The sequence below is a fragment of the Medicago sativa genome, chromosome 2 (genome assembly GCF_051527215.1).
Source record: "Medicago sativa cultivar Bolivia chromosome 2, Bolivia_mono, whole genome shotgun sequence".
Taxonomy (NCBI): Eukaryota; Viridiplantae; Streptophyta; class Magnoliopsida; order Fabales; family Fabaceae; genus Medicago; species Medicago sativa.
Window position 1 is genome coordinate 2907423 of NC_140750.1, and position 71488 is coordinate 2978910.

General features: G+C 31.7%; 7 protein-coding genes, 2 long non-coding RNA genes and 2 other non-coding genes across 11 annotated transcripts; 8 read left to right on the top strand and 3 right to left on the bottom strand.

Moving 5' to 3' along the window:
• The first annotated feature begins 8936 nt into the window (after nt 1-8936).
• Nucleotides 8937-10499, top strand: LOC146943621 (uncharacterized). Its single transcript, XM_085741890.1, has one exon. It carries the CDS (start codon nt 9050-9052, stop codon nt 10244-10246), a length of 1197 nt encoding a protein of 398 aa, XP_085598016.1. The 5' UTR covers nt 8937-9049; the 3' UTR covers nt 10247-10499.
• A 2147-nt stretch (nt 10500-12646) lies between these two features.
• Nucleotides 12647-18387, top strand: LOC146943622 (ubiquinol-cytochrome C chaperone family protein). The gene is made up of 7 exons (XM_085741891.1): nt 12647-12950; nt 13093-13306; nt 14882-15048; nt 15187-15311; nt 16615-16675; nt 17385-17433; nt 18089-18387. Exons 1-7 carry the CDS (start codon nt 12822-12824, stop codon nt 18169-18171), a joined length of 828 nt encoding a protein of 275 aa, XP_085598017.1. The 5' UTR covers nt 12647-12821; the 3' UTR covers nt 18172-18387.
• A 3126-nt stretch (nt 18388-21513) lies between these two features.
• LOC146943623 (pyruvate decarboxylase 1-like) lies at nt 21514-24990 on the top strand. The gene is made up of 5 exons (XM_085741892.1): nt 21514-22035; nt 22574-22737; nt 23211-23979; nt 24156-24344; nt 24451-24990. Exons 1-5 carry the CDS (start codon nt 21514-21516, stop codon nt 24619-24621), a joined length of 1815 nt encoding a protein of 604 aa, XP_085598018.1. The 3' UTR covers nt 24622-24990.
• Nucleotides 24991-25037: 47 nt separating this feature from the next.
• LOC146943624 (uncharacterized) lies at nt 25038-27321 on the top strand. The gene is made up of 2 exons (XR_015025641.1): nt 25038-25371; nt 26164-27321. It is a non-coding gene; the product is annotated as an uncharacterized LOC146943624 (long non-coding RNA).
• Nucleotides 25761-25847, top strand: LOC146943625 (small nucleolar RNA R24). Its single transcript, XR_015029392.1, has one exon. It is a non-coding gene; the product is annotated as a small nucleolar RNA R24 (small nucleolar RNA).
• Nucleotides 27322-27557: 236 nt separating the features above from the next.
• On the bottom strand, nt 27558-29004 carry LOC146943626 (uncharacterized). The gene is made up of 2 exons (XR_015025642.1): nt 28639-29004; nt 27558-28201 (listed from the first exon to the last, which is right to left on the bottom strand). It is a non-coding gene; the product is annotated as an uncharacterized LOC146943626 (long non-coding RNA).
• Nucleotides 29005-40574: 11570 nt separating this feature from the next.
• LOC146943627 (pyruvate decarboxylase 1-like) lies at nt 40575-44141 on the top strand. The gene is made up of 5 exons (XM_085741894.1): nt 40575-41228; nt 41734-41897; nt 42371-43139; nt 43316-43504; nt 43611-44141. The coding sequence occupies exons 1-5, from the start codon at nt 40707-40709 to the stop codon at nt 43779-43781; spliced, it is 1815 nt and encodes a 604-aa protein (XP_085598020.1). The 5' UTR covers nt 40575-40706; the 3' UTR covers nt 43782-44141.
• A 4571-nt stretch (nt 44142-48712) lies between these two features.
• Nucleotides 48713-52121, top strand: LOC146943628 (root phototropism protein 3-like). The gene is made up of 4 exons (XM_085741893.1): nt 48713-49037; nt 49165-49234; nt 49527-50834; nt 51409-52121. Exons 1-4 carry the CDS (start codon nt 48925-48927, stop codon nt 51970-51972), a joined length of 2055 nt encoding a protein of 684 aa, XP_085598019.1. The 5' UTR covers nt 48713-48924; the 3' UTR covers nt 51973-52121.
• Nucleotides 52122-54784: 2663 nt separating this feature from the next.
• On the bottom strand, nt 54785-58537 carry LOC146943629 (transcription factor bHLH143-like). Its single transcript, XM_085741895.1, has 3 exons — nt 58424-58537; nt 57101-57434; nt 54785-56900 (listed from the first exon to the last, which is right to left on the bottom strand). The coding sequence occupies exon 3, from the start codon at nt 56696-56698 to the stop codon at nt 55655-55657; it is 1044 nt and encodes a 347-aa protein (XP_085598021.1). The 5' UTR covers nt 56699-56900; nt 57101-57434; nt 58424-58537; the 3' UTR covers nt 54785-55654.
• A 6493-nt stretch (nt 58538-65030) lies between these two features.
• On the bottom strand, nt 65031-66754 carry FKBP12 (FK506-binding protein 12). The gene is made up of 5 exons (XM_085741896.1): nt 66611-66754; nt 66406-66439; nt 66258-66319; nt 65881-65933; nt 65031-65323 (listed from the first exon to the last, which is right to left on the bottom strand). The coding sequence occupies exons 1-5, from the start codon at nt 66696-66698 to the stop codon at nt 65222-65224; spliced, it is 339 nt and encodes a 112-aa protein (XP_085598022.1). The 5' UTR covers nt 66699-66754; the 3' UTR covers nt 65031-65221.
• A 711-nt stretch (nt 66755-67465) lies between these two features.
• TRNAH-GUG (transfer RNA histidin (anticodon GUG)) lies at nt 67466-67537 on the top strand. Its single transcript has one exon. It is a non-coding gene; the product is annotated as a tRNA-His (tRNA).
• The last annotated feature ends 3951 nt before the right edge of the window (nt 67538-71488 follow it).

The window sequence follows — 71488 nt, forward strand, 5'->3', positions numbered from 1 at the left end:
TTGATTTTGGGACAGTATGCAAGATTGTATGCTCGGAAAATTTTGGGTTTGAGAAGACAATGCAATTGTTTTTTTTCTTTCTGGGCTATGTGAACAAGATGAATATGATGAACTTACAGAAAAAAAATCTAGTGTTGGCAGTCTACCATAAAACTATGCTCCTCTTATGATCTGATGGTGAAAAGGCAACTTTCCCATGATGGGAAGCAACTAGCCTTTCCCAGGCTAAATCTCACCGGCATGGCATTTGCTTGCTTCACACTCTCCTTTTTACAAAAAGTTTGTTTTAACTTTTAATACTAGTAGTTTGTTGGAATAAAGTTTGTTTTAACTTTTAATACTAGTAGTATTTTTGGAATATCAAGTGTCCCAATATGGCTTTGATTCGAATCATTATTTATATTATTTCCCTTTAATTATTTTCCTTTTCTTTAATAATTTTCCTTTAATGCCTCACGAACATTCAATTCCTCCTCATCACAGTTTGTTTACAAAAACTTCCCAATCAACATTTAATTCCCGAATAAATTCGTGCACTTTGCTAGGAACTCTTTCAAACAAAATAATTGTTTTGCAATAAGACTTAAAAAATATTATTATTATTATTATTATTATTATTATTTTAGAAAGCCAAAAAAAACTTATTAAAAAAGTAAAATATAAATTTTTTTAAAAAAATTAAAAACAAAATTTTAGTTTAAAATAAATTAGATTTTAGGCAAATGCTCCAATGGTTTTGTTGGATACCTTCCTCAAATCATTTATTCCCATATCATTTTTTGTATTTAATAATTTTAAAATTAATTTATGTTTTGAATTAAGTTTTTTATAGATACGAGTCACCAATAAAACTCTAAATTTCAAATGATTTTTCTAATTTTTTTTTATTTTGCCTTTATTAAATTTTGAGAATTTTATTAATTATATGGAAAACAATTTGATGACCGGTTAACAATATCGCTTTGCTCAAACTCTAATTTCACGTGCATGGTCTCGATTTAATACGCGCTTTCTCCTTCTATTTTTCTAATTTTTTTTTTTATATTTTAACCTTATTAAATTTAGCGAATTTTATTAATTTGGAAAACTATTTGATCAACGATCAACAACATCGCTTTGCCCAAACCCTAATTCCACGTGTATGGTCTCGATTCAATACGCGTTTTCTCCTTCTATAAATTCTCTATCCATGACCCTTATTTTTACACTCTCATACATTCCTCTTCTTCACCTCTCTCACTCTCTCTCATCCAAGTTCGCTCTTTGTTTCTCTCTCTAGTTTTGAGAATGTCTCGCACTTGCATGATGATGCTCTTGGTAGCAATGTTCATTCTCACCGCCGTCGCAGAATCTCCAGCGACGTCTCCCAAAGTTTCTACCCCGGCTGCTGCTCCATCTCCATCATCGGTGTCTCCTCTCCCTCCGTCGTCGGTATCTTCTGCTCCTGCTCCTGCACCTCGCAAAAGTGGTGCTGCTTCCCATGGATTCTCATTTGCTGGGATCTTTGTTGTCGCCCTTGGAGCTACCGCTTTGATTCTTTGAAGCTTAGGAATTAGGATATGAATTGTAGAGTTCTCTCTCTGCACTATGTTATCGATCCCTTATGTTTTAAATTTCATATATGTTGTTCTTTCTTCCGCTTGAAGAAATCATCGTGTATGGACCGAATTATTATTAAATAATAAACTCCAATATATTATGTTATTGATTTATTTTCCTACTGGTAAAGCATCGTTAGTTGTTTCATTAAGAAAAAAAATGTCATGGCTGGTTGCTATTTATCTAGCCAATTGTTTGATTTGGAATTTGATCTGGTAATCATTTGTTTGCTGAATGCTAATAGTTTTGTTTTTTCACAAGTATTGTTACGCACTTAAAGAGTGATTTATTTGTTTTTTTATTGGTTGTGTCCCGGTGCGCATGCATCAATTTGTTTTTGACTTTGAATTCAAATTCTTCACTTTTTTGTTTTGTTTTGAAGAAGATAAATTAGCCCATCCAAACTGACTTCAAATTCTTCACTTATTCGTCTTGGATGAATTTCTAACCACTATGTAAAAAAAAAAAAAATACTTGGTCAAAAGAAAAATGTTGTTTTATGTTTGTCAAAAAGATGCATTAGTACGATGAAGAATGTTTTTTTTTTTTAATGATATCACCCTTGTTAAGAAATCAAAAAATAGAATTAAAAAATTTGCCAATAATTATTTGATTTGCTTTTGTTTTCTAATAGCTCTTATTAGTACGAAGTTTTTTTTTATTGCCCCTGTTAAAAAATTTAAAAATAGAATTAAAAAATTTGTCAATTAATTATTTGATTTGTTTTTGTTTGCTAATAGCTCTTATTAGTACGATAAAGATTTTTTTTAATGTTATTGCCCTTGTTAAAAAATCTAAAAATAGAATTAAAAAATCTGCCAATTAATTATTTGATTTGCTTTTGTTTGCTAATATCTCTTATTTTTGGCAAGTAATGCTAAATGCATTTTTATGAGAGATTTACGATAAATGAAAGAATGAACCTTTTTTGGTATGGGTCTTGCTAAACGTGTCAAAAAAAGTGATATGCCAAAATTGTTTGATATGAAATTTGGTTTTATAGTATTTTGTTTGCTAAGACTATCTACAATGCAACACCTCATTTAGGGTCCCGACTGTACACATCACTTGTTTCATAATTAATATATTATAAGCACCTAAATTCTCCAACCCAGCATCTGAGATAAATTATTAAATGGGTCTTAGTAATAACTATATATCATTAAATTTTAACAATAATTTATCCATTCATAATTATATAAATTTGTAATATTGAATTAATTAATTTCATTATAAACTATAAAAAAGTATTTTTTTAAATTTTATTAATAATTCAAAAAAAACTAAAACTTCAAAAAGTAATCAAATTATAATAAATTACATACACTTGATTTCTTTTTTAACTTTAAGATGAATAAATTATTTGATGTAGTAAAAAATAATCTTCCATTAAAAATTCATAGTTGATCAATTAAATATAACACTTGTATGTATTATTTAATTTATTTTTTACTACTAAAATTGAATAAGGAAAAATCTACAATTAATTATGTGTGTGGGACCCACATGTAATAGGAGAGAGGGTGCCTATAAAAGCACCCATCTCTATAGGCACCCAATTAATTGGTGTCACAATATGGGTGATTATTTAGCTTAGTGCTAAATAGGGGAAGAACCCCATTGTGGAGGGTCTAATAGCTCTGTTATAACTATTGTTAATGCACTTTATGATAATGAAAAAAACATAATTTATTTGTACGCGGTTTTGCCAACAAACATCACATGTTAAAAATTGTTTGATTTGGTAATATTTTAACTTGTTTGCTAATTTGGTAAGTATCTTAAATTCTGATTTGGTAATGTTTTGATTGCTAGCCTTGTTTTTTGGTTAATGTTTAAATGCATTTTATTAGAGATCTACGGTGATGAAAGAATAAATTTTTTATTCTTTTTTATAAGAAGATTGATTTAGATTTGAACCGCATGATTAGTGTAAAAAATATTACTTCCTCCATCTCAAAATGTAATAAAAAATGAGTCAACATAAGTTGATGTATTTGATACAAATTTTGAACCAAATACATTAACTATACATATAATTTTAATCGAAATCTAAATTTCATTAAAAAAAAATATTGTTTATAGTTTGCACACGTTAATACAATAAAAAGAACAGACAAATGTGCCGATATGAATGCAAGTTTTCATAATTTTTTAAGGGATAATCTTTTTAATGAATATGTACAGGCAAATATCCTACGCTTCCCCCCACCCTCTATAGACTGACCTAGTCGGCCGAGGCTAGGCATAACCTCAACAAACTCTGGATAAGGATGTCCGACTCTAACAGCTTCCTCAAATGAAGAAAAACCTATCTGCGAGATGAGTTCGTTGTTAGGGTCAAAACAACACCTCGTCCAAGGAAACCACAACGCGCCTAACCAATCAGCTTATATATCATATACAAATGAATTTTTTTTGCAGCTTCACCCTAACTATTTACATAATTTTATAAAGTACGTCGTTGTTTTACAATTGTTTATAATATTTATATTTATTACAATAAACAATAATTCGATAATAAATTATCATTTAATTCTTTTTTATAAATTATCATTTAATACGGTTCTTATATCGGTCTTGTAAAAAAAATGGTTCTTATTGGTAAATATTTCTATGAATATCGGTATATCTTACATACTTTTTGTAGTAAATATTTTTTGTCCAGGGCACGAGTCTCGCATCAGTAATAAGAATGAATCTTATTGGTAACAGTGTTTTAAAAACTGAATCTGTCATCGATCCGACATGGTTGTCTGGTCACTGGTTTGTTGGTTGAACCACTAAGTTACACATTGAACTACATGTCTGAACCGGATTAAATCGAATGTCTCGGATCTGTCTTTATAAATTTTTGATATATGTATCAAATTGGATTGAATTGGATGACTCTATCTATAAAAAAAATTAAAAAAACTATGGCATCGATAAAATATCGAAAATCATTAAAGCTAGCATAATTTGACAAGATAATTCTTCAAATTTAAACTTGTTGATCATAACATGTATGTTTTATACCTAATTAAATTCATACGGTATTTTAATTAATTATTAAAAATGCCTTAAAATTTTTAACTTTTTTTGGACAGGAACAAAAAATGCCTTAAAATTTTTAAATTACAAATTTTTAAATACATCAGAAAATAATTTGACACTTATAAGATGAATTATATACTTCCTTTAAAAAAAGATTAATTATATACTTGTTTAAATTGAGAGCTCTTGTTTTCTCTAAACATTAAGATGTGATGGTAGGCGACATTTTAATTCCAAAATTTGATTACTGGATAAAATTTTAGAAGCAAACAAACAAGTTTACTAAATTTATTCTTAGGAATAACATTCTTTAGAATATAAAGATGAATTTTTTTTTTGAAAAAGCTAAAATGAAATTTATTTAAAACACAAAATTCTAGCAAGCACAAGGAATGCTAAGCTATGAGACTTAAAGAGCAACATATAAAGGAAAAGTGTCCGTATATATAGAAAGATGAAAAATTTATTCCAAGGTATTTAGAAAAAATATGTTCGGTTACCTTTATAATATTCCTAGGACCATGAAAATAGGGATTATAATAGGTAAACTACCTATGAATTTATTCTCATCTCCATGGAAACTTTATTCCCACCATTTTCTTTGGGAAAAATTTTCTATTCCGAGGAAGTTTTTATACCCGGAATAAAATTTAGTAAACTTGTAACAAACATAAGCATATATATTTCTATCATTTTATTCATAGGAATCAACAAATATAACTTGAAACAAACACATCCCAAATAAAAAGCATGAAGCAATGACACGGGTTGTGTGAATTGTGATGCAATTGACATGTCTCGATTTCAATCCTCACAAATGTCGATTTTTAATAAAGTCTTTTTAATAAAAAAAAACCACTTTGTGCGGGTGTCATTTAGGGTGGGTGAGGGAAAGAATTTCCCTCCATGGGAAAGCTGGTCTTAACCATCAGATTTAATAAAGAACAATCTGTTACAATGTTCTCCAGACACTAGATTTTATTCTCCTTTGTCTTCAACCTCACTAACATCAACTCCATGAGACATCAATAAACCCATCACCAACCCAGATTTTAATATTCACTTTAAAAACTACTCTCATATTTTTCTTATCTCTTTCAATATCCAGTACCAAATGAGTCATTATTTTTCTTGAACATTGGCTTTCATTTGTGTCCATGGATGAAACTCACAATTTGCAATTTACAGGTTCTTTACCAAATCGACGAATCTAATTGTTTTATTATGGTGATGAAAAGAAGAAAGTGATTATGACAAAGGTTGAGATGGGAAGAAGATGATGTGAATCTGAGACTGGATGATGGGTCGGAATCATGTTTATCGCCGCCGGGACGTCGCCGGTGAAGTTCTTGACGCCGAGATTGAGATGGGTCAGTGTTTTGAGGTCGTTAAGTCGTCGGGGATTTGGCCGGTGATGTAGTTTTGGAAGAGATTGAGGCACCAGAGGTTGGTACAGCCACGTCGGAAATTCGACGACAATGGAAAATATGGGTTTGGTATTTAAAGATAAGTCATTAATGGTGGTTGTGGGTGGAGGTTGATAAGGTTGAAGACAAACTAAATAATTCCGTGTGGATGGACCATGATAAAATCAGTGCTCCACTTTAATCTAATGGTAAACAAACAACTTTCCCATGGTAGGAAAATCTTTCCCTCACCTACCCTAAATGCCACCGGCCGATCATGTCTATAAAAGATAAATGATATTCACATTATGCTTTTACTTTCTCTTTATTGTTTTGGTTTTCATGTAAAACCTACTTTTCTTTGTAAATTTATGGTTGTCTAAAAAGTTGTCACAAATGGTTGTTCAAGCAACACACCACTTTATAAAAACTGCCAAAGTTAACACTTTTCACCTGTTCGATTAGGGGTCTGATTCATGGTTCAATCGGATTGATCGATCCTGTCTAGTTTGTAAAACAATGACTAATACAAGAAGGCACCTTGAGCCTCCCTGAGGATCTGCTTAATAGAATCCCAAATTGAGATCCCTTTTAGTACCTTCCCATTGGCTAGTATCCCAACTGCCAAGGATATGATACATGCGCATCTTTGGATCAAGTCTGCAGTGGAATTTCAATCCTAATTTGCCACAATCTCTACAAGTGCCTCATATTCGATTGGCCTCGATGACTCTCCTTCAAGTGTGGGTAGCAAGTAGGGATGTTAAACCCTTAAATATAGCCCTATATATCCCAATGCAGTATCCTAATCATGCATGAAATGGTTGCCTCGATTCAGCATATGATCCATATGCTCAACACAGGTCCACATGATTATGATTCGTCAAAACTGGAGCAGTGATGGTTGGATTTTTGGGAATAATAGGAACAAATGATAGTTGCTGTTATTTCATGGATGTCTAGAGCAGTGAAGGGGAGTTTGTCATTGTGAAGGGTGTAGGCATAGAAGAAAACATCTTGAGGCAATAATTGATCAAGTTGCTCTTGGTACACATTTACTATTAGCGACCCCTAGTTGGACAAAACACATTTGCTTGTTGATCATGATTCTCCATGTATGTAGGCTCATAATCTAGGGAGCCAATTCCCTAAAAGTGTTGGAGGATCCATGCTTGCATCAATATATACTAATCAGTAAACAACATTCAATATGATATTTTGAACAATTAACTAAATAATGATATATGAGTATGTTACCTAAAACATTGTCGTATAACCTGCGATATACTTTTTCTTATAATGGCAAATAACATTAAGCTCCATGTATAAGTAATTTAGGGCAGTAGTCCCTCAGGTGGAGAAGTCGTAGACCATATCAAATTCCTTAAAAACTCTAAGTATGTCCCATCAATATATGTAGCTCTCATGTATGAGAAGATGGTAGAGCCAACCATTATAAGCAAATACACTGTGTTGACATACTATCTGTTTGGATGTCTCATAGTGCCACCTCTCAGAAAATGCAAGCAACATGTTATGATCAATTAGGGTGTAGCCCATGGTAGCGAGGTCTTCCAACCTTTGATAACAACTGTGAACTACCTTTTCCTTTTGAGTATTCATACAAATGGTCTTTTTCCTGTTTCTGACACATTTAAGTGTGTCACCAAACTAAAATAATAATAATTAGAGGTAACTAATATAGAATAAAAAATAAATTAGAATACATGATACTGACAAATTGTACAACTCCCTCATATGCGCCTTGTCAAGTGGTTCACGTATTATGACAAGACAAATATGTCGTACGAGCCTCCAGGATATGAATCTAGAGAGTGATGTGGTTGTGCCTCCTCTTGCTCTACCCCCGCCTCATGCACCCTAGTCTCATCTAGCTCCGGCTCTTACATATTCGCCTCTTTCGACGTTGCGTCTCATATCATGCTATTGCCTAGCAAAGGCAGTGGCTGAGACCTGCTAGCGATCAACATGTATGTCTATTTGTGAAACATTGACAACATCATGAAGAAATCAACATTTTTTTCAATTTTGAGCATCTTACAAAATTTAGAATATGAAACCATAAAGAACATATTCTAGATTGTAAAATCCGAACTTAACCAGTACGACAGAAAGAAAAAAATGCAAGATCTGAACCTTAATAGTAGAAATCTTAAAAAATGTTATGGATTCAACCAAGTATCGATGAACAATGGCACAATGTAGCTGATTTAGGATCTGAAGTTTTTTTTTTTTTGTAAACTAAAATTGATTCGTAAAAGTGAGGGAAAGAAGATGGGTTTGAATTGTACATTGAAATATTTCAGTTTTAAAATCCAAAAATTAAAAACACGCTCTAGATTCTAGAATTCGAGTATGGTCATTTCGAATATGGACTACGTTTGTGTTCAGTCGAGATGACATGACTACACTGCAGCCAATCACTTTTGGATCATCCGAATAAGATCGGACGGTCTATACTTTAAATTTGAACTTTTTATCTACAAACAATTAAAGTCTAAACTTAAAATCTAAACTGTCTGATCTTGATCAGACGGTCCAAATTTGTTGATTGCAGTGTAGTCAACTGCACTCAATCCAAATCCCTTATTTATGTGGTTCAGATAAATAAATTGGGTAGAGATGAAAATAAAGCAGGCCTAATCCAACCGACAGAGTATGTGAACCGAAAGTGAAGTCCAACCAACAAATTGCCCATAGAAAAATCAATCAATTCGAATGTCTTAAAAGTCAATGACAGAATAACTTAGCAAACCTGCTGGAATTAATTTTCCCTTATCATTTTGTTTTGTTGAGAGGATAATTTTCCCCTATCATTATTATTTAATTATTTTATGAGTATTATATACACTCAATTCATATAAGATTTAATTTAATCACAAAATATAAGTTGGAAACTTTGCAAAGTCAAAATTGTAGACCTCACTTCATCATCATCTTCAATTCAACTTTGATCAAAATCTGAATTGAATTGTAATGATAATAATATGAGGTTGCAATTGCATCATAGAAAATTGATGGCAAAGTTATGTGAAACAATATGTCACAGAGATTGTTCATCATACAAAAATTGCACTGTTTGCTTCAAATTCTGTATAAACAGTCCACAAATCCCTTATTACTATCCTCCATCACCACCACCACCATCATCACAACAACAAGACCACCACAAAATCAACAATTACTTCATCCTCACGCTTTCTCTTCTTGCTTTTGCTTTTTTTCTTGTTTGTGTTCGTGCAATTTATATCAGTTTCAGGTCAAGAAGAAGAAGAAGCAGCTTAAGGGCACAACCATCATCAACAGCTCAACAAAATGATAGGAATTTTGATGATGAAGAACAACAGCATCAACATGGATCTGTGGTGGATCATCCTATTTGGTATATTCGAACCTTAGGTCTTCATCAATCTGTTATCAATGCAATTAGTGTTTGTAAGTATAAGAGAGGTGAAGGTTTGATTGAAGGAACTGAATGTTCTGTTTGTTTGAGTGAGTTTGAAGAAGAAGAGAATCTTAGACTTTTACCTAAGTGTCATCATGCTTTTCATTTACCTTGTATTGATACTTGGCTTAGGTCACATACTAATTGTCCTATGTGTAGGGCTCCAATTGTTAATAACCCTACAGTTGCTAGGGTTGAGTCTTTGGAGTCTGTTATTGTTGTTGATGATTCTAGTTCAAGTTCATTGGAACATACACAAATTGATGTTTCTGATGAAAATAGTGGTGAAAGTGAAACCAATTTAGGGTTTGAAGATAGTGTTTTTGATTCTGAATTGAGGAATATGGAAGAAAATGAAGGGCATTTTGAGGTATGTGAAAATGAAAGGCAAGTTGTCCATGCGGTTAGTGTCGTTCGGCCTAGGAGATCCGTTTCTATGGATGATTCTTTTGTTGCAAATAACAATCTTGCTCTTGCTACTGTTCTATCAATTGAGTCTAATATTATTGGTGATTCAAGTAAAATGAGTTTCAATGATGATGCTATTTCAAAGGTTAATGGAAATGAGAATTTGGCAACTACGTCCAAAGGAAGTAGTAGCTTTTCTTTTAGGCCAACAAGATATTTGCAGGGTGTTCCTAGTCCAATGAAGAGGTCAAGTTCGTACAATGGGAAATTTCTTCTGTCTTGGTTTAGCAGCAATCAGAAGAAGCCAAATGATATTTTCAGAAACTTATGAATTAATTGTGTTGTTTCTGCTTTTTATTCTTACTTCCAAACGGAAATATACATCATGTAACTCAGTAACTCTCAACAAGCTAAGAGTCTGAGACTTTCAAATGAAATATACATGTAACTCGGTAACTCTCAACAAACTGAGAGGCTGAGACTTTTAAAGTTTTGTGTATGCATCAAAGAAATTATGAGATGCCTCAAGTGTATAATAGTAAAACAATGAAGTTACAAATAAATTTTGCTAAGTTTTTTGTTCATATTGCTCCATATAGGATGAAGATTTATTCATCAAATGATATTATGGTATTCTATAGTCTATATTTTGTGTATGTGATCAACTAGTCATCTAGTTAGTATTTAACTAGTTCCTCAATCTAAGTCCAATTTTTTATTGTATTGAAGAAGTCAGTGATGACATTGATGGTTTTGTCATACAATGATGAAGAAAAAAGAGATAACAACAAACTTACCAGCAGTTTACTAAATTGCTCACTCTTCAATCTCTACATCTTGTATCATTCTAAGTTTCTTTTGTCCATTACCAGCAGTTTTTGTTTCATTCTTGATTATTTCATAAAGTATATATGCCTAACATGAATGATTTTGTTAGTTAGCAATTACTTTATTCATCTACACTTGTTTTTTTTTTAGGTAAATGTTAGTTTGTTAGTAAATCGGAGAGTTGTGTTAATTTCTACGGTCTGAACCCCGAACCTTCTGGTTAGTATTCTGTCATTGTTCCTTAGTTCACCAACTGAGCTTCCTGTTTGTGACTATTTATGTACACTAGTATATTTGCTTCCCTTGTTTTAAACAAGAATCTAATACAAAAACTGAACTAGTATATTTGCAAGTTAGGACTAGCAGATAAAGCTACTACTATCTCTAGTCGTTCGTACCTTCTTACAGATTTTATATGCCTTTATATTTTGATGAACTTATATGGCAATCAGAGTTTCACAACCAGTTAAACTTGAAGAGGAGGTTTTGATTAGATGTAAGCTGGATTTCATGTTGAATTTAGATGCACTTCTGTTCAACCACTTATGATTTATCAGCTGAGTTTAGGGAAGGATTCAATATGCTTTTTAATTTGATGAACTTATATGAAAATTTAGCAATTGGTTTACTTTTTATTTTTCTGAACATGACAGCCACTTTGCATGATGACAAAAAGTAACTAGTTGACAAAAAGTTGTGACAAAGAAAATATGCTGCTTAATTGGAAGGATGTGCAGATAATGTTCAAAACAGATTTGATCCAGTTCCGGTTCAAACACAGATTTTACCAGATTAAGAATGAGTTGTAAAAATGACAGTTCACAAACAGATTCATAGTTTTCCAGAGTAAAAAATGGAAACTAGTTAACATTTATCTATATTTAATATAAAATACACTGGTTTTCAAGTAATCTGAACTTCTTAACATGTGCAATTGTGCACATCATATACAAATCCATAAAAAAAATATTGGTCTTATATAGACAAATACTAAGGGTGAGTTTGGATCGAGGGTTTAGGAGGGGAAGGTTTAATTTTCTTTTTTAAATTACGGACTATATAACATGTTTTTCTAAAATAAATCAGGTGTGATTTAAATATTATATGATCGTTTATCATGTTAATATGTTAACTTTTTAAAAGACATTTCATAGTGTCCGTAATTTAAAATTAAAAAGTAAACTCTCCCCTCCTAAACCCTCCATCCAAACACACCATAAGGCTGTAAACCAATACTAAAGCTAGATATATCTGTCATAGTTGTAACCCTAAATAAATTTTATTTGGGTCATACACATGATTGACACAATTTAAAAGAGAAATTATATTAAGTGGTGTGATTAAATTATTTTTTTTGGTTAAGTAGGCTAAATTCACATTTAAAGGTGAATAAATGAAGTGTCGTAGTTCGAAACCCAACCCCTACATATATTATACATTATCCTTACAAACGGACATAAACTCACAGTTTTTTTTTTATATTTTTTATTTTAAATGGACTTACTCCAAAATAAAATTGGGTAATAGTCACTTAGGTTCTTGAATGTGTAATAAGTAATCACAATAGTCCCTCAATGTATAAAAAATTCAAAATAGTCTCTGATCATGCAATTCATTAGTGAAAATAGTCCATGATGTTAAATTGCTTCGTTAATATTGTCATATTAATCCTTCAATATACTTACTTATTCTCATGTCTGTCTACAAGTACTTACTTATTGAACATTAAAAGATTATTTAAAGATTATTTTAATGTCAAAGACTATTTTATCTAACAAAATATACAATCATAGACCATTTTAAAAATTTTATACATTAAAAACTATTATGACTTCTCTTATCTAAATAAGATTCATTTGGGACTATGTATAAAGAAAGAGTTACTTTATTTATCTCCCGTGTTGAGAGTGAGTGAGTTCATTTTAGTTTTTGTTAAAAACAGGACCGTGTCCAGCAGACAGCCACCCATCTCAGCAGCAGATCACGTCTCCAGTCTCCTCTCCTCCTCCTCCTCCTCCGCCGCCTCATTCCTCATCTCGTCTCTCCATTAACGAAGCAATAATTGATTCAGAATCAGAATGTTTCGAACATGGAGCAAAGCTATTATTCCACTCTCTAAATTTCGTACTCCAATGCACCAAACCTACGCTAGGGTTGCAGCTGCACCACCACCACCACCAATCGTAGAACAAAAGATCGAACCTACGGTATGCAATTAAATTAAATTAATTACAATTAAATATAATCACATGTGTCAGTGTCGTGGTGTTGGTGGTAGACACCGGACACAGAATAACAATAAAGATGAAGTGATTTTTTTTTTATTTTTATTTTTTGTGTGCTTTGCAGGTTAACCTAGACAAACTGTTTTGGTCTAAACCCTGTTCTTTGGCACTGCCCCTCGATTCGCCTCTTCGGGTAAATGAGCCTGATTATCAGGGGCTTAAGCGTTTCATTTTCAAACTCATGCTCTTTTATAGTAAGCAGAGTAAATCAATTCGAGGGGCTAATGTCGTTTACAGAAGAATTGTTTCTCAAGTTGATAAACCGCTTATTTATGAAGGTTAGTTCCTTCTCTTCATGCCATTAGAAAATACATGTGTGTAGACTTTGTTTGGATACACTACGGTTTAATTAAGTTCTTATAGCCTATAAGTTCTTATGCTATAAGATATTTCTATAACAAAAGATAAATTAAAATCAAACCGTTTTCATATAGCTATAAGCTGTTTTCATAAGCTATCCTGGAGAGTTTACAAGAATAAGCTGAAAATAATCTTAAAGACATGTAATAAGTTGTTTCAATAAGCTCTTACAAATAGTTTCAGTAGTGTTTATACCAATAGATAAGCTCAAATAAACGGATCAAAATATGCTCCATAATATACGTCATTATTCCCACACAAAGGTTTGCATATGGAAGTGCTTGTGCACCTATGGTCCATCAATTCACTCATCTAGGTCGGTTTGGAGTTTTGTAATTTCACAACTAGTGGTTATCTTTCTCTTATAATACAAACATCAGACATATGTGTGCATGTGCATCCCGGTAGTTTAGTTTGAGAGTTGTGGCTATTTTCTTTGATATTCTTGCTTGTTTCTCATTAGTGGGATGATTTAGGTCCACCCCAACTGAATTTTATTTGGTAGAACACAGATAAAATTTTGTGAACTTGTGCATGTAACTTCAAAGATAAACTCCTCCACATGTACTACGGGGCATACATATTCTCCTCACATCCCTCTATTCTTTGGCTCATATTTATTTTGTATCGTTTCTCTCGCGAATATTTGGAGATTTAAAAGTTATCTGTCCAAGTGTTCATGTGTGTATTACTTTGTTCATCTTTCTTTCTCTGTTTTTATTGGGGGGCTTTTGGAGAACATATTTTCTGATTAAATAAATTTTAAATAAAAACAACTAAGCCTTAGGTACGATCGACTTTGTGAATGGAATGAAAACGTACTATCATGAATCATGTTCAATGATAGGCCATTTATATCCAAATCTACCTTAATGGTTTGACAAATATTTTTCCTTGGTCTCTCTCATCAACAATTATTTTCTGATTAAATAAATTTTAAATAAAAACAACTAAAGCCTTTTCCTATTAGGTAGGATCGACTTTGTGAATTGAATGAAGACGTACTATCATGAATCATGTTCAATGATAGGCCATTTAAATCCAAATATATCTTAATGGTTTGACAAATTATTTTCTTTGGTCTCTCTAATCAACAATTGGCCTTTTCCTATAAGCTAACAATGTAGTATCTTTTCTACAACAGGAACTACCTTGACTTTTTCTCTAATGATTTCATTCCTAAAGATAAATGAAATCTTCACTTAACTAAAAACTTTATTTTATGGTCTTTTTCTGATTGAATTATCAAGATCTTATTTCCTCTTTTTGATATATTTTTCTCACTTTTAAAGTTCCAACCACTTAAGTAAAGACAACTTTTAAACTCCAGCATGTTCTGGTGGCTAGATATACCATTTTCTAAAATTATATGTTTAGAAATCAGGCAGAGTCAAGCACATTCAGTGTAGAAGGAGTTTGATGTATGGATTAGTGCTTGTTATTCTAGTGTTATAGTTTGCAACATCCTATAAACTTCTTTCTTCTGTCTGCAGTGTTTAACTTGGAGAAAACATTCAAAACAACATTTTCTTTGCTTGTACTTCACATGTGGTTTTACTTGCGCCGCGTTAAGCAAGAGGGAAATGATGGCGTTGAATTTGGGCAGTACCTTTATGAGATTTACAATCATGATGTGGAGCTTAGAGTCTCCAAAGCTGGGGTGAGTTCTATTCTACAAATAGATATAATATTTTTACCATAAATTAATTTTCTTACAATTTTTCCCAAAATAGTTTGTGAGTACATGTAGGAATTGACCTCTCTTGATGAATTGTGGTCATTTAATTTGAAATGACAGGTTAACCTACTATTGATTAAGTGGATGAAGGAGCTCGAGAAGATCTTTTATGGGAATATCGTTGCTTATGATGCTGCTATACTTCCAGAAGCTAAACCTAGTGATTTTGCTACTGTTATATGGAGGTTGGTTTTGATATGAACTCATCCTCTTCAATTCTCCTTTTGCACCTATTGAAAGTAGGACCCTGTCAATTAATCATTTATCTTTTAACCACTGTTTTGAATATTGAAAGAGTGAAGAAATTTGCATACTTTGTATAAAATACCTGCTTTATTCAAAGTTGTTGAAGTAATGGGTTTTAGTAAAAAAGGATGAGAAAAATAATAAGAGCTTGAATATTATTGATAATAACTTGATAGTAGCTTATACGAAAGACGGAACACTAACTCCTGATAATATCTCAGTAATATAAAAACTAATCCTAAGAGATATTCTTTTGGTCAAAAAAAAAAAAAAAAAACCTAAGAGATATTCTTAGATACTTTAAGATTAGAAACTGTTCTTAGAAAATAAACTAATATTCTCTGATTTAATACCAAAGATATTATTATATAATATCAAAGATATTATATGATATTTTCTTATATCATAACAAAAGTGTTACTGTTGAGAGTCCCACATCGGATGAGTTATGCCCAACCCAAATTCTAAGATGGTATTAAAGGATATCCAAGATCCATTGGGCTACTGGTTATCTGGCCACTCAGATCATGCACCAGATACCCAGTCCTGGGCATGAGGGGGTATGTCGAGAGCTCCACGTCAGAATAGATATGGTCTGAAAATATGCTTATAAGTGAGAGACATCCCTCACCTTACAAGCTCATTTGTAGGGGTTGAGTTAGGCTCAACCCAAATTCTAAGAGTCATCAATGCCGGTCCCAACAATGTCTTTCCAAATTTCTTCTCAATAATTAAAAACGAATTTGTTGTGTTTTGACACAAGACTCATGGATAATTCCCTCTTTATGACAAAATGAGGTAATGACATGATTGAAGTACAGTGCCATTATCTGATCTCATCCTTTTGGTACTCACCAAATTGATTTTTAATGATTGAGAAGAAATTTTGGAAAAAGGTTTGAAATGATATTGGGAAAATTTCAAGTTCCACATAGAATAGAGATAAAGCATGAAATGAGTTTATAAAAAGTGACACCATTCACCATACAAGCCGGTTTTGTAAGGATTGATTTATGTCCAACCCCAATTATAAGATGGTCTCAAAGCTTATCCATGATCCATTGGGCTGCCTGCTATTGGGCTACTCGTCGATACGCACCAGATGTGCGGTCCTGAGCGTGAGAGGGGTGTGTTGAGAGTCCCACATCGGGTGAGATATGGCCCGAAAATATGTTTATAAGTTGAGTTAGGCCCAACCCAAGTTTTAAGAAAAAGTATAACCTTATCCATGTTTTTCTCTAGGAATATATTCTCCGACGATGGTTCTTCAACACCAGACGAAGCTGCATGGCAATCAGTGCAGGTATGTCTTCTAAATGATGGTAACAATTTTATTTATATTTGTAGAACAGATATTGTGTTGTGTGTGACTTCCTGAAAAGTATATTTAAGCCATGATGTTGAACCTAGAGACCAATTCAAGTTAATACAATTTATTAGCCATTAAGCATTCATCAGTCAAGTTACTTCATTCAACTGACAAGTATATTTAAGCCATGATGTTGAACCTAGAGACCAATTCAAGTTAATACAATTTATTAGCCATTAAGCATTCATCAGTCAAGTTACTTCATTCAACTGACAGTTGAGGTTCTCGGTTTAACATTTTGGCTTCTCTTGAAGGATTCTCCATTTCTCAGTTAATATTTTTTTATATATTCTTATCATATTGGAGTCTCTTTGCTGTAAAATCAGGGCTTATAGTGATTATTGTTGTCATCTCATGAAGTACTTATGAGATTGCTTGCTTTTTCTCTTGCTAGAGCTTCCTGTTTATTGTATTGACTGCTGATTTTCCTTTTTGTCTAGAACTCTTTCCAAAATAACAATATTGACAATTAGAAAACTCCATGTCATCACCATCTTTTTTATTGTTTTGTTTCTCTTTGTTTCCTTTGCCTTTCATTTTTTTCAAATACCTGATGCTTATATTTGCTTTCACAATGCTTACTTATTTTCCTTAGTTACATTGAGTACAACAACAATGATACTGAAATCATATTCTTTTATAGGCGTTGGCCAGGTATGCTCGACGGGAAGTAAGTTGCATGACTTTAACAGGTAAATAATAACTATTCTGTTTGTAATATATTGTTGATTGTGAAGTGAACGAAAATTGGTTAATGCCTGCTTCTATATACTGGTTGTTAAAATGGGCTGAAGTGATCCCTATCTCACTACAGGGCTCTCATTGGAAAACCTTCCCTGAACAAGGGTTTTGAGGCCACAAATATAATTGTAGTATTTTGCTAGGAGTTCAACTTTAATTCCAATATAATATTTTGATCAATTTGTCTAGTTTCACACTTTTTTTTTTTTTTTTTTTTAAATAATTGATAACCTCATATGCTAGTCTATACATTTTTAAACTTTCTACTAATATTCTTTATGGACTCATTCCGCTTTTAACTAGATGGGTTTCAACATGCATTATTCGTTCCCTTGCGTCTCTGGTGATCTAGTTAGAAACATAGAATTTTCATTGAGTCGTGTGATGTAAATATGTAATATCAGTTAGCTGCATGTCAATTTTAACCTCCCAAGAAAACAGAGCTATATTGAACTCGAACGCTCCATGCATGATAGCTGTTTTACTAGTTGAATACATGAAACCGTGGAAGATATATGTTTATGAAAAACTCTGCAGATCTTATGGAGATGTTATTTTTCCCCCTTTCAACTTTGTATTTACTAAATCATGGAATTTGAATGGCAGATAAAGAAGCACTATTGTCGGGGAATTTCATGTTTACCTCTTTAAAGGATGAGATCAGAAGCAAAGAGGGGCATCAATTGTAAAGTAATGATTTCTAAATCTGGGACTAAGTAAATGTAAAATACATGCTGTTTTTTTTTTTTTTTTTGTCGTTAAACATTATTTTTTCAATAATCACGAAAAAAGATTGTATTGTTCTCCATAAGGCTTTATTATTCAATGAGCTTGATGTTGAGATAGAATTTTCATATTCTTGCTCATACAAGTGATAAAAGAAAAGGGCAGAAGTGATTGAGAAATGTTTTTTTTTTTCTCCTTTTGTTCTTTGTTCCTCTTTATAGACTATAGAGCTTGATAGCTTTAATTTTCTGCCTCAGCTATATGAGGCATTACAATGCAATATATTAAACATTTAAAGGAGAAAGGAATAAGAATCAGAAAATTTTTAATTAATCCTTTTTGAAGTGATTCTTGTTCTGCTTGACAGTTCCAATAGGACCACTCAGCTCTTTCCTTTCTCCTCTAAGGTCGTCGAATATTTGCGATTTCTCGGAAAAGAAAATTTGTGTGAGATGGCCTCAAAATCTTGCCCTTGTTACTTAAATACCTGCAGTTTTTGAAGGAGATTCAAATGAATGCATATAGGAGCATAAAAGTTGGCTTATCATACTCCCCTTTACATATGGAGTTGGATGATTTATTTTTCTTTTGACAATAGGGATTTTTTTTTTTTTTTTTTTGAATCCAACTATAGGGAGTTGATATACATTGTCAATTTGATCAATCTATTCCTTTTGAGATCCTCATGACTTCAGTGGATTGTTTGCCTCAATCGAAGCTTATCTACTGTATTTTTTTTTTTTTTTAACGTTAAAGACAATTTCATTAACAGCTTATCTACTGTATTTTTTTTTTAACGTTAAAGACAATTTCATTAACGAAAGTCTGGCAATAAATCAAAAGCCAAAGACTGCAGAAATACAAGGCGGAGTTTTTTCAATCCATATGCAATCTAAACTCGTAAGAGCGTATTTAGCTAAATAATGAGTAGCTTGGTTGGCTTCACGCCTAACATGCTAAAAATTTAAGCTACGAAAACTACCCTTAAAAATAATACAATCTTAAATAATATAGCCAATGTAGTTTGGAGATTGTTGGTGAGCATTCAACGCTAAAACCACATTAGAAGAATCTGATTTTGCTATAAGATTCAAAAAGACATGTCTTTCGCAAATTCCAAACCTTTCCGCATAGCTAAAGCTTCTGCAACCTCTGAATCTGGTAATGAGAAGACTTGTCAGGAACTAACACCAACGACAACACCTTCATTATCTCTCACCACAACACCAATACCCCACTTATCACCTTCTATCGGACCTGCTGCATAAACACTAGGATTCTCTATGCAACTCCTTAATTTGCAGAGTGCATGATTTCATGATAACTAGAGGCCTAAAGACATCAGAAGTCCTAAGATTCAACAAAAACATTGTCAAAATATTCTGACTTTGCCTATTTTATTTATTTATTGCACAAGCGTTTATCATGATAAACACTTTTACATAAGTTTACATAAGTTATTGTTGTAGCAAAAAATAAAATAACATTAAATTTCTTTTGTATATGTTGTAAGTTATTATTTTTATAAAGCTACTCTCAAACAGTTTCAAAAAACTTGTATAAATATATAATCTCAAACAAGTCAGTTCAAATATCTGCAAATTACTAACCCAAAAACATGCAGACAACGAGTAATGGTAAAAACTAAAAGGTAGAGAGGAAGGACCAACTCTTTAGGCTCTACTATATTTTATACTACCAACCAACCATAACTCCTTTAACTAGAGATGCACATCTCTACGCGTATTCCCACACTAGGCATGCACCTACACCTGTTGTAGAATGAGTCTGCACCTAGATGCACATTTGGTTGAACACAAACTCAAATGAAAATATTTGAGCACACACATATAAAACTAAGAAAAAAATTAAAGAAAAATAAAATTATAATATATAAATTGATGTGACTAAATACTTCTTATTTAATTTTGTTAGTTTTGTGTAAGTATGTCCAAATAATATTTATTTAGGGTTGTATCCATGAAAGATTTTCTCCTGCACCTATCCATTACCCATTCCAAATTAGGTAGGTATACTGGTAAAACAAAAGTGTTCTACTTACTCGATCTCCCTCTCCCCGTGACTAAATGATAATTCTTGTTTCTACTTCAGTTTTTGCTTAATAACGGAGAAGCTCATTTTTTTTTTTGAAATACTTCCTCCGATCCTATTTATAAGAAATATTTGACTTTTTTGATTCATTGCATAAATAATGTATTTGGTCTATATTCTAGACAAGATACATTAATTACACAATGAATGTAAAAAGTCAATTTTTTCTTATAAATAGGACCGGATTATATATTTTTTGCTCATAACTTTAGACTAAGATTGACTTTGAGTTAAAAGTGAATTCTAACGACTAAGCTACTTGAAAAAAAAAATTGACTTTGAGTTACGTGAGAATTGGGTTTATTTTTTTTATTTCTCCTTAATATATGTTACTTTTTCAAAATGTTGTAGACAAATTGAATGTTAAACCAAAAAACAAATTGAATGTTAAACATGAAAATTAAAATTAAAATTAAAATTACATTTTTTGTTCAAGTGTCCTAACTCAACTGAAAAAATACTGAAATTGTTAAGTTGAACGTTAAGTTTAGGGTTCGAGCTCCAACTCATCCACTTGTGTGTGTGTGTGAGAGAGAGTTTTCAATGACGGTTATCATTTCGTTTATCTACAAAAATTACACGTATTAGAATTTAATTTAGGACCACTTTTTTTTTTTTTACAAGCATTGAGGACCACTTCTTAACTTGTATTTTATTTTTTCACGTGACTATTAATTTTTGATACATTTGTCAAAAAAAATTAATTTTGATACTATCAAAGCCATTGTTTGCATTGAACTTATTTTGAACTTATGAAAAAGAGTTTATGCAAATAATTAAGCTTTTATGTTAATTTATAAGATCTTATTAACATAAGTTGTTTTTTCATAAACTACCATAACAAACTTATAAATAATACATCAATACTTATTTATTTGCATAAGCTCTAAAATAAGTCAATCCAAACGGACCCTAATTTGATGAAATATAACTCAGAAAGTTGGTGCGCTATCGTAAACCACACGATACCAAATTCCATTCCTACTCAAAAAAAAGTTGAAAGAGTTCCTATAAATACTAGAGCAATTAGAAGAAAATACACCATTGGCATGAAAATTAAGTTGAACTTTATTAATATCACATTAAGTAGTTACATTGGGTTGTTAGGATACCTATTCCTTAGAAAAAAATCTCCATTTAAACACAAAGTAAACTTTCATATATCAATATTTGTATCTTTCAAGGTTCCAAAAATGACAACAATTAGGAAAAATACCAGTGAGCCTATCAACAACCATGTTGGTTTGAATGGTTTCCAAAATCATGTAACTAATGGCAGTATCCATAATAAACCTTTGTTGGTTACAAATGAGAGTAACACACTTGGTCACCACATTGCAAAACGTTTAGTTGAAATTGGAATCAATGATGTGTTTGCTGTGCCTGGAGATTTTAACCTTACACTTCTTGATTATTTAGTAGCTGAACATGAAATTAATCTAATTGGATGTTGTAATGAGTTAAATGCTGGTTATGCCACTGATGGATATGCTAGATGTAGAGGTGTTGGTGCATGTGTTGTTACTTTTAATGTTGGTGGACTTAGCATTCTTAATGCTATTGCTGGTGCTTATAGTGAAGATCTTCCAATTATATGCATTGTTGGTGCTCCAAATTCCAATGATTTTGGAAGTAACAAGATTCTCCATCACACCATTGGTTTACCTGATTTTAGTCAGGAACTTCGTTGTTTTGAGCCTGTAACTTGCCATCAGGTAACTTTCCCACCAAATTTAAGGATTCCATCTTCAATCAAAATTGGACGATCTAGATTTCAATGTAGACTTTGATTTTTCTTTTCTAAATCTAAAATACGAGCTTGAAAGGTGGACCGTCTAATCTTTCTTGATCGAACGACCAATGATGTTGCTGATTGTGTGCAGTCACAAATTGTGACCACACATTTCAGATTTTGAATTTAGATGGAATGAAAAATATCAAGTTGGTCTTGTAAAATCTTCAACATTGATAGAAATAGTTCTTGACAAGGACTCAAACATCCATTAAATTATCTTTAAAATATTAATTTAACCAACATTCAAAATTTTAGAGGTTCAAATGAATGCTTTTTATTTTGAAGGACCAAATAGGTTTCTGTGTTTTTTTTCTATAAGTTTGCCCTTCACTCTAAATTAAAGCATAAGATTATAGTGTAAAAATTCAACTGTATTATTTAAATTCTAAACATGGGTATTTTTTTTTGAAGAAGAAATTCTAAACATGGGTATGGTATTATTCCTGTGATTATTTCAGGCTGTAATAAAAGACCTAGAGGATGCACATGAAAAGATTGATACAGCCATTGCAATAGCTCTAAGAGAAAGCAAGCCTGTATATATCAGTATAGCCTGCAACTTGTCTACCATCCCTCACCCTTCCTTCATTGAGCACTCTATCCCATTTTATTTGACTCCCAAGTAAGTCATACATATATATGTGTGTGCGCGCGCGTGCACGCTTCTGAATTTCTTACCAAACTCATATATACCAATGTTTTTGTTTCTTAGTATTCTTCTTGTTATCTACCGCTATCGCTAAATATAAGACCCCATTGAATAAATCACGGCAAATAAAAAAGTTGGTAGTGATGTTGAAATGATAGTGATGAATATAACAAACTGTTAGAACTCATTTTATCTACAACTCATTTTTTCATTACATAGACTCGGTTCAAATATGTGGTTAGTAGTTATGTTGAAATGATAGTGATGAATATAACAAACTGTTATAACTGTTTAATCGTGCAATGAACGTAGTTAACCACATATTTGAAAAACATTAACCATAAATATTGGCATAATGTGTCTTTACATTATCAACAAATTGTGCGTCGAAATAACACAGCTGTAGTAATAATTAGGATCCCGATTCCATTTTTTTCCTTCTTCAGATTAACTAATCAAACAAGTTTGGAAATTGCTGTGGAAGCAACAGCAAAATTCTTAAACAAAGCAACCAAACCAGTAATGGTAGGTGGTCCAATGATGCGTATATCGAAAGCTAGTGAAGCTTTCATGGAAGTGGCAGATGCATCAGGTTATGCAATAGCAGTCTTACCTTCAGCAAAAGGTATGGTATCAGAGAATCACCCTCACTTCATTGGCACCTATTGGGGTGTAGCTAGCACTTCTTTCTGTGCAGAAATTGTTGAATCTGCTGATGCATACCTATTTGCTGGTCCATTATTCAATGATGTTATCACAATGGGACACTCACTACTAATCAAAAAAGAAAGAACAATCACAGTGCTTCCTAATAGAGTTGTTATTGGAAATGGGCCTACTTTTGGAAATATTTCAATGAAGGAATTTTTTAAAGCGCTTACGAAAAGACTCGAACACAACGCGACTGCTATTGAGAACTACAAAAGAATTTTCATACCAGATGGTTTTCCAGTTGAATGTAATCCTAAGGAGGCTTTAAGAATCAATGTTTTGTTCAGACACATAGAAAAAATGTTGTCATGTGACAGTGCTGTGATTGCTGAATGTGGCGATGCTTGGTTTAATAGTCAGAAGTTGAAACTTCCACAAGGATGCGGGTATGAATGTCAATTGCAATATGCATCATTAGGTTGGTCAGTTGGTGCAACTCTTGGTTATGCAAAAGCCAATCCTCAAAAGAGAGTCATTGCTTGTATTGGTGATGGTTGTTTCCAGGTGATTCAATTTTACTCTTTGAATTGATCATACTTTAGTCAATATTTTTTTCTTACTTAATCTCTAATGAAGACGATAAAACTCCGAGTATAACATTGTAAAAAGATAAGTTATGATATGATACGTCTCACACCTTACTAGTCAGTTTCATAAGGATGAATTAAATTGTACTACAGGTGACAGGACAAGAAGTCTCAACGATGTTGCGATGGGGACAAAATGTCATCATCTTTCTAATCAACAATGGTGGTTACACAACTGAGGCAGAAATTCATGATGGGCCTTACAATGTGATAAAAAATTGGAACTATGTTGGACTAATTGAAACAATTGACAATGGTGAAGGCAAGTGTTTTACTGCCAAGGTGAGACAATCTTAAAAAACACTTGTAAACATCAATTAAGAATATCAAATTCATATATAAGCTTTTAACATTAATGCCAAACTATGTATTTATTATCTACTTGTAGGTGCATTGTGAGGAAGAGCTAATAGAAGCAATAAATACAACAATGGAGAGTAAAAAGAATTGTCTATGTTTCATTGAAGTGGTTGTGCACAAAGATGATACAAGCAAGGAACTGCTTCAGTTGGGAAATAGGCTAGCTGCTCTCAATGGACGTTTGCCTCAAGATAACTAAAGATCATAAATATCTAAGTACATGTTTAGCATCATGGTATGTTTGACGAAATTAAAGTGACAACGTGATTTTATTGAAGCTCAAGAAGTGTAGTCTTGTTGAAATAATAGTGGTGCACCGTAATTCCGGAAATTCACCGTCAATCCAAACATGCATTTAAGTTCTTCAGTAGGAATAATATGTTCGGCTATATGTTATTCATCAGGAAGAGAGTTGCCTGCATGGTTTCACATTAGTTCTTGATTCAATTGCTAATAAGAAAAATGTTTCATGTTTTTTTTTTTTGTTCATCTCCCAATTCTGTTTTACCTTTCAATTATAGATGGTGTTCTAACCTTTTATTATTGTTTGTGACTATTTCTTTGTATATTTTCATTGCCTAGTATCTTTTGTTTTTGTCAGATCCTTTAATTTTACAGCCTTGCTATTTCTCCCGAACAGTTTCTATCCCGAGAGTATCCCGAATGACATGTTTGATTACGTGTAAAAAAAAATCTGGACAACTAATCAAATCTTCCCCAATTCAAAAACCTCTGTAATTCTCGCGACCACCATCCTCTCATCCTATTTCTCGGGACTCTTTCTTGTGTGTGTTTCGTTTTGCGCTTCCTTTGTTATTACGCCATCGTAGTTCCTTTGCCATGTTTGGTTGTCGCCGTTCAATTGCCGTATTTCGCCGTTGTCGTTCCTTGGCCGTATTTCGCCGTCACTGTTCCTTTGCTTCCTACATCGATTTTACATGGAAATTGGGTAATTTTATCTATCGAATTCAATTACTTTTCTTTGTAAATTAAATTGATTTTTGGTTGTTCTCTTTCTGGTTTTAGTCAATCTTTTTGGATGTGTTCTGTTGATTTGGTCGTTTTTTTGCTACTTTTGCATTGCCTGCAATTTTTTTTAGAGGAACATTCCCTTCAATTCATGTTTGTGCTGAAAAACATTATGAAATTCTATCACTAACGTTAAATTTTTCAAGAAGAAAATTAAGTATGAATCTAACATTTTTATCTAAGTTATTTTGTTTATTGTGTGAACCTGGCATATCTTTTATCTGGTGATCTGGTCTTCCTAATTACCATGTGATTTATCTGCGTAAATTAGAAACATTTTGAACCTCTGCCAATAAGATTCAGTGTTCCCCAGCAGTGATGAGCCTACATATAAGATGAATCCCTATGTGGGTTTCTTCAATGAAATTTACTTGTTACGCTTGGCTTCTGAGCTTTGATCATTCAGAAGTTGTTTCGTGAATGTAGCCTACTGACCTCTAATAGTTCAAAATAGTTTTCTTAATGAATCTAATCTTTTTATCTCTTGTTTATTGTGCGAACATGGCCTCTCTTTTATCTGTCACCAAAATTAAATTCTGACTTAGCTAGAAAATTGGATTCTACTCAGATCCTTGCAAATGTTGTTCTAAATAGTCTCATAGGTGTTTATAGTAGTGGATAAGTTCAAATAAGTCAATCGAAACAGGTCCCTATGTTCTTTTTTGAGTAACTGTTTGTCAAACTCAATTTCAGCCTTTTATTTTGAATGCAGGCAGATGCTATAAGGGAAGAAAGTGACCGTCTTAGACAAGCAAACGAAGACTTGACAGAAGAAATTGAGCAACTACAAGCTGATAGATGCAAGGATATTGAAGAACTCGTCACGAGCTTCTTCTTATGTAACAGATCATGGTGAAAGTGATGAGTATTCTCCTCTTGAAAATTCGTCCGATGAGCGAGTCAACAATGCCACAAACAAGTCAAAGATCTTTGGAAAACTTATGAAACTGATAAGAGGAAAAGATAGTAGCAATCCTCTCAGTGGTAGAGTTACATCTGTAGAAAAATCTAAATCTAGAGAAGATAGCATTAACAATGGTCTTAGGAGTGAGTATGAAACTCTCACCGACATGTCTCGAAATTCTATTGACTTAAACAATACATTAAGTTTGAAGGAAGAGAGTAGGAGAAATTCTGATGCTGGAAGCTTAAAGAATTTCAGCCGAAGGAAAAGTGTCACCGTAGATTTGAAATTTATCACTCATTCTTTCTCAGATTCTTATAGCAAAGAGAAATCTAATTTGATCAAATATGCCGAAGCATTTAAAGAATTCCCATGTCTCTATACATGTACTTTGAATGGTGTTGGAACCCGAGGGAGTGTCTTTTGCGAGTTTGTTAAGCTGATGCGGTGCTGTTCTGGTGTGGATGCTGGGTTTTTTGGTGCCGGTTGCCTGACACATGTTTGTTGTCCCTCTTTTTTGAGCTTTTGGGGGCTGTTATTGCGTTACAGACAACAACTGTTGTTTTCCTGTGCTGCTGATGCCGCGCAGCAGCCAGCAGCTGAGAAGGAAAACTAGGCCTGCTGTTTTGGTTTTTTCTTTTTATGGGTAGGCTGCTGTTTTAGGATGCCGTAGGGAGCAATTTCAGTTCTTGTATTTTAGTAGAGGGACTGCTTGTGGCTAGCTAGTTTTAGCTATGGCTTTGTATTTTGTGCCATTTATACCGGATTACAGGCTCATATCTTGTTACTGTCACACAAAAAAAGCTACATAGAACAATTTTACAACTTTTTCCATTGTGAATATTGCATTAGCCGATTCTGGTATACCATAGCAGGTTATTTATGCATGTATAATCGGTAAGGATGCATTTGTAATCAGTTGTAAAAGTACTCATCAATAATAACTCAACTCAGAGTTTTCCAACACTTCTTCTCGTCTATTGGTCATTTTTTAAGAGCAATTATATTCTACAATACTAGTAGCATGAACTCGTGCAAGACACGACGAAAAGTTTGTCAAAAGAGTCGACATTAGTTACATTTTATAATTTGTTGCGTTCAGTTACGAGGTAACGACGTATAACTGTAAATCACAGTTTCACATTAGACGTACATAGATGTTGTGTATCAACTATTAAGCATCTCATTTATAAATCTAAAAATGAAATCAAAACACATAAATAATGTTTTAGAAACAGTGTGAATCCATACAATGTAGACTTACATACCAGATTTAAAAAAAGTGCAGAAACATTGTGAAGACAAATTTCACTTAAACATGAATATAACCTCACTATACCACTCCAATTCTTAAACTTTATACATATTTGAAGCAACTGATCTAGAATATCAAAAACAATCCTATGCTAAAACCCGAGAGAGAACAATCAAAAATCAATTTAATTTACAAAGAAAATTAATTGAATTCGATAGAGAAACAACACCACAATAACAGGCCAGCTACCCCCCAAATCTGTCAAAACAACGCCACTAACAGTCCTGCTGCACAGAAAACAGCATAACACACCTAAACAGAAAACAGAAACAACTCCAGCACACGAAAACAAAAACAGCTCCAACAGCCAGCAACCACACAAAAACATAAAAGCCTAAAAGGCTAACGCCAAGGACCGAAGTGACCAGCCAAACACCAACAAGTTTCGTCTTCATTTTGTTGTCGTTTTTCTATCTTTCAATTTACTTATGAGTCTCGAATGTCGTCACTATGTTTCCTTGTGAATGAATGCATTGTGAGTCGAGCAATAAGCCATGTAGATTAATATTGAACCAGATACATGTTTCATTCCTGAAAAATAAGGTAACATATGGTGAATTGCTGATACGGAACTTCAAAACATGTATTCACTTCAAAATGCCAAAACTGAAAGTTATATAACAAGATTTCACAATTTAATCAAAGCTTGCAAAATCAAATTATTTGTGATAAGCCAGTTTATTGTAACCAATTATTTTACTTTGACAGCATCAAAACAAATTCCATGATAGTAACTCCATAAGCAATTATTCACTCTAAATTAAGCAACACTCAGTTTTATTTTTATCAACAACATACACACAAGCAAATAATGTCTGAAGCAAAACTTCAATGTTGTTATCAACAAAGCACACCCAAAAACATTGCGTAAACACTGGTCTTGCCTATGGCAATTTCTGGAACATAGAAGCACAATATTTTTCGAAAATTAATTCAATTTGAAAGAGATAATTGAAAGAGATAATTACCCAAATTCCATAGAAAATCGATTAAGGAACAGTGACAGCAAAAGGAACAGGGGCAACGAAGTACGGCAAAGGAACGGTGTGACGGCGAAAGGAACGATGACAGAGTCACGGCAAAGGAACGAAGTTGATGAAAGAGAACACAATGGAATTGGGAGAAACACGATGAGTGGTGGGTGTGGTGGTCGCCAGATTCGTAGGGAGAGAATTGCAGATATCGCGTGCGATGATTTGAGGAAGATTGAAATTTCATCTACACGTCATGTACACGTCATGTGCACAGGTAATTCGGGAACCTCTCGGGACACTTTTATCGGGATGTTTAGCATTTTTCTTAATTTTATTCTTTCTGAGATTTTAGTTGCAATGTTGGTGAGAATTGAGATCATAAAAGTTACACGTATACTCCTTCAAAAAAGTTACACGTATACTATGATTTGGGTGATATCTAATTTCTATTATATTTTTTTTTTGGTGAATAATTTCTATTCTTTGTGATATGACCTCAGTGACTTCTTACGTCATTTTCAGTCTTACATTTGTTAAGAAATCAATTAGATTTTTTTAGGTCAAAAGATTTAAATAAAAAAAGTTTTTAAGTCTTACATAGATAAGGTTTTATGTCCAAAGTTATTTTGTGTTTGTTGTTTTTAGACACCTCAAATTCGCTCTCAATTGGGCTATAACTCTTAATTGATTATTTTTGTGTGTAAAATTTGATTGGATTGTATCTCTTGATTGATTTTTTTAGTAAGGTTAACAATTTCGAGGTGCCAAGAAAAAACTATCAAGTCTCATGTGATTGCATTATTTTCCAAGATTAGTCCGAAAATATTCCATTATTTTTCAATCCCTGCTATTTTTTTTTTAAGAAAATGTTTTTCGAGTTGTTACTAATTGATCCTTTTACTCACATTTGCTAAGTCATTACAAGTTCGACATTTAAAAAGTCGTACACGTACTAGTATCTTACTAATTTTATCACGTGAGAATAAATAAATTAAGACATTTATGGTAGTAGTTGAGAGTACTAGGACCTAGTATTCATTCAACTCTTATATTTAAACATCCTAAAAATTTCAAACACTCATTTAACATTTTTTTTATCTCTTTATTTTTATCACAACAACAATATACTACATCTATCACATTGTGTTACCTCTATCTCTTTCTTTCTCAAGATGTTAAATGGTTTTGAGTGTCTACAAATCTTTTCCCGAATTTATTTTCTGCATGGCAAAACCAAAACCATCCATTTGAGGAGGGGACATTAATTAAAAGAGACAAATTCGTACTCTCTACACGTCTTAAAGTTGAAACTTAAAAATTTAGTAGACAAATGATTCCACTTTCTTGTTTTACACTAAAAGCTTAAAATATTGTATCATCTTTATATAATACAAAAGCATATATCTATCATCAACCAATCAAAATGGATCTTTACTCATTCATTTTCTATTAGTCAATCAAAATAAATCATATGACTCATTTATTTTTCATCAACCAATCAAAGTTGATTATGACATATTCTTTCCTATATATAGACAATTTGATTTTCATTATTTTCATCTACCTCTTTCTTCCATAAAAAAATCATTGCTTTCAACCCCATTATCTTTTATTTTATTTATTTATTTATTTCTTATTTTTTTATTTTTTTTATTGTTTTATTGTTTAATTTATTTAACATTTCTTATTCTTATGTTACTTTATATTGTGATTTCTTATGTTGTTGTTATCTTATTCATATTCTCTCTTTTCAATTTTTTTTTTGTGTTTATAAGTTTTTTGTTTTTGACCGGATCTTTAGTTTAGACATGGAAGTCAATCAAGAGAAAAGAAGAAATGCATCACATATCAATCAAAAAATATATCGAGGATTTCTATAACCTTTTTGTTTTATTTTAATCTCTCAATACTCGCAACCTTTTCTATCTATTTATTTTTCTTTGTTTAACTTTTCTTATATTTCTTATGTTTTTATTTTACTTTTGATAATTTGCTCTTTTATACTTTGGTGATTATATTTGATTTTTCTCTATTTTTCCTACTTTATACTTGAGATGGAAACCAGATAGACAAGAAGAAATGCATCTCATTTTCACAAAACATGTTGAATTGATAACTTTGGAGTGACATCTTCCAAATGATCTTCTTTTGAGAGGAAAATGATACTTTTCTGTATATGTCAAAAAAGAAAATCGTTTTTATGGCATCTTTAATTTATTTTTTCGGTAAAAAGTTCATTTTTCTTTAACTAAAAGGGAGCAAGGTGCTATCCTAAAATTTTAAGTGCATTTTAAAAAATAATAAACCCAGTAATCATTTATGTTTTATTTCTTTATCCAAATTAAATATATAAATGAATTCATACAATTATTAAAATTAATACCCTAATTAAAGATTATTAAATTATTATGGTTTTTTAGAGAAAAATATTAATTGTTTTATTCAAATCCATATTTTTGTATTCAATGCATTCATTCTATTATTAAAACTAATAATCACAAATGCTTTAAAACCGACTTCATATTTATCTCTTTCCATAATCTTCGCTTCATCCATCATTTCTACAAAAAAACAATTCTTTCACAACACTTCTACAAACTTGAAAAATTAAATTGATTGATTTTGAAATTGTAATTACTATAATTTAATAAAATGAAAATCAGGTATTTTGACTCAAGTCGTTTATTAACTCCAATTGTAATAACTATAATTTAATAAAATGAAAATCAGGTATCTTTAATTTTGATGTCTTTGACTATAACTATTGGTTTTTAGTTCTCACACTTTTCACAAAACACTTTCGATCTACAATTCATATTATTGAAAGTTTTCTCTAAAATTTTATTTTTTTCTCTTTGTTACATTGTCGTTTTTAGGGACACAAGATTCACGCCATTGTGAGAAGATCTTTGATTTACAAATTTGAGAAGGACCTGCATAAGGGAAAGGTATACTCAATGAGTAACTTTGGTGTTGCTACGAATCTTGGATCTTATCGGACCACAAAGCACGAGTACAAACTCAATTTATTTGTACTATAAGGACATCTTTATTATATACAAATGTGTTCCTAAAAATCAAAAGTACAGCTTGCATCTTCACATTCTAAAGACCATTATGTTGGAACAAAATGTGTTTAACAATGAACCTCAAAGAGTTTTGATGATAACAAGGTATTAAAAATTGTAAATTGGACTAGCTAATATTTGTTCAAGTGTACAGGACCATAGTTAAAAAGTTACATCATTGAGCAAATAAAGAGCAAATGAAAATGAAGCTTAGACGATTCTGAAGGCAATACGCTCCTGAAAGTGGAAAGCGCTCCTGAAGTCAAGCTGCTCCTGAAGAGAGTAAAACGCGCTCCTGAAGAAATAGTGCTCCTGAAGACAAGAGGTCCAGAAGCCACATTATCAGAAGCTGCATCATCAGAAGCTGCATTATCAGAAGCTGCACCATCAGAAGCTGCAGAAGCTGCTTCATCAGAAGCTGCCTCATCAGAAGTCATTTCACCAGAAGCTGAAGATCAACTGGATTTGCAGAAGATTCAAAGATTGAAGAATCTACACTGCAAAAGCTGTCTATTGGACTCGAAAACACAGCAGAAAATTAGTGGAACTTTGCAACGGTCATTTCAAAGGTGTTTGAAGGCATGTGCTTGCAATTTGGACGAAAGCGTTGACATTGTACTATTGTACGAACTGTACAACCACCTTCTCCACTACTCTGTTTTGTGTCCACGCTACAAGACAAGAAAACAGCTTCAGAATACGGCTTCGCCTGCATAGATGTTCCTTTGGATAAGGAATGGATTTCAAATTTGTTCTTCATAGGACAACAACCAAATCAGGCAAAATATCATTGGTGAAAGATCAAGCTTCAACAACGACTCTTTGGTGTGCTGGCAATTTCACAACGTCTCTTTCACACCTCTATATAAATAAGTGAAGACTTAGAGTTTTGGTAATGCAAGAACGCTGAACGAAAGACTCACAACATTTTTACAAGTGCCAAACCTCTGCTGAAATTGTTCTGCATTCACTTAGAATTTCTGTGTCTCAAAGTCATATCTTAGAAATTCTTAAGTCCATTGAGTCTGTATCTGATTTATATTGTGAGCACCTCTGATTGTATATCAAGTGTTCAACCTTAAACAATTTTCTGTGTAATTTTGTTTAGTTAGGAAGTCTCTTGCAGTTGTGCTTGAGCAGGAAGTCTCTTGATTGTGTTCTTGAGCAAAGGAAGTCTCTAGCTTGTGTGCTTGAGCAAAGGAAGTCTCTTGCTTGTGTGCTTGAGCAATTGTAATCAGATATTACTCTTAGTGAAATCACCTTGGAAGTGCAAGGGGGACTGGACTACTTCCGGATTGTGGAAGGAACCAGTATAATTGCTTTGTGTCGTTCTTCTTCTCTCTCTCTGTTTTATTCCGCTGCATTTAGATTCTGATCATCACTTCAGAAGCTGTCTCACTTAGCTTCTGATCAGTGTGTTCAGTTTTTAGGAGAAACGAAGAATTTTTCAAAACACAATTCAACCCCCCCCCCCCCCCCCCCTTCTTGTGTTTTTCTCACCTTCACATTAAAGTCTAATTCACCTCATAAAAAGTTTGCACATGTGATTTTTTTGACAAGAAAATGTGTCTATGTACATACATTAGTATTTTTTATTAATTACCTTATTTATAAGCGGAAAGTTGTAAAAGTCTTATAATGACAAAATTAATTGAATTTTTTATCACTTATTAATCATGTTTCAAAGGCAACCATCAAATTATCATCATTGTTTGATTTCTCAACCAACATGGAGTCATGTACTATTGGCCTTAATTTTCTACCAATTATAATAACTAAAACATCATAGGCTTCAATTATACACTTATTTGTTGACAAGTAAGCCAAATATATATATTTCTTTTACAACAAATATAACTTCCTAACAAGCAAAATCTTAAATGTTTTTCCGCTCAACTTTCAACTAGCATGTTGACGTGACATTTTTCCTTGAGCTTAATTTTCATTTTTTTTCGTTTCTCAAATCTGAAATGTACCATTGATGTCATTGCAAGGACGATTGGATTACTTCTAAAATGCAAGGACCATAATGAGTATGAATATATGTCATTGCAAGGACCTTTGAATTGCTTCTAAAGTTGAATTAATTCAAATTATTTCTGGTCAATTTGTTTAGATAAAATAAACCGAATCCTAAAAATATGTTAGATTATATAATTGATTTAATTATAATGCTATGAACAGTCTCATTTTATTTTTCTACGAAAGATGCAAAATTACGTTAGCATTTAATGTTATATTAATTGTCTAATTCAATGTATTTATTGGTTTCCTTTGATTGAGTTTTTCCATAATGTTAGAGGTTTTTAGTACAAACTCGGATGAAGAAAAAAAAATTAATTTTGTTCTGAGAAAGAAAAATTAATCTAACAACTAATTACTAAATTTTGCCATTAAAAAAAGCTTTTGTTTAATAGGATATCTTTTTTCTTAATTAAATACATTATATATATATATATATATATATATATATATATAACTTTTAACATATGATGACCAATAAAATCTTATGTCTTTTGTTTTAAATAGTATTCTAGACATTTTTTAAATTAAAAACAGAAAATAATTGATATTTTATGTATCTTTTCTAACAAGTTTTCTTAAGATAAAAATTTATGGAGAAAAAACAACAAAAAAACTAGGAGACGTAAACCTAATTTGATAAAAAGTTACGGACATAAATCGAATCCAAGATAAAAGCTAGCATGAACTAAGTTGTATGATCATATTAGGTTAAGAACAACCGCATTATTCTGATTGACACTACATCTTCGTCCAAATCCTTGAGACATTAGATATATGGATCGTCTCCCTTATATGCTTCTCTTCATCTATTGATACATTTAATATGGAATTTTAACTCATATGACAGATTAACATCACTCTCTTTGTTGTGATTTAATGGAAGAAGGTTTATATTCATTTCTTTCATGAGAAAAGAGAAAGTAAATTAGGAACGGAAAGAAGATAAAAAAAAGAATTTGAACATGAAAGAAATGATAATGAATATCTCCATAATCAAAATATTTAATAAGATTTAATTATTTTTATTGAAAATAGCTAAAATTTTATTAAGTTGATCTGATAACAAGGAATATTGGTTTCAGTATAGTTATTATACGATTTGAATAGTTTTTCAATATAATTTTAAATTAAATTGAATTTTTTCAAAGAAAGTTTTGATATTGCTGAAATTGACAGTGTTGAAAATTAAATCGTGATAATTTATAATTAAATATGAGGTTAATTAACATTATTGAAATTGATCTTTCGCATATGATTTATTTTTTTATTGCCTATAAGTTAGATAAAATTGATGATTTAGATAATAATAATAAAAAAATCATCTACAAGAAACCATTTTTTTTGTGTATACCTATGTAACTCATTCATCAATCATCACCCATCATATCATTACCTTAATTTAGCAATCATTAAAATATCTAAAAAATATGCATTTTGTCAACTCAACATAATACATTAGCATTTTTCCATTGTTAAATACCACCAAAGAGCAAAAGTGAATGAATTTTAAATAATATAAAAATATATTTTGAAATGAGTTTTTTATATGTTATATAAAATAATAAGCAAAGGACATTCCAAAACTAACAAAACAATACATCATAGAGTTCGAAGTTATAAGGAAGTCTACGATGAGTTGGATCATTACATTTGTCTAGGACTAAGAGAAATCTAGCAAATGAGATTGACACCACACCATCATTCAAAACCTTATGACATTAGGTATATTGGATTTCTCACTTATATGTTGCTCAATATTTACTCTTGCATAAAAAGTAAAAGATTAACACACAAATGCCACATTAACTTCTTTGACGAAATAGGCAAATAAGGTTTAAGACACAACCTGGTAAAAAAGATGGGTCGATGGCGCTTTTATAGATGGCCGTTTTTACTCATTTCCTTCATGAGAAGAGCGTAAGTAAAATAGAAAAAGAAAGAATATGAAAAAGAAATTTAAACATGAGAGAAATGATAAGGGAAAATAAAGAGTTTTTGATAATTTATGGGTTTGTTGATGCAGTTAAAAATTATTGGGTAACTTTTCTATCTAAATATTAGAATCATTAAAAAAATGTAACATAAATTAAAAATGTCTAATAAACATGTGTTTTATCAACTAAGCATAACACATCTACATTTTTTCTTTTTCAAATCCTACAAAGACCAAAAGTGAAGGAATTTAAAATATTGCTTTGACCAAAAAATAATTCCATTAAAGTGAATGACATAAACAATTTAAAATGTAAGATAAAAAAATTAACATAAATGACACCTAAAAATTAACAGATACAAATCATCGTATTGCTGGAACTTCTTATGAAGCTTGCATTGGATTGTATTCAACATTAGACTAAGAAAAATCACCCAAATGAGATTGACACCACATTTTTATCCAAAATCTTTAGATACATGTATATGAGTCATTTCACTTATATGTTATTCATCATCTACTCTTCCAAGATTAGCGACATAAATCAAATCCAAGATAAAAGCTAGCATGAACTAAGTTTTATGATCATATTAGGTTAAGAACAACCACATTATTCTGATTGACACTACATCTTCATCCAAATCCTTGAGACATTAGATATATGGATCATCTCACTTATATGTTTCTCTTCATCTATTGATGCATTCAATATGGAACTTTAACTCATATGACAATTTTTTTTTTTGGTGTCTGGGGTTCGAACCCTGAACCTTGCCTATATTATGCATTATCTTTGTCAACTGAGCTTAGCTCACGGCGACTCATATGGCAGATTAACATCACTCTCTTTAGTGTGATTTAATGGATGAAGGTATATGTTCATTTCTTTCATGAAAAAAGAGAAAGTAAATTAGGAAATGAAAGAAGATAAAAAAAGAAATTGAACATAAGGAAAATGATAATGAATATCTCCACAATCAAAATATTTAATAAGATTGAATTATTTTTATTGAAAATAGCTAAAATTTTATTAAGTTGACCTGATAACAAGGAATATTGGCTTCAATATAGGTATTATACCATTTGAATGGTTTTTCAATATAATTTTAAATTTTCTTCAAAAAAAAATATAATTTTAAATTAAATTGACAGTGTTGAAAATTAAATCTTGATATTAGAATCATTAAAAAAATATCACATAAATTAAAAATGTTTAATAAACATGTATTTTATCAACTCAACATAACACATCTACATTTTTCCTTTTTCAAATCCTCCAAAAACCAAAAGTGAAGGAATTTAAAATATTGCTTTGACCAAAAAATAATTCCATTAAAGTGAATGACATAAACAATTTAAAATGTAAGATAAAAAAAATTAACATAAATGACACCTAAAATTAACAAAAACAAATCATCGTAATGTTGGGACTTTCTATGAAGCTTACATTGGATTGTATTCAACATTAGACTAAGAGAAACCACACAAATGAGATTGACACCACATTTTTATCCAAAATCTTTAGATACATGTATATGAGTCTTCCTTCAAAAAAAAATGTATATGAGTCATTTCACTTATATGTTATTCATCATCTACTCTTGCATCTATTGTAAAATTTTAACTCAGTAAACACATTAACATCTCTCTCTCTCTCTCTCTCTCTCTCTCTCTCTCTCTCTCTCTCTCTCTCTCTCTCTCTCTCTCTCTCTCTCTCTCTCTCTCTCTCTCTCTCTCTCTCTCTCTCTCTCTCTCTCTCTGTGTGTGTGTGTGTGTGTGTGTGACATACTACATAGTTAAATAAGGTCAAACGGAGGCATATAACATGGTCAAAAAGGTGGATTGATGTAATTTAATGGATTGAGGTTTCTATTCTTATCTTTCATGAGAATAGAGATAGAAAAATTATAAAAAGAAAGCAGATCGTGAAGAATAAATTTGAGATCAAGAGATATGATAGTGGTAAAAAAAAACTAAGAATCATGTGTTTTGTCTATGAGGTTATAAGGAATAGAGTGAATTTCTGGTAATGTTACCGGTTTGTTGAAATAGTTTGAGATATTTGGGTAATTAATTTACAAAAAAAATTAAACTCAATTAAACATCAACGTTTTTTATGGTGAAATCCCAACGAAGACCAAAACTGAAGGAAGTTGAAATAATAGAGATTGATGATAAAATATTACATAAAGAGAAACACAAAAAAACTTCAATTTAATATAAAAATTATACAAACAATGTTGAAAAAACTAACAAAATAATTCATCAAAATATTTAGAGTTTCAAGGGAGCCTAAAATGAGTTAGATCATCTCAAAGCACGCAACTGAGAATGACATCACCTCATCACCCAAAACCTTAAAGCATTATGTATATTGGTCATCTCACATATTTGTTTTTCAAAATTTACTTGCATCTAATGTGGAACTTTAAGTCACAATTAGCACTTTAATATATCTCTCATAAATGTGAGACTCTTGCGTATGAGGTCTGATGACATAGCCAAATAAGGTCAACAGAGGCACAACATGGTAAAAAATGTGGGTTGATAATGGTTTGATGGATAGAGGTTTATGATCCTATCTTTCTTAAAAAGAGAAAGAAAATTAGAAAATGAAAAAATATAAAAAAGAAATTTAAAGTTTTAGAAATGATAAGGGAAAATAGTAGTGCGTGTTTTGTCCATTGAAGTTAGGAATAGATCGATTTACTGAAAATTTTATGGGATAGTTAAAGGAGTTGAAGATTTATCAGTAATTATTTCACCTAAAAAAAGAGTCGATTTAAAAAATATCACATCATTTTAAAATGTCTGATAAGCATGTAATTTGTTATCTCAACATAACACGTCTACATTTTTCTATTACTAGATCCCACCAAAGACCAAATGTGAAGATATCTGAAATAGTAGAGGTTGGATAATTTTTTTCTTTCATGAAAGTGAACATCTAAAAACTAATATTTGATATAATAAAATTAAACTAATGATATCTAAAAACAAAAAAAAATAGTTCATCATAATGTTTGGAGGTTTTAGCAAGCTTATAATGGTTGATCATCACATTTGACCAAGAGAAATCTCACAGGTGAGATTGACACCATATTTTCACCAGTGTTGGGATTGAGACTTCTGTGAGTGCCTAAATTGAGTTGTATGATCACATTAGACTACGAGTGAGATTAACATACTTCATCCAAAGTCTCAAGGCATTACGACATGGATCATATTATTTATATGTTGCTCACATCTACTTTTGCATACAATGTGAAATTTCAACTTACACTTAACACATTAACATCTCTCCATTAAGTGTCAGACACCCCATGTTCATCATCCACCATCTAGCACACTCTCGCTCCCCCACAACATTGAACCATAATATCATACGAACGTTGGGCTTTCTGAAGGAGCAAACACTAATGTGGATCGATACATTGGAGAAAGGGCAACCACACATTGAAAATGAGACTACATTTTCATCCAAAATTTTAAAGCTTAGGTATATGAGTTTTTCAACTTACACTTAACACATTAACATCTCTCCATTAAGTGTCAGACACCCCATGTTCATCATCCACCACCTAGCACACTCTCGCTCCCCCACAACATTGAACCATAATATCATACGACCGTTGGGCTTTCTGGAGGAGCAAACACTAATGTGGATCGATCCATTGGAGAAAGGGCAACCACACATTGAAAATGAGACTACATTTTCATCCAAAATTTTAAAGCTTAGGTATATGAGTTTTTCACTCCTTTGATGTTCAACCTGCACTCTTTCATCTAATGTTGTACTTCAACTGACTTTTGCTACATCGCAATATTATCTCCCTTATGTTTGACGGAATTCTAGCCCGTGCTTGGCACGGGTGTCCATACTAGTTTGATATAATTTAAATATGTGGTTTAATATGTTCAAGGGAGAGTCGAGGGTTATCACAAGGTACCACAACTCTTTAAATATTCACTTAACCTAATTAAGGATGATTTTGAAATTTTTAGATGTTTTTTTTTTTACAATGAGTTAAATAATGAAAAGACATGTATGGTGTCGGTGAGGCATAAAGACACTGAAACTGGCATTGTCCTTACTAATACAGTTATACTCATAACTTCATTCACTATTTAACTCATTAGCATTAGTACTATGCCCATTTCATCACAGCCTGTAACACTTCCAAGAATTTTTTGTTCTATGTTTTAACAAGAAACCGACAATTTTTTAAGATAACTTAAAATACTTCCAACCATTCCATGTGTTTCTTCCTATTTTCACTCAATTTATATTTCTTTTCTTTTATATATTTTTGGTTTTGATTCTTAGTTAAAGCTACTTTTTTTCAAAATATTGAATGTTAAACCAAAAAACAAATTGAATGTTTTTTTTTTGGCGAAAAAAAAACAAATTGAATGTTAAACACGAAAATTAAAATTACATTTTTGTTCAACTGTCCTAACTCAACTGAAAAAATACTGAAATTGTTAAGTTGAACATTAAGTTTGAGGTTTGAGCTCTGACTCCTCCACTTATGTGTGTGTGAGAGAGTTTTCAACGGCGGTTATCATTTCGTTTATCTAAAATATTACACGTATTAGAATTTAATTTAGGACCACTTTTTTTTTTACAAGCATTGAGGACCACTTCTTAACTTGTATTTTATTTTGTCACTTGACTATTAATTTTTGATGCATTTGTCAAAAATTAATTTTTGATACAATTAATTTGATGAAATATAACTCTGAAAGTTGGTGCAGCTATTGTAAACCACGCGATACACACTACCTAAAAAAAAAAAACCACGCGATACTAATTTTCATTCCTACACAAAAAAAGTTCAAAGAGTTCCTATAAATAATAGAGCAATTAGAAGCAAATACACCATTGGCATGCAAATCAAGTTGAACTTTATTAATATCACATTAAGTAGTTGCATTGGGTTGTTAGGATACCTATTCCTTAGAAAAAAAATCTCCATTTAAACACAAAAGTAAACTTTCATATATCAATATTTGTATCTTTCAAGGTTCCAAAAATGACAACAATTAGGAAAAATACCAGTGAGCCTATCAACAACCATGTTGGTTTGAATGGTTTCCAAAATCATGTAACTAATGGTAGTATCCATAATAAACCTTTGTTGGTTACAAATGAGAATAACACCCTTGGCCACCACATTGCAAAACGTTTAGTTGAAATTGGAATCAATGATGTGTTTGCTGTGCCTGGAGATTTTAACCTTACCCTTCTTGATTATTTAGTAGCTGAACATGAAATTAATCTAATTGGATGTTGTAATGAGTTAAATGCTGGTTATGCCACTGATGGATATGCTAGATGTAGAGGTGTTGGTGCATGTGTTGTTACTTTTAATGTTGGTGGACTTAGCATTCTTAATGCTATTGCTGGTGCTTATAGTGAAGATCTTCCAATTATATGCATTGTTGGTGCACCAAATTCCAATGATTTTGGAAGTAACAAGATTCTCCATCACACCATTGGTTTACCTGATTTTAGTCAGGAACTTCGTTGTTTTGAGCCTGTAACTTGCCATCAGGTAACTTTCCCACCAAATTTAAGGATTCCATCTTCAATCAAAATTGGACGATCTAGATTTCAATGTAGACTTTGATTTTTCTTTTCTAAATCTAAAATACGAGCTTGAAAGGTGGACCGTTTAATATTTCTTGATCGAACGATCAATGATGTGGTTGACTGCGTGCAGTCACGAATTGTGACTACACACAGTTCAAATTCTAAATTCAGATGAAATGAAAAATGTCAAGCTGGTCTTGTAAAATCTTCAACATCGATAGAAATAGTTCTTGACGAGGACTCAAACATCCATTAAAATTATCTTAAAAATATTAATTTAACCAACATTCAAAATTTTAGAGGTTCAAATTAATGCTTTTTATTTTAAAGGACCAAATAGGTTTCTGTGTTTTATTCTATGAGTTTTCCCTTCACTCTAAATTAAAGCATAAGATTATAGTGTAAAAATTCAACTGTTATTTACATTCTAAACATGGGTTATTGTATTATTACTGTGATTATTTCAGGTTGTAATAAAAGACATAGAGGATGCACATGAAAAGATTGATACAGCCATTGCAATAGCTCTAAGAGAAAGCAAGCCTGTATATATCAGTATAGCCTGCAACTTGTCTACCATCCCTCACCCTTCCTTCATTGAGCACTCTATCCCATTTTATTTGACTCCCAAGTAAGTCATACATATATATGTGTGTGCGCGCGCGTGCACGCTTCTGAATTTCTTACCAAACTCATATATACCAATGTTTTTGTTTCTTAGTATTCTTCTTGTTATCTACCGCTATCGCTAAATATAAGACCCCATTGAATAAATCACGGCAAATAAAAAAGTTGGTAGTGATGTTGAAATGATAGTGATGAATATAACAAACTGTTAGAACTCATTTTATCTACAACTCATTTTTTCATTACATAGACTCGGTTCAAATATGTGGTTAGTAGTTATGTTGAAATGATAGTGATGAATATAACAAACTGTTATAACTGTTTAATCGTGCAATGAACGTAGTTAACCACATATTTGAAAAACATTAACCATAAATATTGGCATAATGTGTCTTTACATTATCAACAAATTGTGCGTCGAAATAACACAGCTGTAGTAATAATTAGGATCCCGATTCCATTTTTTTCCTTCTTCAGATTAACTAATCAAACAAGTTTGGAAATTGCTGTGGAAGCAACAGCAAAATTCTTAAACAAAGCAACCAAACCAGTAATGGTAGGTGGTCCAATGATGCGTATATCGAAAGCTAGTGAAGCTTTCATGGAAGTGGCAGATGCATCAGGTTATGCAATAGCAGTCTTACCTTCAGCAAAAGGTATGGTATCAGAGAATCACCCTCACTTCATTGGCACCTATTGGGGTGTAGCTAGCACTTCTTTCTGTGCAGAAATTGTTGAATCTGCTGATGCATACCTATTTGCTGGTCCATTATTCAATGATGTTATCACAATGGGACACTCACTACTAATCAAAAAAGAAAGAACAATCACAGTGCTTCCTAATAGAGTTGTTATTGGAAATGGGCCTACTTTTGGAAATATTTCAATGAAGGAATTTTTTAAAGCGCTTACGAAAAGACTCGAACACAACGCGACTGCTATTGAGAACTACAAAAGAATTTTCATACCAGATGGTTTTCCAGTTGAATGTAATCCTAAGGAGGCTTTAAGAATCAATGTTTTGTTCAGACACATAGAAAAAATGTTGTCATGTGACAGTGCTGTGATTGCTGAATGTGGCGATGCTTGGTTTAATAGTCAGAAGTTGAAACTTCCACAAGGATGCGGGTATGAATGTCAATTGCAATATGCATCATTAGGTTGGTCAGTTGGTGCAACTCTTGGTTATGCAAAAGCCAATCCTCAAAAGAGAGTCATTGCTTGTATTGGTGATGGTTGTTTCCAGGTGATTCAATTTTACTCTTTGAATTGATCATACTTTAGTCAATATTTTTTTCTTACTTAATCTCTAATGAAGACGATAAAACTCCGAGTATAACATTGTAAAAAGATAAGTTATGATATGATACGTCTCACACCTTACTAGTCAGTTTCATAAGGATGAATTAAATTGTACTACAGGTGACAGGACAAGAAGTCTCAACGATGTTGCGATGGGGACAAAATGTCATCATCTTTCTAATCAACAATGGTGGTTACACAACTGAGGCAGAAATTCATGATGGGCCTTACAATGTGATAAAAAATTGGAACTATGTTGGACTAATTGAAACAATTGACAATGGTGAAGGCAAGTGTTTTACTGCCAAGGTGAGACAATCTTAAAAAACACTTGTAAACATCAATTAAGAATATCAAATTCATATATAAGCTTTTAACATTAATGCCAAACTATGTATTTATTATCTACTTGTAGGTGCATTGTGAGGAAGAGCTAATAGAAGCAATAAATACAACAATGGAGAGTAAAAAGAATTGTCTATGTTTCATTGAAGTGGTTGTGCACAAAGATGATACAAGCAAGGAACTGCTTCAGTTGGGAAATAGGCTAGCTGCTCTCAATGGACGTTTGCCTCAAGATAACTAAAGATCATAAATATCTAAGTACATGTTTAGCATCATGGTATGTTTGACGAAATTAAAGTGACAACGTGATTTTATTGAAGCTCAAGAAGTGTAGTCTTGTTGAAATAATAGTGGTGCACCGTAATTCCGGAAATTCACCGTCAATCCAAACATGCATTTAAGTTCTTCAGTAGGAATAATATGTTCGGCTATATGTTATCCATCAGAAGGAGAGTTGCCTGCATGGTTTCACATTAGTTCTTGATTCAATTGCTAATAAGAAAATGTTTCATTTTTTTTTTGTTCATCTCTCAATTCTGCTTTACCTTTAAATTATAGATGGTGTTCTAACCTTTTCTTATTGTCACTATTTCTTTGTATATTTTCGTTTGCCTAGCATCTTTTGTTTTGTCGGATCCTTTAATTTTGTTCTTTCTCTCAGATTTTAGTACTAATGTTGGTGAGAATTGAGATCTATAAAGTTACACGTATATACTATGATTTGAGTGATAGATGTAAGACTCAAATTAAAGGTTTCTTAAGAAATTAAAATGTACCCGTATCTTATAATTTTATCACGTGAGAATAAATAAATTAAGACATTTCAGATTACTAGGACCTAGTATCATTCAACTCTTATATTTAAACATCCTAAAATTTCAAATACTCATTTAACATCTTATTTTTTCTCTCTCTCTTTGTTCTTATCACAATAACAATATATTATATCTATCACATTATTATTTTTATCCCTTTCTTTCTCAAAATGTTAAATGGTTTTGAGTGTCTATGAATCTTTTCCCGAATTTATTTTCTGCATGGCAAAACCAAAACCATCCATTACTTTAGAGAGGGACATTAAAAGAGACAAATTCGTACACTTTACACGTCTTGAAGTTGAAATTTAAAAGTTTAGTACACAAATGATTCCACTTGCTTGTTTTACAATAAAAACTTAAAAAACTGTATCATTTGATATAAATATGTGGTTTAAATATGTGGTCACAAAGTACCATAACTCTTTAACGGTCATCCACCGAACATAATTAAGCACAATTTTAAACCGTTTAGGTGTGTTTAAATATACATATTTAACAAAAGTGATATTTTGACACAAATTTGACATCAAAATTCAACAATAATTTATATGTTCAACACAGTACAAATATGTGGTTAGCTATTTTCACGGTATGGTTAATAATCACAGCTTGGAAGAGTTTTGCTACCCGATGGAGTCTTATTTGACTCAAGATATTAGTATTTGTAGTTGCGCGCAGAAGATATCTGATTCACGAAAAAATTAATCATAACATTTAACATCAATCATAATTTTTCAGATATTCATATATATATATATATGAATGATATTCATTAATCACGGTTTATGTTCAAATAAACTCGCAAACAAAGACTAAGTACATGTTTTAACATCTAAGTTAATGGTGTTGATGATTAATAAATCGCAACACTTCTTTGTTATATTTATTTACCACCAACAAAATATATTTTTTGAACAGGGAAAAATGAGACTTATATTAACAAAAACGTCGCTTCTTCCGCACAAGACGTGCTAAAAGAATACGACGATAATTACACAGAATGTTCAATCAAAATGGAAAAAAAAAAAAGCATAGGGTAATTTATCCTATACCCAAACAAAGAATAGGACAAGTTAGCCAATTATGAACCCTTAACACATAAACTGCATTCGTTGCCTTCAACCACCAGTAAGAATTAATTTGGACCTTTTTGAACAGCTGCTGAATATTAATTTCGATATTATCAAACTGTCTATTACTATGTGCAGTCCATAACACCCACACACTACCACCAAGAAAATATAGTTAATCAAAATATTTGAATTGTATTAACAATACGTTTTAACATTCTTAAATTTGGGTGTAAAATTATTCTTACTCCAAATTTTAGGTAGCCTGGTATACAACCATGAATTTGTTTACAATAAAACAGTTGGAGTGTACTACGTACGTAATCCTCCAGCTGTATTATATATAATAATGCAGACATAGAGAATGTTAATTTACACAGCTGCAACTTGTCTTACTCCAATCATTCATGTGTAATTCTTCAAATAGTATATAAGAACATTTATTTATTTATGACAAATGTTAACTTGTGCCCTCAAGGACACATGTTAAAGAACTTATTATAGAAATATACGTATCAAAAGTCGTGCAGTCAACTTCTTAAAAGTTAAATTATCATGTTTTCCAATGCAAAGTTACTCATTTTGGGTTCCTTAACATGTACCCTTAAGGCACAAGTTAACGTGACCCTTTATTTAGAGTAATGATATTTTGACATCCATTTGATGACAACTTTGTTGACAACCTTGTTTTTCTCACTTCTTATTGGTCAAAAACAATGGAGAGAGAAAAAGGAAGAGAGAGGATAACAACATCATGTGAGTATGAGAAAGAAAGTTGTCAAAAAGTTGTCAAAAAGTGGTTGTCAAAATATCATTTCTCCTTTATTTATTACCATATTTGTGGAGATTGGTATAACGAGTGTTATTTGAACAACCATATGGTTGACAATTTATGGGACAACTATAATTTACAAAGAAAAAATATGTATCTGTACGAAAATCAAAACAATGGAGAGATAAAATAAAAAATAATGTAAGTATAAGAGAGAAAGTTGTCACAATAGTTATCAGAAAATAGATGTTCAAATATCATCTCTCAACCGATTAATATAAGGTGAGTGTGGTTGTAAAAACGCAAATTGTCGATATTGGTGCACAAGTAGGACGAAACATATAACCACACAAGTCACATTCATTTTGCTTCCCATCCCATCATCCACCGCCCCTTTGTTTTTCCTTTTTTACTATTCACTCATTCTTGTTTACACCATAAATATACTTACTCCATCGTTTTAAAATGAGTGCCGCTTTAGGCTTTGGCACACAGATTAAGAAATGGAATGAAATAATCATTGGATTTAACGCTTTTACTAAACTGCCCTTACTTTATAAGAAAAAGACAAAATTAAAGTTGCATTGAAAATTGTGTGAGAGAAAAGTTGGAGTATTTATTTAGAGTAAAGTTGGAAGAAAAAAATTAAAGTTGTATTGGAAATGTAAAGTGACATTCATTTTGAAACAATTTTTTTAGCTAAAGTGACATTCATTTTGAAACGGAGGGAGTAGTACTTTTTAAGTTTAAATATGTGGTTAGTTATATTTATTAGATGATTAATTTAAATACTAACGTTGAAATTTGTTAACCATCATTTTGAGATGTTTAACTGTCAACTTGAAAACTGTAGTTAACTATGTTTGAATTTGTGGTAAATGGGTTTTAATACCTTAATCATTTAGGGAAGTTTGGTAGTTGAACCGATTTAAGCTAAAGATTTAAGGAGTTGGAGCTTGCGGGTTCAAGTTCGGACCAATGTGAAAAAAATACTAATCTTACAATTGATTACTAACATTGACCGTTTAAAAAAAATACCTTAATCATTTACTAACATGATAGATAAACTAATGTCCTCATGAGCTTAGCACATTTGGTAAGGGATAGTGCACAATATGTGCAGGGGCGAACTCCGGACACCCCACTTATTCATCTTTAAGGTGAATTTCTCTAACCATTAGGTTACTTGACAAAAAAATAAATAAATAAACTAATTAAACTCTCTACTTAGATTATTTTCGTGAAACTTGTTCAAATTTGATAGTTCAAATAACAAAACCGTTTTTCATGTTAACCCTTTTGTTCTATTAATAACTACTGGTGGCGTTTAATTTGGGAAATCAAAGTTCTTTCCCATGATGGTGCAGTTCAACTATCCTCCGTTCTAAATCATAAGTTATTTTGACCATTTCACACAACTTAAGAAATATAGTTAATTTTGCATAGGAAAAAAATTATGGGTTTTTACAAAATTATCTTTCATTGATTGTATGAGAGATAAGTTGACGAATTTTAAGAAAATAAAATAATAAATAGTTAATTGTATATGAAAAATAATATTCATATTTCATTAGTATACTAAAACGACTTGCAATTTGTGACAATTTTCTTTCTTTCTTTCTAAAACGATCTATAATTTGAGACAAGAAAATATTAGATTTTCTCCACACTTTCACTCTCATTATTAATTAGTAATAAACTAAACCTATATAAGGCCAAGTGGCATATTTTTAATCATAAAAGGAATGTTTTTGTGACATAATAATATTGAATAACCAACTAAAAGAATAAAAAAGTGAGCTGAAAATGAAAAGACATGTATGGTGAGGCATAAAGACACTGAAACTGGCACTGTCCTTACATATACAGTTATACATACATTTCTATCATCCAATCCAAATCTAATATACTCATTAGCATTAGACTATGTGCAATGGGAGTGTTTAACCTGACAGTCAACAAGGAAAACCAGTGCAATGGCATGTTGAACCTCTGTTGAATGAACTGCTGGATGAGAGAGAGGATTAACGGATTCAACACCAATTAATCTGCCACAGAATGCCACGTGGCGGCGTGCAATTGGACCGCACAGGATTGCCACAGAATGCTCGCCATTTCACATGGCATGCAAAAAAAATTTAAAAAAAAACCAAATAGTGCTCGCCATTTCACATGGCATGCATAAAAAAAATCTAAAAAAAAAAACCAAATAGTATAAAAAACCAACATACATCATTTTTTAAGTGTTTCTTTATTTTAATTTAATTATAATCGATAATTGTAATTTTATGTAATTATAAAAACAAAAATATAAAATTAAATAAGAATAAGAAATAAAAGGTGGTGGGGTAGAGTGTTGAATGAAAAAAAACCATTGGAGAGGTTAAAGTTGAATGAGTGTTGAATTAAGAGAGAGAAGATGATGTGGAGTGTTGGGAATTGAAAAAGTGGGTGTTGAAGGGTGTTTAATGTTGATGACCATTGTAAATGGTCTTAGTACTATGCCCATTTCATCACAGCCTGTAACACCTCCAACAATTTTTTTGTTCTATGTTTTAACAAGAAACCGACAATTTTTTAAGATAACTTAAAATACTTCCAACCATTCCATGTGTTTCTTCCTATTCTCACTCAACTTATTTATTTTTCGTTTTGATTCTTAGTTAAAGCTACTTTCCTTTTAGAACAGTACATTTTGTGTGAATCTAGTTTTTTCCATCCAACATGTGGGAATCTGAGAGTGATTCAACTGCAAGACACAAGTATGGTGATGGAATTCTCACTTCAAACAAACATGGTGTCAAGACTGAAGGATTTCTTCAAAGAGGTCACTCTTGGTATGTTAATTAAAATGCTTAATTATTAATAGTTTAGTATCCTTTGAAAATGCTTTTAAGAATCTAGTATTTTTTTTAATGGTGTTATATAATATATGCTTAAAAATCTAGTATTATTCTAATGCAGGTATGTTGCAACTGACGTTCCAAGTGATTTTCTTGTTCAAATTGGAGAAGCTAACTTCCACTTGCATAAGGTAGCTATCTAAATTTTGTTTCTTATAGTTTTCAATTCTTTCAAATTTCAACCTATGAGTTTATAATTTATGGAGTTAAATATATTTTTAGCCTTTACTTTGCTTTTATACGGACTTAAATATTCGTTTTTGTAGGAAAAAAATATCAAACATAGAGACTAAAGTTGAACAAAATTTTGTACGGATTAAAAACATATTTAGTCATATTTTTTATACGAAGAGAGATTAGGCACTAGTTAATTTGTACCACTGATGAATTATTTGTGTTCATTTTTTCCCTTTGTTGTGAAAGTATCCTCTTATATCTCGAAGTGGAAAGCTGAGTAGAATCATATATGAATCACGCGAACCGGATGTGAATAAGATAGTTATGGATGATATCCCTGGTGGATTTGAGGCATTTGAACTTGCAGCCAAATTCTGCTATGGAATTGCTGTTGATTTAACAGCAGGAAACATTTCTGGACTAAGATGTGCTGCTGAGTATCTAGAAATGACAGAAGATTTAGAAGAAGGCAATCTTATATTCAAAACAGAAGCATTTCTTAGCTATGTTGTTTTATCATCATGGAGAGACTCTATAGTAGTTTTGAAAAGCTGTGAGAAGCTTTCACCTTGGTCAGAGAATCTTCAAATCGTTCGAAGATGCAGCGAGTCTATAGCTTGGAAAGCTTGTGCTAATCCAAAAGGGATAAAATGGTCCTACACTGGAAGAACATCATCAAAAATTTCAAGTCCAAAATGGAATAATAATGATATGAAAGATACAAGTCCAAGTAGGAATCAACTAGTTCCTCCTGATTGGTGGTTTGAAGATGTTTCAATCCTTAGGATTGATCACTTTGTTAGAGTCATTACTGCTATTAAGGTAAAAGGAATGAGATTTGAGTTAATTGGTGCTGCAATAATGCATTATGCAACTAAATGGCTACAAGGGTTGGTTAGTGAAACATCAATCACATTCGATGAAGCGAGCAATTGTGGTAATAGTAATAGTAGTAGTAGTGGTAGCGGTAGTTGGATTAAAGGCGGCGGTGGACTTCACATGATTGTAGCAGGTGGAACTAGAGATGAAACTTCAAGTCTTCAAGCTAAAGAACAAAGGATGATAATTGAGAGTCTTATAAGCATTATTCCTCCTCAGAAAGATACTGTTTCATGCACTTTCCTTCTTAGGCTTCTGAGAATGGCAATTATGTTAAAGGTTGCACCTGCATTGGTTACTGAATTAGAGAAAAGGGTTGGAATGCAATTCGAGCAAGCTACACTTGCTGATCTATTAATTCCTTGTTATAATAAAGGAGAGACAATGATGTATGATGTTGATCTTGTTATGCGGCTGCTTGAGCATTTTCTTGTACAAGAAGTGACTGAAAACTCTAGTCCGAAAAGACAGTCATTTTCTGAGAAACATATGGGATTGGGATGTAACCTTAATGCTAAAGCAAGAGTGGCAAGGCTTGTTGACAGTTATCTTACAGAGGTTTCAAGAGACAGGAATCTTTCATTGACAAAGTTTCAGGTACTTGCTGAAGCTTTGCCTGAATCAGCTAGAACCTGTGATGATGGACTTTATAGAGCTATTGATTCCTATCTTAAGGTAATTACTTCCTGTTTCTAGGATTTACTTATTTACCTTTTCAATGGTTTTATGTCATCTAGAGTTACACATTTGGTTTGGTAAGAAAAAATGTTTTATCTTACTTTAAGTGGATAAATATACATAGAAGGTTAACTCATAGTCGCATAATTTGTTACGGCCAAACGTGAATTGGTTTGCGAATACCAATTTGCAGTACTTTTGCAAATTGGTTTGCACTTAATATCCATTAGTATGGAAATGAGTAGATGAAAAACAAAGAGTGAATTACCGATTTGCCTTTGAAATTGTAGAGTTCTGATAATTTAGTTTTTGAAATTTGATAGATTTCAAAATAATTCTTGAAATTGGAGATTCTCGATGACATTGTTTTCTGTCGAGTAATTTTAGTAACAAAATTGACTGACTTAAAAGGAATAACGTGGTCGAGGATTCTCAATTCAAAGACTATTTTAGGGACAACTTTGGTGATTCACTCAAATATTAGGATCAAAAGTATATTGATGATGAATGTACGGTAGCTCAGCTTAACTGTTATTCCATTGGATTTCTTACTAGTGAAGTAAACTAACAGGCACATCCAACACTTTCTGAGCATGAAAGGAAGCGACTCTGCCGCGTAATGGATTGCCAGAAACTCTCAATTGATGCATGCATGCATGCTGCACAAAATGAAAGGCTTCCATTAAGGGTAGTTGTGCAAGTCCTATTTGCAGAACAGGTAAAGATAAGTACTGCATTATCCAACCCTTCTTTGAAAGATGTTGAATCCTTTACTCAACCAATGGTTACAAACCGAAAAACACTTCTCGAGGCGACACCACAATCATTCCAAGAAGGATGGACAACTGCTAAAAAAGATGTCAACACACTAAAGTTTGAGCTGGAGAGTGTGAAAGCTAAGTATTTGGAGCTTCAAAATGATATGGAAAATTTGCAGAAACAATTTGATAAGATGTTAAAGCAGAAGCATACTTCAGCTTGGAGTAGTGGTTGGAAGAAATTAAGCAAACTTACAAAGATGACAAATGTACAAAATCATGATCATGATCATGATAATTCACCTCAAAGTAATATTCCAGCAGCTCCAGAACAGAACAGAAAAACTACTAGAAGATGGAGAAATTCAATATCTTGATTCCTATAAGATAAGAAAATCTCAATTGATGCTAGCTAAATTGTAATTTTTTACCAAGTCAATCACTTTTTTCAAGTATGAATTTTATTGACACTTCAATCATTAAATTGATTTTGATATATTATATGTAATCTTTTAAATGTCTCTAATTTTATCTTCTTTGTTTTCATTTCTAAGTAACAGATTCAACTAGTGAAAAGAGAGAAAAGTATCAAAATATTTAGGCTAAAATATGGTATTGGTCCTTGCAAAATAGGTCAGTTTTGGTTTTAGTCCCTGCAAATTTTTTTTATAGTTTTTGGTCCCTGCAAAAATAGGCCAGTTTTGGTTTTAGTCCCTGCAAAAAAATTTTATAGTTTTTGGTCCCTGCAAAAATAGGCCAGTTTTGGTTTTAGTCCCTGCAAATTTTTTTTTTATAGTTTTTGGTCCCTGCAAAATTTTTGTTTTTGGAAATAGTCCCTGACCCCAATTATGTGATGATTTGTCACTTTTGTGCATATGTGGCATATGTGCTTACTTAATAAAAAGAATATTACTTTTTATAATTTATATAGCAATAATTATTTTTTAATTAAAAAATAATAATAAAACAGATACAATAATTATTTTTTAATTTATAAAAGTGACAAATCATCACATAACTGGGGTCAGGGGCTATTTCCAAAAACAAAATTTTTTGCAGGGACCAAAAACTATAAAAAAAAATTGCAGGGACTAAAACCAAAACTGGCCTATTTTTGCAGGGACCAAAAACTATAAAAAAAAATTGCAGGGACTAAAACCAAAACTGCCCTATTTTGCAGGGACCAATACCATATTTTAGCCAAATATTTATAGATGATGTATTGTATTATGAGAACAAAATTATGTCAAAAGAAAGTCCAAAGAGCAAAGAGAGAAACATGATTTCATGTGACCATGCATAAATAAATAAATAAATATACAGTGATACAATTGTCATGTGACATGATAAGAGCCTTCTACACTAGTCCATGTTTTTATGCTAGTGTCCATGTTTTTTCTATTATATACTTCACCCGTCCATGTCTGTAAACACTCTTTTATTAGAGGCAAAAGATGCTTACATATAGAGACGGAGTGAGTATATAGAACATGCATAAATAAATATACAGTGATACCACACATTACAACATTTTATGCTGACATTATAGATATATGACTTTATTTGTTCAAGTGAATATGAAAGATTTTGTTTATTTTTTGATAATGTGAATATTAATGATTTGTAGGCCTTCAAATTAATAAGATACTAGTGATGATGAGTTTCCAGAAGTTGTCACTACAGTGTTTATGGTCATCTCAATGTCAAATGCTTAATAATTGCAAGTTATGTTTGCCAAGGAGACGACATGAACTTTATTTTTTGGTATTGTTTATTCTTAATTCAATTTCTCCAAAAATTACCAAAACAAAGTTCGAATATATGTTGTGAATGAAAGTTGGTTCAACGGGTAAGAAGTTAGTTTATACTTCGCAAAAATATTTACGAAACGATATTTGCATAACTATTTTGCGATAATTTTTCTGATAACTTTCTCTCTCATATTCACAATATATTTTATTTATCTATTTATTGTTTTGGTTTTCGTATCAATGCCTATTTTTTCTTTGTAAACTTATGATTGTCCGATAAATTGTTAGTCAAATGGTTGTTCAAATAACACCTCAATTCAAATATATTTGACAAAGACATAACTAATTTGTTTATATATTACAGATGCAGTGACTAATTTAAGTTTGACTTATAGAGACATACCAATTTAGTGATTTACTCATTTTCTCTTTAAATTGTCATAAAATTAGTTCAAAAAGTACGATGTTATTTTCTCCTTTTGAAATTGTGGATGTTAATAAAGCTTGAAGAGTTGAAAAAAGTTAAAAAAATAATTAAAAAAATAAATAAATCTGCTACTATTCACGCTTTCAATTCGGTGTCTAATACCATTGCTTTATGTCAACAAATGAGCAAAATGTGGACATACAATAAAAAGTTAGCTTCAAGGCCAAAGTTGCTTACATCAGAATTGTTAATATCAACTATGAGGGACCTTAGTTAAATAAATTAATATTTTCATTTTCATAAAAATACATTTCACTTTCGAAATGATGGAGACTAATCTAAGCAAATGCCTTGTTCCACAATAATTTTTACATGCACCACTTAACTTTATATTTGAAGTGTCCACAACATGACAATGAAAATGAACAACCCTTTTTATTTTGGTGCCAAAATGAACAACCCTTTATTTCCCTTTTTTTTTGTTACACTGTTTTTTTTTTTTTGTTAAATAAAGGTTTACCAATGCTTGAATGACAGAGTTAATTTACATGTAATTGTTGTTAATTAGTTATTCACAATAATTTTTTTATCGGTAGGAATCGAATGTTGAAGTTAGTCCTTTTGTGTATCCAAAATTCATATTTGTCATGTATCTTCTTCGTTAGAAAGCTTTGCACATAATGTCATTAATTCACAACATTCTCTACAAAGGAGAGAAGTCACGCCCTTGTTTTGTCACTCTTTATCATCTTTATGTTTCTACGAGAATGATCAACACGAATCATTAGTGAATCCTTAAAATCATCTCTTCTTGCAAAACTTTGTCCAATTCTCATTTATAATAATCATATTTTTAGGCAACTTAAAGTCTTAAACACAATATACTTGGATTTTATTATGTAACGATGGGTGATATTGTTCAATATTTAAGAAAGAAGAAAAACTAAAACAAATAAAAAAAGATAAAATGATCAAAACATATTTGGTAAAAGATAAAAGACGAAAAATAAATTTAAGCCAAAATGTAAACTTGAGTCATCAAAATAGTACACAATCACACAATGAAACCAGAATAGACCACTATCCCAACATGGCCACTCCAATTATTCACACAATCACTCATCCAACAAAAAACATACATAATAACATCATGAAAATGAAACCCTGAAATGGATTACTCAACAGACAAACACACCTCTCAATGACAACGTAGAAAATGGAATTGCCTATGATTCCACCCACAACACGTAAAACAAAGTAACCTTAAACTATAAATAAATGTCATATTCAACAAAAGGGTCCCATCAACTCATGATGAAATCAAACACCACGCTCCACATTCAACCTCAAGCACTACCCAACATCAGAAACTTTCTTGTGCCACTTTAGAGTCTACTCCAATATGTGATTTGCGTGCAAACTTTGATTGAAGAGAGGACAAAAGCATACAATCCAGAATGAAAAGGAGGGTGGAAAGTGGGACCCCCAGGTTACCTAACGCGCATGCATATAATCACAAACAAATTTCAACATTTGTTTAGGGAAATTAAAGTAAGTGTCATCATTTACAGCACACCCATCCACTAACCACTCTTCTGTCTATTCAATCTTTGCCCTTTTATCTCCCAAAGCTAAAAGATGTATAAAGTTTTGGTCAACAATTTGAAATCCCAAATCCAATTTTTCTTCATTTGCATTTTACTACAGTGCCAAAGTACAGTACTTGCAGTACTGATATATTTAGCTGCTTTTACCCCTTTATTTCTAAAACATAAATATACCTTGAGAATAAGGATAACAGAAGAAAGCATCCGAAGTTCAGACTTACCATGCAATAAAACTAAGAACACAACGAATACCACCTTTTCGATGACATATTATTTAGTGATATTTCACCCCAAGCATGCCGGTTTGGGACATCAAAGATTTTAAGTAATCGATAGTTTCATCGATGACTAGCAGTGGATGCTTTCCTTTTGCTCCAGGAGTTAACTTCTCGAGAATTCTCAATGTTTCACGGATTTTATCCTTTTTCAATTGGTTATCACCAACTGCTGCTGAATTATCTTCTTCAGTTTGTCTGGCAAAATACATTTGGCCATCAGAATGCTTCGATTCAGCATCACTGACACATTCACACAGTTCATTTAGTCTTACTGAACTAGCACTGTCTACGAGTGGTGGTAATTTTGTGTACCCACCATCAATCAACTTGTGCTTTTTGTTTGGCCAATCAGAGCTAGCAGTATCCTCCTCTGTGTCCTCGATTTGTTCTTGTATCAAACAAGTCCTTTTATCGGCCAATGGAGAATGGCCCGTACTTGTTACCTCATCATCATCATCAGAGTCATAATCATCAGAACTTAGCAATGCATTGATTTCTTCTGTGTCTTCATGCATTTCACTTTCTTCGTTAACAACGTGATCCTGCTCTGACTCTTCGGGCAAACTGCATTTCGGTAAATGTTTTTGACCGAAATTAGTTGCATGTCTTTCCTGATTTACATCATAAGCTTGAGCGAATTGTGTAGTAGTAACAATTGGACTCTGAACAAGTGGGAAGACAGGGCTATAAAACAACCTTGTCTTATTATCAGACCGGTCAAAGATAATAAATTTCTTCTGCAAAAATGCAGGATTCGCATTTTGCATAGCCATGTTATTATGTGCTGCTTTCAAACATGGTTCTGTTTTGGGATCCTGAAGGAACCCTTGCTCTTCATTGGTCTGATCAGTCAGCAAGCTTGGGGTAGCAGGAGCTGTGAATCCTGGAAATGCACCGACATCGGGAAAAGTGCATGTACTAGGAGTCAGATATGCCGAGTAACCACACAAACTGGGATCCGGCGTGGGGGAGCCTTTGGAATAAAGTGACGGCCAAGCCACAGGCTGTGGGCAAGGCCAAGACTCGTGGGCCTTAACCATCCAACCAGAAAGAAAAAAAGATCCTAAAGAACAATATATCAATCGCTCAACGCTTTGGTTCTTTGATATGGGATCTTCAATAACTTGCTTCTTCTCTTCGTAACAAATGACAGAAAAAGAAAACTACAAATTCCAGCTTTAAGAAAAAATGAATGCAGAACAGTTAAGTGATAGGCTTAAGCAATTGACGGAAGTACTCAGCCTGCAAAGAGTTCGAAGATAACATTCATCATACATGAGATCATAAAATTATCACACTGACACAACTGTTAACAAACAAGCTTTAGAAAAATTATACATGAATAAAACTTTCATTAAACAGCTACCTTAATAATCATGTCAAGAATTATTAAAAAAAAACAAAAATTGGAAAATACCAAGAATTAGCAACACATTACTGACCTGACAATCTTGCAAAGGTTGAAAGCATGCAATCACTCTAACAATTATTGTTGGTTCACCTTCAATGCCATTACAATGTTTTAATGCCCGAAATCCTGTTTGACTTGCTGCTCGTCCTACCATAACTTTTGATTCTTACCAAACTACTCAGTTAATCTAAACGCAATGGACACACCACGAGAACGATGATCTAGAGAATAACTTTACAGTATAAATTCAAGCGTACAACTTGGCGGAATGCATCAACTAAAAGACCCAACCAACGCATGCTGATTTGTTCCTGTGTTCGTTGAGATCTCCAAAATCACTTAAGTTATGTCCTCCACAAATTTTCCTGAAACAAGATTATATCATACAAACGAAAATTCATTTCTGCAGATAATAATGAGAAAGAAAGTGTAATACTAATAGAAACCAAAATCTCTCAAAATTAAAGTAAAACATTTTAAATTAGAAAACACTAATAACTAATGTGACAAACAAGGTTTTAAAACTACACTTGCGTAAAATTGCAGTCAGATACAACTGCAGCCACAATTGTGGCCGCGTAAACAAAAAACATCGCAGTTGCAGACCAAATTTTAAAACCTTGGTGACAATACAAAAACTCATTGCAGCATCCAACTCAAACATTCATTTTTTTCTTACAAAAATAGCTGCAGAAGAAGCCTCACCCTTTTTCCTAATTTTTCGTGTTCAAATTGAAGAGAAGCTCCTTTTGGCTTAACAAGGGCCACAATAAGATATCTAAAGAGAAAGCTCACATAGGGCCTGTTTGGATTGGCATATTTGAGTTTATCTGCCGGCATGAGCACTAGTAAGACTGTTTGAGAAAACTTATGAAAACAGCTTATAACATGATGTACATAAGCTTCCTTCAAAAAAAAACATGTACATAAGCTGTTTTCAGCTTATTTTCACAAGTTCTCCAAGATAGATTACGAAAAAAGCTTATAGCTTATACTAAATAATTTAAGTTTTGTTATAGAAATAGCTTATACATAAGCACTTATCAAGCTATAAGCTGCAGATTAAGCAGTTTATCCAAACAGGACATAAACCCAGTAAGATTATTGCTCAGTTTCTTAATTTAGTTCCTGAAATTCCTAATTTTGTAATTAATATGAAATTAATCTAGAATTCTGAAACTCCATGGCAAGCAAAGAAAGTACGCTAAATTAACTAACAGGAAGATAAATTGAAAATGAAAGAATAAAAATAACAATATGATATGTAGTATGTATTACCGAGAAATGAAGTACATAAGAAAAAATAGAGAAAGCAAAAGAAAGAAGAAGATGAATGAGTTATGAAAAGACTTACAGATGGATTGGAATGGAAAGAGAGAGAGAGAGAGTGAGGAAGTGCGCGTGCTTGTGCTTGTGCTTGCGAGGAGAGAAGAGAAGAAAGAATAATTTAGAAAATGTCCAAAAGAGGGGTACTGCTAATTCAGCATGCTCACATTATATACACAACCAATTCTCCCTTTTACCCTTTATTTCCATCTATTATTCCAAATTTTAAATGAGTTTTTGTATAAATATTCATAATATTATAATAATCTCTTAAAAAATTAGAATTTTGTAATAAAGTATAAATTAAATATGATTTTTTTTTATGTTTTTGACGTTTAAAATAATCTTTAGTGCTAAAATAAGGAAAAAAACTTGTGAAAATTGTGTTAAAACAATATCCAAGATAGAATTTTTATGTTTTTGCACTAAATTAGAATAATTTAGTGCAAAAATTCTATTTTTTAGGGAGATTCTTATGATATTGTTTTTTGGCGTTAACTGGTTCCTAGAAGAAAAAAAAAGGACATTAATAATCAGAAATTCAGTCATAAGTTAAGTAAAGTTTAACAAAAAATTGTTTCCATCGCGAATCGAACTCAGGTTCATCCTAGGGGAAATCATTAACCACCGACAAAAATTTGTGGAACTAAAAGTCAAAAGATTTTTTAAAAAGTTTAAAACGAATTTTTTTAATATTTATAGAGATCAAAAATATATTTAACTCTTATTAATTTGATAACTTTTTAATTATAAAAAAGATGTTACGAAACAATTAATCACGAATTTTTTATAATTTAGAGTTAGTCATCAATATACCGTAACCTCTCCGTTCTCCCATGTTTTTTTTCTTAATATATAGTTTCAGTTTTTTGTTAATCTTATCGATATGGAGCTTGGTTTTGAAAGGAAATGTCAAACACGATAAGGAAAAAAACTTGAGTAAATTACATTCCCCTCCCCTCAAAGATGCTTGAATTACACTCCCCTCCCCTCTTATGTTAAAATATACACTCCACTCCTTTGAAAAGTAAAACTTATATTCCCCTCCCCCGTAAGATGCTTGAATTACAACCCCCTCCCTTAATAATTAAATATGCACTACACTTTAATCTATTTTCGCATAAATAAATATTTTTATGATATATATTAATTTTGAGCTACCATTTAAGAAAAATAAATTCATTTCTTTATAATTTAAATGTCAATGATAATTAAATTTAAATATTTTTCTATTAATTTTATAATTTAGAGTATAAAATTAAATTTTAAATAACCATACTTTATTGTCTTTAGTAATTTTTCGCATATTTTAATTTTATTTTGGGTTGTTTCCTATTTTATAATAGGGTTTAAAACTATATTATAATGAAATTGTGAATCAAAAATAGCGAAAAATATGTATTCAAATTTTGAATATATTGAAATAGGCCAGCAATACTATTTTTTTTCAAAGTGTGTTAGATTATTATTTTTTTGCTAGACTATTAGAAATTAAAAAAAAAGCATTGAGGGAGTAAAGTGTAGATTTTAACATAAGAGGGGAGTGAAATGTAATTCAAGCTTATCTTAGGGGGGGGGAGTGAAATATTTTCTAATATGTTTTGAATAAGAGGGGAGTGTATATTTTAACATAAGAGGGGAGGGGAGTGTAATTCAAGCATCTTTGAAGGAAGGGGAGTGTAATTTACTAAAAAAACTTTTGTTAATACTTTCTCTTATATATAAGACTAGATAGTAATATCATTGTTTAACTTAAAATATTGATTTTGTTCAAAATGAACTTAAAACATTAATAAAAGGATAATTTGGAAACAATCAGACATAAGATTACATTGAAAATGATAAAATAAGTGACAAAACTAATACTATCTGTTTTTCTCAACTGTCATTTTAGGCATCGCCTATTTAATTTAGATAATATATAAGAAAAGAGTTAGGAAAACAGATAATACTAGCTCTGTCATCTGATTTTATCATTTTCAGTGTAATTTTATCAAAAGCAACTTTGTGTGTGTTAATCAAGGTTGATATCAAAATTAAATAAGCACACTGTCATCTGATTTTTTTTCCTGCCTGGTATGAATTTATATCAAACTTGATTAACAACACACAAAGTTGCTTTTGAAAAGAATGGACCAAAGTCCTCATTCATTCCCAATCTTCTGCGCAGACAGGGAAAAAAAAAAAAAAAAGATGACAGTGTGCTTGAAAATGAATTGATGTTTTATTACTGAAAAAGATAAATTGGTATTTGTGGCCCTGATTAATTAATGTGACTATCAAAGCATGAGGATACTTATAATACAGTTGAATTATTCGTAATTATAATTACCATAATTATGATGATAAATTGATAATAACATTGTTTTTCTTTTCTTGGAGGGAATGATGAAAATAACATTGGTGAAACATAAGTATCAGTTAAGAGACATATACATGTGCAATTTACTCACAGATAATTTAGTATACTCATTAGGAACCTTAATTTGTTCTTAATTAGCACAGTAGCAATTGAAATTCAACCAACTTAAGGGCCCAATTGCCCCCACTTAAAGTAAATACATTAGCACGAGGTACATGGAATGAATCATGTAATACATCTGACAATAAAAATAAAGAGAGAATTATATATGCAAAATGCTACAACCATCAATTGCAACACCCATTTTAAACCCACTAACTACAATCATACAATCTAATATATTACACCCGTGCATTTGTTCAAAAGCTAAAAGAAGGATAAAAAAGAGTTCAAAATTTAAAAGAGACCAATAATTTATGTATAATATGTGAATTATATGCATATGGTGCTACACCATTTTGCTTGGAGTGGAAGAGGACACAAACACCAAATACCAAAAATGTATCATGAGGTCTTCCCTTTCGGTTACAACTATACCAAAGTGCGGTTGGATTTCAGAGACTAAAATGCTTGAATTCAGGGATTCCCTTTAACCCTTTTATCATCAATATTCACTAAAGAACATTATGGACTTGATTGCTTTCTGATTATATTTTTTTCTTTTTTAAAGACAAAGGTAAACTAAATGCTGGTGATGCCCTTTTGGCTCTCACCATTTAATTTCTCCTTTGAATGAGCTTTATCAGAAGCACCGAGAGTAGTAGTTGGCCACAAAATAAATTTGTGAGCAAACTATAGTATGAGTATTATATACAAGATCTTCTTTGTTCAGAAATATACACGGCTTGAAACCAATTTTTAGATATGTATTCAAGTTCAAACTCTTGCCAAAAATATTCTGCCATATTTTATTTAACTTTGACCAAACTTCGGATTATCATGTCATTTTTCTTTAAAATTGGAGTATTAGGACCTGAAAAAGAAAAAAAATATAAATTCGGGCGGTGTACATAAATGAAATATAAAAAATGGTTATTCTATAGAAAAGATGCGAGCCTTTTGTGATGCATAAGTTAGCTTAATTAATCCCTGAAAAAAGTTATTGCTTAATTAAATCTTATTGCACTTTTTTTCAAGAAAAAAAACCATGTTGTCCCTAATTTGAACAATGGAAGAAAAACTATGAATGCCATTTTTTTTCCGGCAACTAAACTAACTCAATTCATTTAATATAAAATGGAATATTATCGACAATTTGACAAGCAGCATAGGACAATATCGCTCTAGTTCATAAATGAATCATATTGTTTGCTTGCCTCCGGATAAAAGTTATAGTAAAGTTTGGAAAAGAACGAATAACAGTTTTACAAGCACATAAAATAGCATCAAACTCTAACTTATGACTAGGAAGCCACTATGCCAAATTCATAAGCCATAAAAGAGCTTGCATTAAACCCCATGCTTCAGCCTTTTGAAAATTCGGTTGACCAGTTTCTCATGTTGTCTCTGCACATATGAATTTGCCTTTTTCATCTCTTATACACATGTTTGCGCTAATACGGATTTTATCTTTGAAGATTGTCGCGTCCACATTACATTTTACTTCCCGTAGCATCGGAACAATGTTGTAGTTCCTCAAATGTGACCCTCTCGGCCTATTGCACGATTCTGCTTACTGCACTCTTTTCAGCCTCGTTGGTTAGCACAGAATCTACACGGGCAGCCTAGACATTCAGGCCGCACGCATGACTTCCTCCACCTGCATTGACCATCTGCCATTGGTGCAAGTTGTCCTTTGCCATTTGTAGCAAAACGGTTGCTCTTGTTTCTACATTCTGCTAAAAAATTTCATTTCTCCGCTTCCAAATGCACCATAAAACCATTACAAAAGTGTTTAATTGAGTTTGAGTAATAGTTCTAGTAAATGAAAGACTGAGAAATTAGAAAATCATTCACCGTGGATCAACTCATTGATGATCAATGAAAGTTCCCACGTTTACTTCGCCTTATGATGGAACTTTTGGCAAGTGCACTAAATGTGCCGTCAAGTAATAATATTTATAAAGATTCGTGTCTATATGATTTATTGTTTCTACTCGAAAATTTCACCAAACTTGATTAAAAAACAGTAAATTTCGGTGTTTCAAGAGTTGGTTGCAATTGAAATAAAAGACTTGAATAAAAATGATGGTGGACGATTAGGATTTCCTAAATTTTCTCTGTGTCTTTGTATGGTAATGCAAATACTAGTTCCTAATTCAATAGCAATTTAAGGTTTATATTCACTACATTCAACAAAGTAAATCTATCATCATAGATTACATGGTTCAAACAATTTCATAGGGGTTCATCATTCAACTCAAATTTAAAGAGTTTAGTTGCTCATGGTAACTGAATACATCATTGAAGAGAAATAAGATTAATAATACACAAAGTGAAGAAATTAAGCTTCAATCTTGTTTCCAAGGCTGAAAAATGCCACATCTGGTTGCTTTGGTCGAACATCTATGCCTCTGAGCCGTCAAGATTTAGAATGCTTATTTCTTAGTGATAAATCAAATACATAGCCAAATTTCCCGAAAAAATACAGGAGCTTGAGTTTTATATAGGCAATTAAGAATTAGAAATTTTCTTTATTTGGTTATCGTTAACCATTTGTATAGTATTTTCACTAATACTTATATGTTATTTAATACTAACTATATTCCCCTAAAAAAAAAATACTAACTACATTGTACATTATATATAACAAACTACATTTATATTATTATATGTATGAAGTTTTATATTTATGTAGTTTTTATGATAATTCTTCTCCGTGCGTTGGTGTTGCACGGTTGTTAAAACTAGTAAACAACATACAAAAGAGAGTTTCTAGAAAGTTGAAAGCCATAGAAGAAGAGAGTTAGTGTAACATCAAACCTCGGCTAGCCTCAAACCTCTAGTACAATTTGATACTTTTTTTTTGAAGGAATATTTTGATACCTTTTGTAATTCAAGGATTACACAACAATGTTTCCGAACTCTTGTACTCAAAGCCAGTCAAGTAGGAGTCTCACAAACAATTCCCAAAAGTTAGTTGTAACAAAAGGCAAAAACTAATTATGTACTTACGTGCACAACAATGTACATATATACACATGCACATATGGCAAAGCTTGGTGATGGCTTGGTGAGTAATGTTTCCTTCAAGCTTTACAAGAAACTTGCAATATCAGTTACTGCTTCTGTGATATATTTTTGAGCTTTTGAGGAAGACAAACAAGAAAAAATGAAAAGAAATAAAAAAAAAATATCCCCTACTAAGTAAGGGTTTGAATATGTATTTTTAAAGACTAAGAGAAGATAAATAAATAGAGAACGAGTAGCAACAGTATACATATAGGATCGAAGGTCCTGGGTTCATTCCATTGAGAATCTTGGAGTTCATCATATTAAGTTATTATGGACTTCTTTTCACGAATTTTTTGGATAATTTGTTTCTTGCAATGGTCTTAACCATGGTAATTAATTACTGACCAAAAAATTTATTTAAAAAAATCATTAACATTGTTTTGTTTCACATCAAGATAGAAACTATGGATAAATAAGAGAATTATCAACCATCAGAGTAAAGAACTTCATGAGACAAAATATCAACGTCTGAAATAAAACCATGTCAAAATGGCAAACTCTTAAGTGAGAATTGCATGACAACTAAGTCTGGATACAAGACAAGGTGCTTCCAAGAGGTTTCCTACAACAATAACTTCATATATTGTACTAGGGGTGTTTGGGTAGTTTATCATTTTAGTTTTTGACTTTTAGAAAAGCTCCTAAAAGAACTTATACAAAACCTTATTCCAAGAACTTCTTCATAGCAGCTTATATAATAGCACTCTCAAGAGAGCTTATGAGCAAGTATCATCGAAATACACCATAAGCTTATCAAAATGCAACTTTTCACCTAAATTTCTAGGAAAAATATCTTATAAGCTCTTTTACATAGTCTTCATCCAATATAGACTTTAGTAATAGTTCTATTAACAAAGGCACAGATTTCAATAACAATAATTCGGTACTTACGATATAAATCCATTAACAAATACGGGGACAAGATAATTATTAATTAAGTTGAGATTACTACTGATTAAGAAATAAAAGAAAAATCTTTAGGACCCACAAAAACGATATAAACTGAAGACTTTTACTCAGAAGCAGAAACCAAGACCATGCATTGCCAAATAATATTGATCAACAAATTGATAAAGAAAATAAAGAAACAGGGAAGATATATATTAAACACTACCAAATATTAATATTGGAGAGTTTGAGATCAGTGGAATTTTATTTAGTGTTCAAGTTCAACATATCAACCACTGCAGATATCACTCAAAGTGCAGGGGTAGCATTATACATGTCCACAGAAATGTAGGATACTCAACTCATAATAATAATTTACTGAAGGACAAACTAAAAAGGTTTTCATTCTGCACTCAAGACCTCAATCTCAAACTCCAAAACAGAGTTGGGTTGTATTCCCCAAGCAGGAAAGCCACTAGCGCCATAAGCATAATCAGGAGAGCACTGCAAGATTATCAACAAGGTCAATGACAGGGAAAACTCAAACTGACCATTATTTAACAAAGTATCAACTAGCTTATAAAATTGCAAAAATTTATAAACTAGACATGCTCAATAATAAGAACGTTTGATTTAACAATTAAGTTGATAAAATTTAATACACGCGACTCGATTAAGTGGATTTTCACCTTGTATGTGTGTGAGTAAAACAAACAGCAATGGAAATTCAACATATTAAGGTCATGTTTGGATGCGCAGGTCAACTAAGGGCTTATACCATAAACACTTACCATAGAAATGCTTACGTATAAGCTATTTCTATAATAAAGTATAAAATAAAGTCATTATTTTCGTATAAGCTATAAGCTGTTTTCATAAAAAGTCAAACTGTTTTCATATAAGCTAAAATAGTTTATGTACATATGAATGTGAATATGTGATAAACTATTTTCACGAACTCTCTCTAACAGTATCACAAATGTTTATCTTAGTATCCAATTCAATCAAGCCCAAAGTGGTAACAAGTTATAAAAAGTAAGAGCAGAGAATAGATATTATACCCGAAGACGAGCAACTTCTCCGATTTGCATGCCAATGACACCTTCATCCCATCCTACACACAACAGATAGTTGGAATAAATCATATAGTGAATGAGTTGCCAACACATCTGAATGTACATTGCAGCATTTTTATGTGTAATGAAGCCAGAAATAAAGTAAAAGTAGTAATATTAACACTAATTAGTTATCATGATAATGTACAATTTTAATTTTCATGCATCGTTAGTGTAAACAATTTTACACACTTGTGAGACTTTAGGACTTAGGAGTGGTTGTGATAAAAGTCAAATGTTTCTGATTATCAAGAAAGTTAAGAATATGATTAACCGATAGTGTAAAAAAAAACTCTACACTGACAGTAATGTTATAATAGTACCTTTGATGACAGAACCTTTGCCGATTTTGAAAGTGAATGGATTCTGGCCAGGATCTTTTGTACTGTAATAAAGTAAATGAAATGAAATGAACACAATATTAAAAACAAAAAATGGAATGACAAGGGTAAAGTAAGCAAATTAACCAACCTCCAGAACTTCTGAGAAAGGTCACCGTTTTTCCCTGTTCATCATCATCGCAATAAAAAAAAAAAAAAAATTAGCGCATGAATGAATGAATCAAAGCCAAACAAAGAACGAGTAGATCTAATTTAATTCAAATTATAAGGGGTAATTAAAATGAAAGATAAGAAATGGGGTTTTTAGTTTTAGGGTTTAGAGAGAGTGTGCTCACCGTATCCGGTGCAGTGGACAGTGACGTTTTGACCAGGAGTTGGCTTAGGACCGTTTCCAGGTCGAACGATTTGCTTCTCAACTCCCATCTTTCTTCTTCCTTCTTTCACTCGATCTTATGCTTCTACTTCTTCTACTCTGATCTGATTTCTTTTCTGTTCACTTCCTTATAAAAGAAAAAGAAAAATAAAAAAATTTAAAACAAAAATAATTAGATCACATAAATCAAGATCATTTAAGGTCCGTTTGTTACGGATTAAAATAAAAGTGATTTTGACATAAAATAATTTAGAGATTATATTTTGGAGATTTTGTGGAAAATCAGAATCTATTTTGCGTCTGTTTACGGTAATAAAAATCAATTTTTTTAAACATATAATCTAGTTTGTTTGGATACAACTATTTTTTGTTACAAAATTAGTTCAATCTTTTAAATCATATTTTCTCTCCTCTCTAAAAAAAATCTATTTTTTGAGAAGCTGCTCTTAACAGCTTCTCATTTGAAGTTGTTTTTAGATTTTTTTGGATTCTGATTTTTTTAAAAATCTATAACAAACAGATGCAAAACTCTAAAAAGTGATTATTTTCTTAAAAAAAGCTATAACAAACGGGCTCTTAGTTTTATTCTCTTTTAATTTTTGCATTTAATATGAGTGTATCTAAATATTTATCATTTGTGGTAGAGTTTCTAAAAAAAAAAATGTTATTAATACTTAAATACTATCTTTTTTCAAAAAAATTATAGAAGGTGATTTGGTGGAACTCATACAAAATTTTGCTAACAATTAAAAAGGTTATTAATGTGTATATGTAATCTTGCCATTATATATTATATTTTAACAGGATATAACATGAAGTGGCTGTAGTTTAGTGGTAAGAATTCCACGTTGTGGCCGTGGAGACCTGGGCTCGAATCCCAGCAGCCACACTTTTCCTTTTTTTTTCTTTTTTCATCCTTTGTTAAATTCAGCACAAAACAAAACGACAGCGTTTAACATTCGTTTCTTGAGTTTTGAATGAATGCTAAACTCGCTCATTCATCAAATCCCGATCGATTTCACATAAGGTCAGTTTCTTATTTTCTCCTTTTTCATTCATCTACCTATTATATTATTATTGTTTCTGCAATCAATTATCAACATTTATCAATGTTTCTTTTTTCAATTGAAGAATCCGCATTGCATTTTGATTCTGTTTTGAGTTTTTACATGATCCATGTTAGATTCGCATGATTTGATGGAGAAATTAGTATTATAGTGATTATTGAACAATTAGAGTTTGTTAATTAGTACTGTATCAGATTCATATTTATATATTGTAATTTGTAAGCAATGTGAAAGGAATTGATTTGATAGCTTTGTTGCAAAATGGAAAAATAAACAATTTTTTGTGGCTGGCTGGGTGGTTTTGTACAAATTAATGGTTCAGAAATATGATGTGATTTATTGTTGTTTTTTGTACTAGTAGGTTATATGAGGTTTTTTTATTCATTTTTTTTTAATGATATGTAGATTTGATTGCCACCTCGAAAAAGAAAAAGATGATTGACGATGAAGGCTTGGGTTTCATTGCCAACTATCTTGGCGTCTTCACTTTTGCTTTGTTGATGGATCTGTTTGGTTGGTTGGTAGATTTATGAAACCAGGTTGTAGCTTTTGACAAATAAAATTTTCAATATTTGGTGATTTGTATTGACCATATTTCATCTCCATTGGTTTATATTTTGTACATTAATATTTGTTGGATTCATAACTTTTTTTGTATTTTCAATATTTGTTTATATTACAAAGTTTTGTCATGGTTTGTTTGGATCGACTGAAAATGTGAAAATTTGATACACTAACCATTGATTTTGATATGTTTGATTATTTTGTATTAAAGTTGATTTTGCTGAGTCCAACTTTGACTATAAGTGATGAAAGTTTGAAAATTTTGTGTTTTACATCAAATTTGTGTGATGAAAGTTTGAAAATTTTGTGTTTTACATCAAATTTGTTTTATTTAGAAACATCCTAACATGAATGACTTTATTCACTCATTTTTAACCAAATTAATTTTACATATTGATTTCATTCACTCATAATTGTTACACTAACAAAAGGAAATATCATATTTATGACATTTTCAGACACAACAACACCAACTATGAAACACATTTTTGGTTAAAGTGGTAAGAAGTTTAGTTTTCTTTTCACATGAACGTTAAATTTTCTAAAGTAGACGCTTGCATCAAAACACACACAGAGAAGGAACAAAGAATAGTGGAACCTGGGGATCGAAAGAAGTTCTTTTTAAATCGGTGATGAGAGAGAGAACGAATTTTGAACAGCTTCTTGAATCAAATACTCTGTTAATTGGGAAATTGAAGGGGCAACCATTCATTTTTCAACAATGACTTAGAGACCGTATTTCCAGGTTCAACTAAATAGTTGAAAAACGGGGAATTGGAAAATTGAAAAGGAAATGAATTATGAAGATTGTTTGTCTTTCCTTGGGTATGGAACTTGAAATGAATGGTGCCTCGGAATAGAACGGAAAGAGGAATTGAATAGACACGTTTTTGTTCTCGATATAGCATTGAAATTCTAACTAAAATTCTAGACAATTAAGGAAACATTAATTTGATTTATTATATTGTATGAAACCTTTTTATTGATCTACAAGGTTTGAAACCTTCCTGCTGATCTACAAGATTGATCAAATCATTCCGGCTGGGAACACAACTATGTGTACTGGCTACAACACAGACACCAAGAAAAGAGTTTGTTTGATGAATGTGTTCCTACACACAAAGAAGTGTACTACGACATATATAATCATTTCTTGTGAGTGTCACTTTTCAATGCAACAAAAAACTTGGTAAAAAACTCGATAGTATTAATAATCTCCATCACGGTGCAAGTCAAGTATCCCAGAATGTGTTGCGGGGTGATTTCGATGTATCATTCCTTCCACCAATCCAAGCAGACTTTTTTCCACGACATTTCAAACCTAATAGGTTTTTTCACGCCTTTGTCGTGTCCTTGTTTCGTTGAGTGACGCTGACGTTTTTTGTCCCTTTGCCACCGCTTAAGGCCTCTTTCCTTTTACTTTCTCAACGAGAGAATTTCCTTCATTTTGTTTCCCCTTTTGTAGTCGTTGCTTCGTCGATTAGTGTCTCATCTTTGTTGCCGCTTATTTCCTTTTCCTTTTTCGGCGGAACCTTTACTTTCATCTATCTATAACTTCTTAGAACTTTTTAACAACGGATGAATAAAAATGAATATATGATTGCTATGTAATAGTAATAATGAAAAAGTTATACGAGTATTGATTTTGTATTATTACTAGAAAGCAAGGGTGTTTGTGGTGTGGTTTAGATTGATTTGCAAGGGTGTTTGTGGTGTGGCTTAGATTGATTTTAAAGCAAAAACTACTTAATCCAAAGATAAAATCACATGCATTTTGGTTTGGTCTGGATTACTTATTTAAAAATAACTAATTTGATCTAATTAAATGTCATTTTTGGGACAACCAATCTACAATTGTAAGAAGTTATACCTGTGAAGCCCGGATACGAGATACGATACGGATACGATACTGCACCGATACGTCAATACGGGAAAATTTCAAAAATCAAGATACGATACGGCTGGGATACGTTAATAAAAAAAGGGTCTTGTTAACCGGTGCCCCCGGGGCACTGGTTAAGAAAACTAAAAAGGAAAGTTTTAAAGTGAAAATAATACTTTTCATACTTTTGAGAAGTGGACAACACAAGTTCCAATGCAATATTTACTATATTTGATTCCTTATCCAGTGCCCCGGGGGCACTGGTTAACATTTTCCTAAAAAAAATTATATAATTAGATGTACAATATAATTATAACCATTTTTTAATATGCAAATATATTAATAAACAAAAGAAATCAGTCATAGGCTCCTAGCACATCAACATAAATATAAATAATATTGATGATTAAGATAGTGATGATTAGTCAATTACATACACAATATATCCCAAAAAGAGCATCATAAGTGTTATATTATATCCAAAAGGAACATTGTTAGTGCTATATTACGTCGATTAAAAAAAGAAGCAATACGTATCGGGAAGTATCGGATAATTATTTTTTAAAAAAATAAAATTTAATCTTCGGATACTCTTCTGATACGTATCGGGAAGTATCGGGCAGGTATCGGTGCAGGATATGCAGAGGATACGATACGTCATCCGTTTTGAAGTATCGGGGCTTCATAGAGTTATACTAATACTAATATTATAAAGGGTTAATTATGTTTCTAGTCCCTATAAAATAGCGACCTTGTAAGTTTAGTCCCTACTAAATTTTAATAGCATTTTTAGTCCCTATAAAAAAAAATTTACTTATAATTTTAGTCCCTGCTAAAACAAAGTTTGATTAATTATCCTTAAACTCTTAAATTTTTGAACGATTTTTTTGAGACAAGATTAGAACACTATGAAAGGTTCGTTTACTAAAATTTAGAATTTTCTGACATGAAATGAATTAAATATGAATTTTTTAAAACGACAAAAGTTAAAGATAAAAAGTAATAAAATCTGGATGTAGAAATCAAATTTTGCAATAATTTTTTGCGGACGAACTTTTAGTAATGTTCTAAACATGTCTGCAAAAAATTGTTCAAAAATTTAAGAGTTTAAGCATAAATTAAACAAATTTGAATTGAGTAGGGACTAATACTCAGTGCAGAAAAACAAAATTAGGGACTAAAAATGCTATTAAAATTAAGTAGGGACTAAACTTACAAGGTCGCTATTTTATAGGGACTAGAAACATAATTAACCCTATTATAAAGACACAAAAGCAATTGGTCTGATGTAAAATTCACCATATAATATACTAAAATTAATATTTCA

Excerpts from the sequence above, each read along its gene's own strand:
- LOC146943621 (XM_085741890.1), top strand. The coding sequence starts at position 9,050 with ATGAGGTTGCAATTGCATCATAGAAAATTGATGGCAAAGTTATGTGAA.
- LOC146943622 (XM_085741891.1), top strand. The coding sequence starts at position 12,822 with ATGTTTCGAACATGGAGCAAAGCTATTATTCCACTCTCTAAATTTCGT. Across the intron at positions 15,049-15,186 it reads TTAGAGTCTCCAAAGCTGGG|GTTAACCTACTATTGATTAA; the intron begins GTGAGTTCTATT and ends TTGAAATGACAG. Across the intron at positions 17,434-18,088 it reads AAGTTGCATGACTTTAACAG|ATAAAGAAGCACTATTGTCG; the intron begins GTAAATAATAAC and ends TTTGAATGGCAG.
- LOC146943623 (XM_085741892.1), top strand. The coding sequence starts at position 21,514 with ATGACAACAATTAGGAAAAATACCAGTGAGCCTATCAACAACCATGTT. Across the intron at positions 22,036-22,573 it reads AGCCTGTAACTTGCCATCAG|GCTGTAATAAAAGACCTAGA; the intron begins GTAACTTTCCCA and ends TGATTATTTCAG. Across the intron at positions 24,345-24,450 it reads GCAAGTGTTTTACTGCCAAG|GTGCATTGTGAGGAAGAGCT; the intron begins GTGAGACAATCT and ends ATCTACTTGTAG.
- LOC146943627 (XM_085741894.1), top strand. The coding sequence starts at position 40,707 with ATGACAACAATTAGGAAAAATACCAGTGAGCCTATCAACAACCATGTT. Across the intron at positions 41,229-41,733 it reads AGCCTGTAACTTGCCATCAG|GTTGTAATAAAAGACATAGA; the intron begins GTAACTTTCCCA and ends TGATTATTTCAG. Across the intron at positions 43,140-43,315 it reads TTGGTGATGGTTGTTTCCAG|GTGACAGGACAAGAAGTCTC; the intron begins GTGATTCAATTT and ends ATTGTACTACAG.
- LOC146943628 (XM_085741893.1), top strand. The coding sequence starts at position 48,925 with ATGTGGGAATCTGAGAGTGATTCAACTGCAAGACACAAGTATGGTGAT. Across the intron at positions 49,038-49,164 it reads CTTCAAAGAGGTCACTCTTG|GTATGTTGCAACTGACGTTC; the intron begins GTATGTTAATTA and ends ATTCTAATGCAG. Across the intron at positions 50,835-51,408 it reads CTATTGATTCCTATCTTAAG|GCACATCCAACACTTTCTGA; the intron begins GTAATTACTTCC and ends GTAAACTAACAG.
- LOC146943629 (XM_085741895.1), bottom strand. The coding sequence starts at position 56,698 with ATGGTTAAGGCCCACGAGTCTTGGCCTTGCCCACAGCCTGTGGCTTGG.
- FKBP12 (XM_085741896.1), bottom strand. The coding sequence starts at position 66,698 with ATGGGAGTTGAGAAGCAAATCGTTCGACCTGGAAACGGTCCTAAGCCA. Across the intron at positions 66,320-66,405 it reads CTTTCTCAGAAGTTCTGGAG|TACAAAAGATCCTGGCCAGA; the intron begins GTTGGTTAATTT and ends ACTTTATTACAG. Across the intron at positions 65,324-65,880 it reads GAGAAGTTGCTCGTCTTCGG|TGCTCTCCTGATTATGCTTA; the intron begins GTATAATATCTA and ends ATAATCTTGCAG.